At 37.1% G+C, this 72089-nt stretch overlaps 1 long non-coding RNA gene across 1 annotated transcript; it reads left to right on the plus strand.

Annotated features, from left to right (window-relative positions):
- The first annotated feature begins 13560 nt into the window (after nt 1–13560).
- On the plus strand, nt 13561–54977 carry LOC148001359 (uncharacterized). Its single transcript, XR_015637449.1, has 4 exons — nt 13561–13608; nt 17246–17301; nt 53966–54049; nt 54672–54977. It is a non-coding gene; the product is annotated as an uncharacterized LOC148001359 (long non-coding RNA).
- The last annotated feature ends 17112 nt before the right edge of the window (nt 54978–72089 follow it).

Here is a 72089-nt window from a genome sequence, read left to right on the forward strand (position 1 = left end):
GAATTAGTAATAATGTCAGGGATTGGTGCCAGCCCAGGGTATGGATCCCATGTTGGGCCTGTGCTCCAGTCTCTGCTCCCTTTTTGTCTCTACATGTTTTTAGACAGGAGAAATTTTTGGTTGTAAGTTTTGAAGTTAGAAGGCTACCCCCAACCCTCCACTGGAGTTTCTATCTGACTACTGCAGGCGGTCTCTTCAGGTTCCATATCCCCACTGTTGGGCATTTCAGCTAAGGTCACCCATATAGAGTCCTTGGAGCTTCCCCATCCCAGATCTCTGTGACTTTCTAGAGTTTTCCCCCAACCCCATCACAGGCAGCTGCATATTTCCATTCATTCTTGTGACCCTCTAGTCCTCTATCCAGTCTCCTCCTCCCTCTCTCTCCTTTGATTATTTTGTTTTCCCTTCTAAATGAGGTTTAAATATCCTTGAGGGCCTTCCTTCTTGTTTAACTTTTTAGGGTCTATGGGGTATATCATGGGCATTTGATACATTTTGGCTAATATCAACTTATCAGTGATCAAATACCATGTATGTCCATTTGGGTCTGTGTTACCTCACTCAGAATGATACTTTCTAGTTTCATCCGTTTACCTGCAAAATTCATGATGTCCTTGTTTTTAATAGCTGAATAGAATTTCACTCTGTAAGTGAACTACATTTTCTGTATCCATTCTTTGGTTGAGGGATATCTGGATTGTGTTCTTAGAAAGAAATATTTGTACAACATTCTTTCTGATAGAAACTAATTATGTGTTCAGGTAAAATTTATATTTAGGGTGCAAATGATTTCTCTATTAAGCATTTTCATTGCAAACTGCAAGGGATTTTGAAAGCCAATCACCTTTTCCTTTAGTGATATGGTTTACTTTACTTCCAAATTCAGAATATTGAGAAAAACTTCTTAATATTGATATGTTAAATTTTTATCACCGTGAGTATTATTCTTTATTACTTTCTTTCCATATTTTATAAAAAAAGCATTGTTAGTATTATGTTAAGATAGAATTTAAATCCTATAGAAACTAAGAGGCAAAAACAATTATCAAATTTTAATATTTTATTTCTATAAGTCATAGTAAATTTCATGGAAGTAGCATAAATATTGTTAAATATTGTATATCCTTTATAAACAAATATAAAACATTCAGAACTTGCTTTATATAATGTTAAGGAATATAATTTATTTTCATTTGGAAAGAGTTGAGATTTATATGAAAAAATATTTAAATTTTCTGTAATAGAACTATGTTTATATGACAATCTTCATATTACATTGTCATTTCTGAAAAATTTCCTATCATTTTTGAAAAACAAGGTTAGATTTACCTATAGCTTTGCTTAAAAATTTAAATTAGACCAAGACTAACTAAATACATATACTTCAATAAGTGAAGAATATATTGGGTTCCGACTGTTTTCCACATCCTCATTTTAAGATTGAAATATTTAATCACATGGTGACTGTGGAAAAGTAGCATATATTTGGTTTTAGCCTTTAAATAAATTGATAAAATGTTAAAAATTTATTAAGATAATGTTAAATTATCTAAATCATTACTTAGATATATTTGTCAAAATCATTTAACTAGTCAATTTGTCATTTTTTTATATTATTTTTTCATAACTCAGAACACAGATATACACACAAAGACACACAGACACATGTACAATACAAACATATATATTTTTCTTCTATTAATGCATTAGGTATCCTCATAATCAATCATATGCCACAGTATCTTGCTAATTATCTTTTTATTTTTTCCTCATTAGCATTACAATCTGTGGTACATTTCGAGTAAAACTAACATTTAAAGTATCAAAAACAATAGACAATGTTCTAAATAAGAAAGAACTGATTTTTCAGTGCAATCCCTTGTATTAGTATTGTTGGCACTCTTTGATGTCAAAGGACAAGCATCTGTCCCATCGAGCAGTTGAAGGGTTTTATTGCCCTCATTTGGCAAAGGGACACCTCAGGGAGCATAGTGCTGTATCACAAGAGTTTTAAAGAAATCCATTTGACCCAGTATTACATATGTCACAGAAACATTTTCTCTTCTTATGCAACACAGCAGGGTGCATGATTTGGGTTTCTTTCTTCACTTGAACCATATCACTTTTGTGATTTTTGTGACTTACAATCAAATGTCCCATGTTTTAAAGCCATCTCAGAATGCTGGGATCAATATTCTGAAGATAACTAGTTATGATAATATTTTAAATTGGTATGCCTTTCATTTTGTTTATGAGTTTTGCATACATTTCCATTTTTATTATATAAAATATTTATACATTATAGGATCTGAATGACTCTTGGTTATGGAACAAATGAAGAGGAATAAAGTTTGATACTTTTGTCTAATTGAATGCTCCGTTTTGTAATTGAGATGATTCATTTTAATTAGTCCATAACTTTATACTTTTTACTGTACTGAAAACAAGGACAATGTTATACCCAACCAGGCAGAACTAAATTAGCTTAATATTTCCATGACTTGAAGGTATGAAGTGTTAAAGTGCATAAACTTGGGCAAATTTAAGTTTGATGATGTTTTTATCAGGTAGAATACTCCCATTAACAGTTTCTGGTGATTTCATTGATACATTAACTCTCATTCTGCTACCACTCTACAGGCAAGGGATTTATAACCAAAATGAAGTTGGAATTCTGTAACTATATATAACTGGCACCTCAAAAACAAAATAACTTTTCTCAGGGCTGAAGAGATAGAGCATTGCTTAAATGCACTTCTTGTCCTTGCAGGGGACTCAGGTTTAATTCCATGCACTCATAGGGCAGCTCACAGCTACTTATAATTCTAGTTCTTCTCTGGCATGAGATAAGCACATGTTACAGATACATACATGCAAGCTAAGCAGTAAGCAGTAATGTACATAAAATGAAAAGAAACACTTAAAAGTATTTCCAAAACTGACTTCATAGATAATATCAATGTGTTTGCATCATAGCCCTCCTCACCTTGGTATATGGCAAATTTATTTCACTATGTGCTTCATATACAATTCAGTGAAATAATTTGAAATAATTCAGTAATTTATTAAATGGTATGATCTCCATATCATCCTAGGAGGTATCTCTTCTAAATTTGAGATTGTATTCATAGAGTCATATTTGACTAAGGAAAGGTCTTTTCAGTGACGTCTAAATGGGTATATTAGCCACACTTAAGGTTTGCTTCAAGCAGTAGAAGACAAATATAAAACAAAATCAATGGTGTTTCTGAGATTTTTTTGTCATATATTGCTTTGTTTGGAGACTTTTTTTCTTGGGTATTTTATGAATTTACATTTCAAATGTTATCCACCCCCTCTGCTTCCACTTCCCCTCCCCCCTCCCTGCTTCTATGAAGATGTTTTCACTTCTAACGAGCCTTCAGAGGACCAAGGGCTTCTCCTCATATTGATGTCAGATAAGGCTACCATTTGCTGCTACATATGCAGTGGGAGCCATGGGTCCCTCCATGTGTACTCTTTGGTCGGTAGTTTATTCCCTGGGAGTTCTGGGGACTCTGGTTGATTGATATTGTTGTTCTTCCTATGGGGTTGCAAACCCCTTCAGCTCCTTCAGTCTTTTCTATAAGGCCTCCACTGGGGTCCCTGTGCTCAGTCTGATGGTTGGCTGTGAGCATGATGGTTTCTAATAGTTTGTTTTGTTTTGTTTTATTTTATTGGATTTTGTTTTATTTACATTTCAAATGTTATCCCCTTTCCTGGTTTCCCATCCATAATCCCCTTATTTCGTCCCCCTCCTCCTAATTCTATGAGGGTGTTCTCCCACCCATCCAACCACCCTTCCCACCTCCTTGCCCTGACATTCCCCTACACCGGGAAGTCAGGACTTGACAGACCAAGGGCTTGTCCTCCCCTTGGTGCCCACCAAGGACATCCTCTGCTACATATGTGTAGAACTAGAGTTTCATAAAGGTTACTCATTGTCAGAGCCCGAATGTGCAGAACTAGAGTTTCATAAAGGTTGCTCATTGTCAGAGTCCGGATGTGCAGGGCCGGACGTGCCTGAGGGAGAGCCAGAGATAGGACTTGCCAAACCAGCTATCAGCCCCAAGGACACTGACCATCCGTAGCCACCCCCTCCCCTTCCTTCACCCCCCTGAGTGAGATGAGCCACCCTACCTGCCTGCCGAGCTGCTAGATAACACATACTCCTTGCTGATGTCATTTTGCGCCGAAAGTAACCGTGCACCTTTTGAATTGACCAATCATGTGTAACTGCGTGAATGCCCCTTACCTCCCCTATATAAACCCCCGCTAAGACCCGGGATCTCGTTAATAAAAGCTACCTCTTGCTGTTACATCAAGAATGGCTACTTGTGATTCCTGGGGGCACCCCACCCCGCGATCGGAGCGAGAGATGCGGCTCCCCATTTTGGGGTACGCTCTTTCATATGCTGCTATTTATTTATTTATTCATTTGTTATTGTGTATGTGCTTTACACACGTTTCTAATGCTCTTCCTTTTGCTTTTAAAAAAATCTTCTCATTTTGTTGACTGTTTCCTAAAGAAAACATAGACTTGGATGATTTGGGAGGGTGGGAATATCAGAGAAGGGACAAGGTAGAAACGATGATCACAACGTGTCATATAAAATGTATTTTCTTTTTCCTTTTTTAAAAAAATTTTGATTGATTTTATGCATATAACTACAATGTCAACCTCTCCAGACACACCAGAAGAGGGCATCAGATCTCATTACAGATGGTTGTGAGCCACCATGTGGTTGCTGGGAATTGAACTTAGGACATCTGAAAGAACAGTCAGTGCTCTTAAAAGCTGAGCCATCTCTCCAAGTCCCCATAAAAAGTATTTTCAAAGGAGAATAAAACAATCAAGGAAGAGAGAGAGAGAGAGAGAGAGAGAGAGAGAGAGAGAGAGAGAGAGAGAGAGAAAGAGAGAGAACCTTTGATTAGATTTGAAACAGCATTTGTTGCTGGACACATCAATATTTCCCCATCATTCTTAATTTGTCTCCTCATGCATTCCAATTCAGGTGTTGATTTTCATGCTGTTGTTTGAGTGTGCTTAACATCTCATGTTTCAGGATACTTTCAAAACCAATAGTGCCTATAAGGTTGGTATCATTCCTTTCTGTCCTTTAACCACTTTAAAGATGCTTTATCAAACATATTGTATGCCATCCTATGCAATGGCCCATTTTATTTTACCTATTTCAATCTGCAATGCAAATTTCATAATGAATCGAAATATTTAATATGCAGTTATTATTATTTATTAACTCATTTCTCCTACTAAAATGCATTTGCATTAAACTAGAAAACTTTTTCTTTGGGTTATATTCAATGATTATAGTTTGAGTGAAACAATATTTTTCACACTTAGATTATTTTTAAGTAAATGACAGACATGATTGTAATTGTCATTAATTAAATAATAAGCTCTGCTTTTAGATGTGTTAAATAGAGTTTCAGTTTTTAAAAACAAATCTGATTTCAAGCTCTGATTTTACTGAAACATTGTTCTTTAGAATAGAAATCCAGTTATATTTCTGACATTCTCTAAAATAAAACGAAGAGCAACTATGAGGTACAGTGACGCTGAAAAGCTTATGTTCTTACTAGATGTGTATCTTATATATTTTTATTGGATATTTTATGTATTTACATTTCAAATGTTATCCCTCTTTCCCCTCTCCCACTCACCTCCTCCCTCCCCCTGTTTCTATGAAGATGCTCCCACTTCCACCCACCCACTCCCACCTCAACACCCTGACGTTCCCCTACACTGGGGAAACAAGCCTTCACAGGACCAAAAGTCTCTCTTATTCATGCTCAACAAGGCCATCCTCTGCTACATATGTAGCTGGAGCCATGGTTCCCTCCATATGTACTCTTTCCTTGGTTGTTTAGTCTCCGGGAGCTCTGGGGGTTCTGGTTGGTTGATATTGTTGTTCTTTCAAGTTTCTTTCTGAGACAAAATTTAGAAGTGATTTCAAAATAGAGGACCTTCAATGAAACTGCCTGTAAGTTGGATTTTTTTGTTCTTCTTTTCCTTTATTGTTTGTATCCATCTAAAATGATATTTCAATAAATTGTAGTGATAGTGATTTTTTAGCAAAATATTTAATGTAGTCTCTCTCTTTCTTTGTCTTTCCTGTTTCATTGTCTCCAACACCCCTTCATTTATTTTTAATCTTAGGATTCAATGTTACTGTTTCCCATATGCAGTGAAAGTACGACCTGCTACAAAATTTATCTTTTTTTTTGACAGAGTATCTTAATAATCACCCAATTTGCAACCCGCTGGCTTCAATCTCCAACATATCTTTCATAGATATATACTTTCAGCCCTGTCTTTCTTTATGTCTGGAAGGTTCCTCAGCCTGTTGAAAGTAGAGGTTGAAGTGATGATTTTAGTTTATTTCATGCAAAAAAGTAATCTTCAGGCTAAAGAAAATAAACCTGGACACTTACCCAACCATAATAACTCACCAGCAAGATATTTTGGTTCAGACCTTTTGGGAGTGGCCAAACAATGTCTGGTTTATCTTGAGTCCCATTCCTCCAGAGGGAGTCCATAGATACAGCCTGGATAGTCAGTAACTTAAGAATGAATAGCTCAGAGATATATGGTATAACTGAACATAATTGGCAAAAGAAGAAAGAAAGAAAGAAAGAAAGAAAGAAAGAAAGAAAGGAAGAAAGAAAGAAAGAAAGGAAGGAAGGAAGGAAGGAAGGAAGAGGAAGGAAGGAACAAAAGAAGGAAGGAAGGAACAAAGGAAGGAAAAGAGAACTATTTAAAATTTTTATTCATGAAATATTTTAACATTAAATATTTCCTGCACCTACTTTAAAGATCACTTTTATATATTGCCATTAATGAAGCACACTAGAATTTGGACTGCAATTGTTAACATTTCCTTGTATCACAAAGACACAATGAAGTAATAACCTAAATGTGACTACACTTTGATGTTCTTGTGATTTAATTACTTTTTGTGTTTGTAATTGCAAAAGACTTTCACAGCTGTGTTTATAAAGGATATCAGCCTGAAGTTTTAGCTTCTTGTGATTTTACTCCTTTATTTAGCTTTCTTATAATTGTGATTCTAGCCTTCTAAAACTAAGATCAGAAGTTTCCTTTCTTCAGAGCATATCATCATTAGTGCCCTACAAACTCTATATGAGCACACTCCAAATGAAAACAAACCAGTATTAGAAACATTACTCAGTGTTTAAACTGACATACATTTGAAAATTACTTGATGCCTGAAACTCACAGATATTCTTTCATTGTTTTGACAGTAGGTATAATTTTCTGTGCACTGTGGTTGTATTTCACAGGTCAGCACACTCACTGCAATATAGATCTATATCTTAGATTAGATCATAATTTGTTTCTACTTTACCTTCTTTATAGCATGCTCTTTTATATAATTAAGCAGTAAATCAATAGGATAGTGGTTTTGTGTCTTGTAAACCAAGAGGAAAACTGTATTCTGGTTAACTATTAACTCATTGAATAGGACATTCTAAAGACTCATCTATGTTTGCTTTATTGAACAAATTGTGAATTGATGTTGTTCAGGTTCCTGATATTCACATATCAATCAATAATTTAACACTCATACACATCACACTTATGTGTCCATCTTTCCTTTCTATTGATTTCTTTTCCACAGGCACATATATTATTGTTTTAAGCATATGTCACAATTCCAGTACCTCTTTTAAAATACATAAATACAGTCATAAATATATAGTATGTGTGCAGTATAAATTATAAATGCATGTATATATGGGTGCTATAAAAACAGTCATGACAATATAGCCATTGTAAAATGATTAAATCAAATTATAAATATTTAACCTCACAAATTTTTCCTTTTTTATGTAAAAATGTTAAAAACTACCTTTAGTAATTTTTAATTTCACAATACAATATTTTCCTTTAAGGGAACATTCTTGAACACCATTTTTGTTGTTTATTTAATACTTTATGTCCATTCTCTGTCATACATATCTTTGCAGGTCCTACTTCATAAAACTATGATTCTACTCTTTATTTATATAAAAAATCAATTCTTAACTTGGCTTATTTCAGTGAGACCATTATATCTGGATTTATAATATTTAAAGAGTTTTTTTAATGTTTTCCCATGGGATGACTACATTTCCACCATTTTACCCTTCCTACTCCCTTTTCCAATTCTTTCTGTACCTACCATTCCTTCTCAAATTCATATGCACACATGTGTATGTTGATATACCCACTTAACATTATGTGATTTGCTCATATAAACATGTTTTAGAATTGACCACATGAGACTGATAGTATATCAGGATAACATAACATACTTATCGCTAGAGAAGGCTGATTTTTCATAGCTCAGCTGTCACTGCCTGTGGCTTTTCAAAGCACAGGGCCTTGTGCGATTGCCCCATCTTTTGTTGACATGGCAACTGGGGCTACTGCTGTGCTGCAATCTCAACCACAATGAAATTTCATGCGTCCAGGTTCCCTGACATAAATACAAACAGTATTTCAAGCAAACTCCTGGTCCTCATGGCCTTGTTCTTCTGCTGCTCTATGATGTTCCTTGAGCCTTGGGTGTATGAGTTGTGTTAGAGATGTACCAATGAGGTTTGGAAACCAAAGTTAGGTGTTCTCTGAATTTTGAAAGATTGTGAATGATTGTGTTGTTTCTTATCTACTGTGAAAAGAAATTTGGATCCATGATGCTAGCTGCATTTACCTGCCAATTTCATGATTTGATTCTTCCATATGGCTGACTATAAATCTATTATGTACATACGTTTCTATTTTTATTTTCATCATTCATTCATTATAGAAAGATATTTACATTGTACTCATTACCTATCTATTGCCACCTAGAGTATAAATGAATATTCTAAGTACTTGTCTATGACATATGATGCCAGACTCTATGGACATATGCTGAGGAGTGGACTACCTGAACCATCTGGCTGATTTATTATTGGTATTTGGAGAAATAACCATTGTGATTTCCAAAGTGCTGTATCATGCTACACCTCCACCAACAGTAACAGATTATTCTTGCCCAACCTCCTCTCCAGAAGTTCTGAGTCAGTGGTTTTGTATTCCTGAGCCATTCTTTTTGGAGTCTGATGAAATCTCATACTTCTAGTTTGCATTCCCCTAAGTGCTAAGGATGACAAACACATTTTAGAAGATATTTTTCAGTCATCTTATTTTTCTTTTAGACCTCTTCGTGCAGTTCTATAGCCAAATTTTTAACTTGGTTGTTTCTTGACTCTTTGTTTTTTGCATTCTTAATATATTTCTGTGTGTTAAACCTCTACTAAACTTAGAGATACAAAGATTCTCTCCTACTCCAGATTTCCATTTGAGTATGCAGAAGCTTTATAGTTTTCTGTGGTCTTATTTATATATTGTTGACCCTAGTTTGAGTGGATGGACTTCTATATAGAATGCCTTTTCTAAATCTGTTTTTTCATATAATACTATATGAAATGTTCTTTTTTTGTGTCTTCAGCATTTTAGGCTTCACTAATATCTTTAATACATTTGGAGTTGATTTTGTATAGTGTGTTTGCATGTATTTAGTTCCTCCTACATGTATATATTGAGTTTCCCAGGATCATTTGTTGAAGATTCTATCTTTTCTCCAATATATATTTTGCTTCTTTATCAAGTATCAGATAGGTCTATTTTTATACACTTATATTTGGGTCTTCTGGTTTATTATATTGGTATATGAAATTGGTTGTATGTTATTATCATACTGTTATTAATGCTATAATTAAGATAGTTCAAACTCTAGAGTGTATATCCCCTAGTATTGTTCTATTTGCTCAGGATAAATTTTTCTATCTTTGGAGTTTTTAAAAAAATTAATAAGAATTTTGGGATCTTCTTCCATTTCCCTGAAGCATTTTTATGTAATGTAATGGATTTACATTGAATCTTAAAAAATGTTTTCAGTAGACTGGCCATTGTTTCAATATTAATTCTACCAATACATTAACATGGGTTCTCTTTCCAGTTTCTATAGTATTCCTCAACCTCTTTCATAGGAGATTTAATCTTTTTTTGTAGAGATCTTTTTCTTTTCAGTTAGGTTCATTCCAACATATTTCATTGTTTTCAAGGAGAATGTAAATGTGGTTGTGCCCTTGATATATTCTTCAGTGCATTTCTTGGTTGTGTACAGGAAAAACTGACTTCTATAAGTAATTTTTTAGTCCTGCGACTTTGCTACAATTTTATGGTCATTTCTAGAACTTTTCGACAGAATTCTTTTAGGTTTCTTACGTATAATATCTTAGTAAGTAGGAATAATCTGACCTTTCTTTTCTTGACTATTTTCTTTATTTGCATTTCAAATATTATCCCCTCCCCCCCACCCGGGAAAAACCCTATCCCTTTCCTCCTCCCCTATTTCTTGAGGGCACTCCCACTCCTACTCACAAACTCCCTCCCACATCCCCACCCTGGCATTCCCCTACACTGGGGCATAGAGGCTTTTCAGGACCAAGGACCTCTCCTGCCATTGATGCTCCAAAAAGCCATCCTCTTCTACTTATGAGGCTGGAGCCATGGGTTGCTCCATATGTATTCTTTTGTTGGTTGTTTAGTCTCTGGGAGTTTTAGGGTGTCTGTATTGTTCTTCCTACGGAGTTGCAAATCCCTTCAGCTCCTTCAGTTCTTTCTCTAAGTCCTCCATTCGGAACCCCTTTCTCAGTCCAATGGTTGGTTGCAAGCATCCTCTTCCTTCTTTGTTAGGCTCTGGCAGAGCCTATCAGGTGACAGCTACATCAGGCTCCTGTCATAAAGCACTTCTTGGCATCAACAATAGTGTCTGGATTTGGCGACTGTATGTGAAATGGATCCCCAGGAGGGGCAGTCTCAAGATGGCCTTTCCTTCAGTCTCTGTACCACATTTTGTCTCTGTATTTCCTCCTTTGAGTATTTTGTTCTGCCCTCTAAGAAGGACTGAAGCATCCACACTACACTCTTTGTTCTACTTGAGCTTCATGTGGATTGTGAATTGGATCTTGGGTATCCTGAGCTTTTGGGCTAATATCCACCTATCAGTGAGTACACAGCATGTGTGTTCTTTTGAGAATGGGTTACCTGACTCAGGCCGATATTTTCTAGCTCCATCCATTTGCCTAAGAATTTCATGAAGTCATTGTTTTTAATAGTTGAGTAGTACACCACTGTGTGAATACATCATATTTTCTGCATCCATTCTTCTGTTGAGGGACATTTGGGTTCTTTCCACCTTCTGGCTATTATAAATAAGGTTGGTATGAACATAACAGAGCATGTGTCCTTGGTATATATTGGAAGATCTTTTGGGAAACATGCTCAAGAGTGGTACAGCTGGGTCCTCAGGTAATACTATGTCCAATTTTTTGAGAAACCACCAAACTGATTTCTATAGCAGTTATACCAGATGGCAATCCCACCAACAATGGAGGAGTGTTCTTCTTTCTTCACATCCTTGCCAGCATCTGCTGTCACATGAGTTTTTATCTTAGCCACTCTGACTAGTATGAGGTGGAATCTCAAAGTTGTTTTGATTTGCATTTCCTGATGACTAAGGATGTTGGACATTTCTTTAAGTGCTTCATAGCCACTTGATATTCCTCAGTTGAGAATTCTTTGTTTAGCTCTATATCCCATTTTTAATAGTGTTATTTGATTCTCTGGAGTCTAACTTCTTGAGTTTTTGTATATATTGGATATTAGCTTTCTATAGGATTTAAGATTGGTAAAGATCTTTTCCCAATCTGTTGGTGACGATTTTGTCCTATTGACTGTGTCCTTTGCCTTATAGAAACTTTGCAATTTTATGAGGTCCCATCAGGAGTTCAAGGCCCATACCTAAAGAGAGTAATAGCCATATATAGCAAACCAGTAGGCAATATGAAACTAAATGGGGAGAAACTTGAAACAATCCCACTAAAATCAGGGATGAGACAAGGCTGCTCACTCTCTCCCTACCAATTCAGTATAGTAGTCAAAATCCTATCCAGAGCATTTAGACAATAAAAGGTCAAAGAATGCAAATTAGAAAGGAAGTAGTCAAAATATCACTATTTGCAGATGATATGATAGTGTTCATAAGTGACCCCCAAAATTCCACCAGAGAACCCCTAAATCTGATAAGCCTGATAAAGTGGCTAGATATGAAATTAACTCAAACAAGCCAGTAGTCTTCCTCTGCTCAAAGGGATAAACAGGCTGAGAAAGAAATTAGGGAAAAGACACCCGTCTTAATAGTCTCAAATAGTATAAAATACCTTGATGTGACTCTAACCAAGCAAGTGAAATAACTGTATGACAAGAACTACAAGTCTCTAAGGAAAGAAATTAAAGAAGTTCTCAGAAAATGGAAAGATATCCCAGGATCATGGATTGATAGGATTAATATAGTGAAAATGGCCATCATTCAGAAAGCAATCTACAGATTCAATGCAATACCCATCAAATTCCAACTCAATTCTTCACAGAGTTAGAAAGAGCAATTTGCAAATTTATTTGAAATAACAAAAGTCCCAGGATAGAAAAACTATTCTCAACTATAAAATAACTTCTGGAAGAATCACCATCCCTGACCTCAAGCTGTATTACAGAGCAATAGTGATAAACTATATGATATTGGTACAGAGACATGCAGGTAGATCAATGGAATAGAATGGAAGACCCAGAAATGAACCCACACACCTATGCTCACTTGATCTTTAACAAAGGATCTAAATCCATCCAATGAAAAAAGACAATATTTTTCAACAAATGGTGCTAATTCAACTGGCAGTCAGTGTGTAGAAGAATGCAAATCTATCCATTCCTATCACCTTGTACAAAACTCAAGTCCAAGTTGTTCATGACATAAACATAAAATCAGATACACTGAAACTAATATAAGAGAAAAATGGGGAAGAGCCTCAAATATTTGGGCACAGGGGACATTTTCCTGAGCAGAACATCAATGGATTATGCTATGAGATCAATAATTGACTTCTTTTTCTGTCTGTGATTACTTCCCATTGCCCTATTGCTTGAACTAATACTGTGGGCACTATCCTGAAAAGGACTGGTGAGAGTAAACAGACTTAACTCTTTTCTATGTTTCAGTGGCTTGTTTTTCTTTTGTTGTTTTTTGTTTGTTTGTTTTTTGCTTTTCTTTCCAATTAGGATAATATTGTCAGTCAGTTTCTCATATATAATCTTTATTATGCTGATGTTTGGTCTGTCCATTTCTACTCTCCTTGTGATTTTAACCATGAAACATGCTAGATTTTGTCAAATGCCTTTTCTATAAAAATTTGTATGATTTAATATATTTATTTCTTTTATTGTATTTTTCTTTATTTAGATTTCAAATATTATCCCATTTCCAAATTTTCTCTTCAGAAACCTCCTATTCCACCCTTCCTCCCCTTGCTTTTATGAGGATGCTCTTCCACCTACCCACCAACTCCCTCCTGCCTCCCTGCCCTGGTATTCCCCTACACTGGGGCATAGAACTTTCATAGGACCAACGGCCTCTTCTCCCATTGATGTCAACAAGGCCAATCTCTGCTGCATATGAGGTTGGAGCCATGGGTCATTCCATGTGTACTTTTTGGTTGGTGGTTTAGTCCCTGTGAGCTCTAGGGAGTCTGGTTGGTTGATGTTCTTTCTATGGGATTGTAAACACCTTCATCTACTTTAGTCCTTCCCCTACCTCATGCACTGGGGTTCCAGGTGGTCAGTCCAATGGTTGGCTGTGAGCATCCATGTCCCCGCCAGCGGGGACCCAGTTATTCAGGGTCCCAAAGAGGCTTTCTACCTGTGGACCAAAATGGGGGTGAAGAGAAGAAGGAGACCAAGCAAGATTCTGTTGTCAAGGTCTCGTTTATTGGGATGAACGTTATAGCTCTTAAGGCTTTCAGGGAGGGGGAGTGACCTTTGTGAAATATGAAGGAGGGGGAGATGAGGGTATAGGCAATGATAGCTGGAGGCAAAGAAGTCAGGCGATGAGGTCAGGTGGTGGAGACACTGGGTGTTGACTGAGGAGATAACTGGTATCTGCTAAGGGAGCTGAGGCATCCCTTGAATGTTATCTTCCTGTGCCGTAGATTCATGGGAGAGGCTTTGTCCAACAATCTTAAGACTTATGGCAGTCATCTTAGGGGTGAGTCTCTGTGGCCAAATAGCCCAGAGTCACTTTGAACCATGCAGTCAAAAAGCGACTAGGCCCAAATCCAATATGGCTCCGTGCACATCCACCTTTGTATTTGTCAGGCTCTGGCAGATCTTCTCAGGTGACACCTATATCAGGGTCCTGTTAGCATGTACTTCTTGGCATCCATAATAGTGTCTGTGTTTGGTATCTGTATATGGGATGGATCCACCAGGTGGGGCAGTGTCTGGATGGTCTTTCTTCAGTTTCTGCTCCACACTTCATTTCCATATTTCCTCCTGTGAATATTTTCCCCCTTCTCAGAAGGGCTGAAACATCCTATATGATACCCTGTCTGAACCATTGGAATAAAGCCAACTTTACTATGATTAGTGAACTTTTGATACATGCATGCACTTTGTTTGCTAGAAAGTTTTGAGTTTGTTTCAATATATATTTATTAGTGCTTGTTCTCCAGGTCTTTGTTTGTTTATTTTTTGGGGTTTTATTTTTTTTTCGGTTGTTGTTATTTTTAATGTCTTTATCTTTAATTGTTTGGCAAGGTCTTATTTCTGGAGAGTTTACCAAGTAATTCAAGAAGAACAAAGATGTGCATCTGGACTTAGGTCTGAATGTATAGAGATGGTTCCCTTGTGCTTGGTTTTAGGATTCAACAAGCAAAGCTAGTGTAGGAGTTTTCTGACTAGAGCTAGGTCTAGGAGTGTGGGCAAGATATTTAATAGGGAATTTTCTGTGTTGTTGCAAATGGTGATTTAAAAAAATCATATGATATATGCTCTCTTTATTGTGTGATGACAGTTGGGTCATACTAAAGTTCTATTCTTTATTTTTTAGGGAAAATTCTACATATAGTGGCTAAATTTATCTGTATTTGTATAAGAAGTTATAATTCTATGTCACACTCTTGCCATATTTTTATTATATTTTGTAGTATGTGTTATATTTATTACTGTTGAGGTTTGGTCCTTTGCTAGGTATTATAATGCTATGTACTATCCTCCAAGACCTAGTTGATCCCAGGGACAAGGCCCACATAGACCCAAGTGATTCTATGTAACCTCGCCCTCCATGTTTTCCTGAATTAGTGACTAAAGATGCCTACAGCCTGTAGCAGGGCAGAAGATGATAGGCAGAGTCTCTGGTTCCTAGGCTTAATGTCCAAGGCAGGAGACCACAAGGGACAAAAGGCTTCTCATAAATATAAAAGTTGTATGCTGTTTATCAGGGAACTGAATGATTAAAGGTGGAGAAGAAACACCTAATTTGACATTAAATATTTAATACAACAATTAGATCTTGAGTGAGACAGAAACGATTTGAAGGTTTGATTTGTATTTTCTTCTATCTCCAGGTGGTGAATAGGTTACTGCATAATAATAAAATTTTAGTTTATTTTAAAAATATTTCCACTGTGTACATATATATTTCATTTCTTTAACATTCATGTGTTGAAAAGCATTAGGTTAAACCCATATCCTCTTATAATTAATATTCATGGGCATTCAAGTATCACTGATTCACAGTTCATAATTACTTTTATATAAAATTTATTTTATGTATATGAGTGCACTATAGCTCTCATCCAACATACCAGAAAAAGGCATTGGATCTAATTATAGATGGTTGTAAGCCACCACTTTGGTTGCAAACAATTGAACTCAGTACCACTAGAAGAGCAGTCAGTGTTCCTAACTGCTTAGCCATTTGTCTAGCCTGTAACTAATTTTTTATTTATTAATATGTTATGTCACTGAGTAAGATTCAGAACTATTTAAAAATATTTTTAGCAATAAAGACCATGTAGTCCCCTGTAAAACTTATAGGCACAAGGCATATTTTCTCGGGACACATTAGCTACTATCTGTGTGACTACAGTGACTCAAGCCCATCAAGTGAAACCTCTTTGGCACATTTTCATGGAATCCTCCTTGAAATGTCATTGCAGTTCTGGATTTAAATATTGTACAGATCCTCCTTCTAGGAAATCAATCCTAGAGGCAAGTGAAATAACAGCATACAGTGGACCAGTTACAGGGGATCTCCCTTCACAAATCCATTGAGTCAAAGAAACAAATTATTAACAGTGCACTTTTATACATAAAAGATATACAGAGTTCTTACATTTATTATTATTTTGAAATATACATATGAAAATTTACATAATGCTTACATTGAAGTTTGGAGATTTGCAGTTTGAGTAGTTTGGAGATAATTCATGTACAATGGATAGTATAGCTAAATAATAAGTCGTTTTAAAAAGTGGGCATGAGCACTTTTCAAGTTATTAAGTTCATGGTGAACCTCATATCAATCAGTTTTGCATGCAAGAGAAAAACTGAATTCAAGCAAAGAGCTGCATTACAGTAAGCATTTTTAAAATGAAAATCTGAAACAAAGTTAAATATAGGCCCATAAATCTTATTTTTTTTTCCTTTTTCTTCCCCATTTTTATCTCTGGTAGTTTGGGTGCTCAGATCTTTAAGAATAATTCAAATGGTGTTTTATTTTTTTTTATGAAGAGGTTTTTATTTTGTGCTGGGGAATGATTCCTAGTTTCCATAGTTGACAGACTGTAAAAATATGTGGATCATTGCTGTGTTAGTGATGTTCTTTGGATATGATCTGAGAAATTTTGAAACATCAATAGCTTTTAAGTCACCCACTAAGCTAAAATTTCAACGTCTAAAGAAGAATCTTGAATTAAAAATTTATTTGGCAGTCTTGTTTTGCCTCAATTTCTGAAATATTGGTGATTTTCCTATGGTATTCAATAGAGACTAGTCATCTAGGCAATTGTACTTCTTCATAAACACTCTTAAATTTAAGCAAGTCTGTCTTCTCATTCAGTAAATAGTGAAGCATCTTTAAGTAGCATTATAGATAATTGCTCATTCATGTAATTGGGTAGTATATATTAAAGTTCTTGTAGACCAACATTGAGTTTGAACTTAAATTATAACTTTCCTTTAGTTGAAAAAGAAAAAGAAAAAAGGAAATTTGGAAAAAAGTATCCCAAAGTTGTTGTTTCTATTTTTTAAAAAAAGGGAGAAAATGTTTGCTAAAGATTTGTCTTTGATGTATAAAGAGGAGTGACATTTACGTAAGTAAGAAAATGTTCATTTATTCCTTACTAGATTGTTGGTTACTAATAAACTAAATTATAGGGGAAACTGTTCAGTACTATGTTATATTAGTAGCGAATAGGTATTTATGTGGCTAAATTACTCTTTATTTTATTATGCCATCTGAAACAACTATAATATAATCTATAGTTCATTGTCTTGTGGTCAATAAATAGCAAACATGGACACACATAAGTATACCCCAGAAATGAGCATGATGTGTGTGTGTGTGTGTGTGTGTGTGTGTGTGTGTGTGTTAAAAACCATATACTGAATGTACAGCATAGACCAAAGGATATAACACCTTTAGCAAACTACAACTGCCTCCAAGAAAACCTTGATATAGTCTGATGTATGCACAAAACCAAAATAAGCGTGTAAACCACTGATTTATTAAGTAACACTTCATTAAGCTCTATAAAGTGAAGTTACAAATTCTGAAAATTCTCACATAAAAATTTGGAAGCATACTATGATGCAAACCCTTTACCACCCTGTGAGTTTCTTTATTACACAAAAGCAGACATCCACTGATGATGTGCTACTGACTTAGGAAAGTTTTCATTATTTGCATTTAACTATCTCATAGTAAGTTCAGAAAATTTGCAACATTCAAAATCAGATGGAAAATCATCTGAATGATACGTTACCCTTCATATAAAGGCATTACATTATGGAAAGCTCAACTGTAATGAAGTGGAACCAAGATGCTTTCCAGACAAGGTCCTTGGAAGCAAGGATTTAGAAAGTCATGGATCACTGGTGACCTGACCATATTTTTCACTCAAGAATGAGTAAATAAAGTCAATAGTAGTTTGTAAGAAGTAGAATCAACTTGCAAGATTGAAATGGAGTCTTGATATTAAATAGAAAGTGTGGTTCTCTAAGTACACTTTCTATTACTCTCCATGCATGCATGGTTTCTACTCTTTCTTCAGGATACTAAATTTACTTCATTTATAAATGGAAATGAAAACATTTATTATGAAACTAAAAACATTTATCATAGAATTCACATCATTTTCCTTGTTCATTCTTTGACTCTTAGCTGTTTTATTCAATACATTAAACAAGAGTAAAATATTAAAATTATAAGGTGATACCATATTGATCTAGGTGTAAAAACAATAATACACATATACTCACACATATGTGTTTGTATGAAATTTCTAAAAATATTGCTGGCATGTATTTAATATAATGTCTAATGTTTCATGTACGAGTGTACGGACTGTAGAATATGTAAGTTTCCATAGGAAGGTATATATCCATATATATGGAACAAAAAGATAAACCATTTCTACATAAGTAATTTATATAATGCTTGATTATAAGTACATTTTAGTGGTTTTATTTATAAAATTAGAAATAGAATTTGTCCTGATTAAGGCAGGAAGAGTGTGATGGTTTGTATATGCTTGGCCCAGGGAGTGGCCCTATTATGGGGTATGGCTTTGTTGGAGTAGATGTGGCACTGTGGGTGTGGGCTTAAGTTCTTCACCTTATCTGCCTGAAAATTTCACTAGCAGCCTTCAGATGAAGATGTAGAACTCTCAGCTTTGCCTACACCATGCCTGTCTAGATGCTGTCATGCTCCAACCTTGATGATAATGGAGTGAACTTCTGAACCCATAAGCTAGCCCCGATTAACTATTGTCCTTTATAAGACTTGTCTTGGTCATGGTGTCTGTTCATAGCAGTGAAACTCTAAGACAAATAGTGTTCTCCAAAATGTGTAGTGTTTTGCATGTAAAGGTGGCAGTGTAATTGAGAGTATATATGTGAGTGTATATGAGGGGAGTTAATCTTACATCACATGTCTATAATGGGGTTTATTCACACATATCATATTTAGAGGAATGAGTATATTTAGAGGAATTTAGGGTAATACTGCATCCCTAGTCCTTATATCTCTTTTTCCTTCTGCTGCTCCCATCTATGAAATGAACAAATTCTCTAAACCATGTTTTCTTTTCTTTTCTTCTGCCATGGTATCTCTGTCTTGCCACAGATTTACAACTAACTTAGAACTTAAAATTCAGTCCCTTAATTTATCAACTTTCAGTGTTATAAGCAAACCCAATTCAACAATTGTCTCTATCATATATAGAGAGTCTCAAAATATATTAAGAATTCAAATGCATCAATTTTCTTACATTTTATATAGTGGTTTTCTTGAAATTACATCCTGTATACATCTTATACAGGTCCCAATATTGCTTAATAAAATCACAAATCGGTGGACCACCGAGGAGTGCAGACATCCCAAAGCTACAGGACAGACTGCTACCTCTGCAAACCTCTGCCCACATCCCTGGTCCAAGGGGAAACTGCACAGTGCCTCTGGACAGAGGGATATAGGAACAGACAGCTGCCAGTACACGCAGTTCTGTTCTGTGCCCAGGACCGAACTGATCCGGCCAAACAACTCTCTGCACCCAAATCCCGTGGGGGAGAGAGCTGGAACCTTAGAAGTGTGGATGCTTTTGAGAAGTCAGGGGAGAATACCCTCTGCCCACAGTCCAGACCCAAGAGGCAATCGCATAGTGCCAACTGTGCCCGCTGGGTGCAAGGACCTACATGAGCATTCAGGGGCAGGACCCTTTGATACTTGCCCGCACCTAGAACTGGAAGACAGTCTCCAGCAGTGCCACCACAGCTGAGAGCAGAGCACCTGTACACAGGAAAAGTTGAAAGAAAACAGGAAAATATTCTACAGGAGTGCTGACACAGAGGCCTACAGCAGGGCCAAGTCACTCCCAAAACACCAAGACAAGCAAACACCAGAGACAACCCAATGGCTAGAGGCAAGCGGAGGAACCTAATCAACACAAACCAAGACTACTTGGCATCATCAGAGACCAGTTCTCGCACCAAAGAAAATACTGGATATCCAAACACACCAGAAAAGCAAGATTTATATTTAAATCACATTTTTTGATAATGATGGAGGACTTTAAAAAAGACATAAAGAACTCCCTTAGAGAAATGCAGGAAAGCAAAAGTAAACAAGTAGAAGCCCTTAGAGAAGAAACACAAAAATCACTGAAAGAATTACAGGAAAACACAACCAAACAGGTGAAGGAATTGAAAATGGAAATAGAAACAATAAAGAAAGCACAAAGAGAGACAACCCTGGATATAGAAAACCAAAGGAAGAGATAAGGAGCCATAGACACAAGCATCACCAACAGTATAAAAAGATTGAAGAGAGACTCTCAGGGGCAGAAGATACCATAGAAATCATCAACACAGATGTCAAGGACAATGTAAAATGCCAAAAGCTCCTATCCCAAAACATACAGGAAATCCAGGAGAAACCGTGAAGATCAAACCGAAGGATAATAGGTATGAAGACTCCCAGCTTAAGGGGCCAGTAAATATATTCAACAAATTTATAGAAGAAAACTTCCCTAATGTAAGAAAGAAATGCCCATAAACATACAAGAAGCCTACAGAACTCCAAATAAATTGGACCAAAAGAGAAATTCCTCACGTCACATAATAGTTAAAATGGCAAATGCACACACACACATACAAAAGAATATTAAAGGAGTAAGGGGAAAAGGTCAAGTGACATAAAAAGGCAGACCTATAAGAATTACACCAGACTTCTTGCCAGAGACTATGAAAGCCAGAAGACCCTGAACAGAAGTCATACAGACCCTAAGAGAAAAATGCCAGCCCAAGTTACTGTATCCAGCAAAACTTTCAATTAACATAGATGGAGAAACCAAGTCATTCCATGACAAAACCAAATGTACACAATATCTTTGCACAAATCAAGCCTTTCGAAGGATAATAGATGGAAAACTCCAACACAAGGAGAAAAACTATACCATACAGAAAGCAAGAATATAATTTCCTTGCAATGAAACAAAAAGAGAGACAAACACAATTCTACCTCTAACAATGAAAATAACAAGAAGCAACAATTATTATTACCTAATGTCTCTCAACATCAATGGACTCAATTGCCCCCAAAAAGAAATAGACTAACAGACTGGATACGTAAGGAGGACCCAGCATTTTGCTGCGTGCAGAAAACGTACCTCAGAAACAAAGAAGACACTACCTCAGAATAAATGGCTGGAGAACAATTTTGCAAGCAAATGGCCCAAAGAAAAATTCTTGAGTTGCCCTTCTAATATCCAATAAAATTGACTTTCAAACAAGAGTCATTAAAAAAGATAAGGAAGGACACTTTATATTCATCAAAGGAAAACTCCACCAAGATGAACTCTCAATCCTAAATATATATGCTCCAAATGCAAGGCCACCTACATTCATAAAAGAAACCTTACTAAAGCTCGAAGCACATATTGCGCCTCACAGGATAATAGTAGGAGATTTCAATACCTCACTCTCATCAATGGACATATCATGGAAACTGAAATTAAACAGAGACGTAGAAAACTAACAGAAGTTATGAACCAATTGGATTTAACAGATATTTATAAAACATTCCATCCTAAAACAAAAGGATAAAACTTCTTCTCAGCACCTCATGGAACTTTCTCCAAAATTGACCATATAATCAGTTACAGAACAGACCTAAACAGATACAGGAAGGTAGAAATAATCCCATGCATGATATCAGATCACCACACACTAAAGCTGGTCTTCAATAACAACAATAATGACAGAAATGCCACATATATATGGAAGTTAAACAATGCTCTATCAATTACAACTTGGTCAAGAAAGAAATTAAAGACTTCTTAGAATTTAATGAAAATGAAGATACAACATTCCCAAACTTATGGGACACAATGAAAGCAATATAAAGAGGAAAACTCATAGATCTGAATGCCTGCAAAAAGAAACAGGAGAGAGCATATGTCAGCAGCTTGACAGCACACCTGAAAGCTCTAGAACAAAAAGAAATGAATAAACCCACGAGGAGTAGAAGGCAGGAAATAATCAAACTCAGGTCTGAAATCAACGAAGTAGAAATTAAAAGGACTGTACAACGAATCAACAAAAGCAAGAGCTGGTTCTTTGAGAAAATCAACAAGATAGATAAACCTTTAACAAGACTAACAAGAGGTCACAGAGAGTGAATCTAAATTAAGAAAATCAGAAATGAAAAGGGAGACATAACAACAGAATTTGGAGAAATTGAAAAAATCATCAGATCCTACTACAAAAGCCTATATTCAATAAAACTGAAAAAAACTGGAGGAAATGGACAATTTTCTAGACAAATACCAGGTACCAAAGTTAAATCAGGAACAAATAACTCATCTAAACAACTCCATAACTCTTAAAGAAATAGAAGCAATAAAAAAAAAAGAAATAGAAGCAATAATTAAAAGTCTCCCAACCAAAAAGTGTCCAAGACCAGCTGGGTTCAGTACAGAATTCTATCAGACCTTCATAGAAGACCTCATACCAATACTGTCCAAACTAATCCACAAAACTGAAACAGACAGAGAACTATCAAATTCCTTCTATGAAGCCATAATTACTCTTATAATAAAACTAAACAAAGACCCAACAAAGAAAGTGAACTTCAGACCAATTTCCCTTATGAATATTGACGCAAAAATACTGAATAAAATTCTTGCAAAACCAATCCAAGAACTCATCAAAATGATCATCCATCATGATCAAGTAGGCTTCATCCCAGGGATGCAAGGATGGTTTAATAAATGAAATCCATCAATGTAATCCACTATATAAACAAACTCAAATATAAGAACCACATCATCATTTCATTAGATACTGAAAAAGCATTTGACAAAATTCAACACCCCTTATGATAAAAGTCCTGGAGAGATCAGGAATTCAAGGCCCATATCAAAACATAGTAAAAGCAATAAGGAGCAAACCAGTAGCTAACATTAAACTATATGGTGAGAAACTTGAAGCAATCCCACTACAATCAGGGACTAGACAAGGCTGCCCATTCTCTCTGTACTTATTCAACATAGTACTCAAAATGCAAGCCAGAGCAATCAGACAGCAAAAGGAGGTCAAAGGGATACAAATTGGAAGGGAAGAAATCAAAATATCACTACTTGCATATGATATGATAGCATACATAAATGATCCCAAAAGTTCCAACAGAGAACTACTTAACCTGATAAACAACTTCAGCAAAGTGTCGGGGTATAAAATTAGCTCAAACAAATCAGTAGCCTTCCTCTACTCAAAGGATAAACAGGCTGAAAAAGAAATTAGGGAAATGACACCCTTCACAATAGTCACAAATAAAATAAAATATCTTGGTGTGACTTTAACCAAGCAAGTGAAAGATCTGTATGACAACAACTTCAAGTCTCTGAAGAAAGAAATTGAGGAAGATCTCAGAAGGTGGAAAGACCTTAATTGGAAGGATTAATATAGTAAAGATGGCCATTTTGTCAAAACCAATGTACAGATTCAATGCAATCTCCATCAAAATTCCTACTCAATTCTTTATAGAGATAGAAAGCAATTTGCAAATTCATTTGGAATAACAAAAATCCCAGGATAGCAAAAACTATACTCAACAATAAAAGAACTTCTGGGGGAATCACCATCTCCGACTTCAAGCAGTATTACAAAGCAATAGTCATAAAAACTGTATGGTATTGGTACAGAGACAGGCAGAAGATCAGTAGAACAGAATTGAAGATACAGAAATGAACCGACAAACCTATAGCCACTTGATCTTTGACAAAGGAGCTAAAACCATCCAATGGAAAAAAGATAGCATTTTCAACAAATGGTGCTAGTTCAACTGAAGGTCAGCATGTAGAAGAATGCAAATTGAACCATTCTTATCACCATGTATAAAGTTTAAGTCCAAGTGGATGAAAGACCTCCACATCAAACCAGATACACTCAAGCTAATAGAAGAAAAAGCGGGGAAGAGTCTAAAACACATGGGCCCTGGGGAAATTTTCCTGAACAAATCACCAAAGGCTTATGCTCTAAGATCAAGAATAGACAAATGGATGCTCTAAGATCAAGAATTGACAAATGGGACCTCATAAAACTGCAAAGCTTTTGTAAAGTAAAAGACACTGTTGTTAGGACATAAATGGCAACCAACAGATTGGGAAAAGATCTTTTCCAATCCCACATCTGATAGAGGGCTAATATCCAAAATATACAAAGAACTCAAGAAGTTAGATTCCACAGAGCCAAATCACCCTATTAAAAAATGGGTACAGAGCTAACCAAAACATTCTCAGCTGAGGATTATCAAATGGCCAAAAAGCACTTAAAGAAATGTTGAACATCCTTAGTCATCAGGGAAATGAAAATCAAAACAACCCTGAGATTTCACCTCACACCAGTCAGAATGGCTAAGATAAAAAGCACTCCTCCATTGTTGGTGAGATTTCAAACTGGTACAACCACTCTGGAAATCAGAGGTTCCTCAGAAAATTGGACATTGAACTACCTGAGGACCCAGCTATACCTCTCTTGGGCATATAATCAAAAGATGCCCCAACATATAACGAAGACACATGCTCCATTATGTTCATAGCAGCCTTATTTATAATAGCCAGAAGCTGGAAAGAACCCAGATGCCCTTCAACAGAGGAATGAATTCAAAAAATGTGGTACTTCTACACAATGGTGTACTACTCAGCTATCAAAAACAATGATTTCATGAAATTCATAGGCAAATGAATGAACTAGAAAATATCATCCTGAGTGAGGTTACTCAATCACAGGAAAACACACTTGGTATGTACTCATTGATAAGTGGATATTAGCCAAAAAGCTCAAATTACCCAAGATGCAATCTACAGACCACACGAAGGTCAAGAAGAAAGATGACCAAAATGCAGATGCTCCCACTCCTTCTTAAAAGGGGGAAATTATTCATAGGAGGGGATATGGAAGCAAAGTTTAGAGCAGCGACTCAAGGAATAGCCATTCAGACCTGACACACATGTGGTCCATACATATACAGCCACCAAAACTAGACAAGATTGATGAAGCTAAAAAATGCAAGGGGTAAGGGACTGGATATAGATCTCTCCTTAGAGATAAATCCAGAGCATGTTCAATACAGAGGTCAATGCTAGCAGCGAACCACTGGGCTGAGAATAGGACCCCCTTGTGGGGAGGGGAATTAGAGGAAGTATTGAAAGAGTTGAAGGAGCTTACAATGCCATAGAAACAACAATGTCAATCAACCAGAGCTTCCAGGGATTAGGCCACTACTGAAAGATTATACATCGACTGACCCATGGTTCCAACTGCATTTGTAGCAGAGACTAGCCTTGTTTGGGGCACCAGTGGAAGGGACAGCCCTTGGTCTTGTCAAGGTTGGACCCCCAGTGCAGGGGAATAAGGCAGAGGGCAACAAGGGGGATGTATAGGGAGGGAATGGGGGCTTATGGACAGGGAACTGGGAAGGGGAATAACCTTTGAAATGTAAGTAAAGAAATATATAACAAAATATTAAAATGGTAAATGAATAAAATTACAAATCATTCACTATGGAGGATATTATACATAAAGTTGGATGTCTTTTTATCATTTGTTTTTTGCATTCCTGTGACCCAGTGTATAAGACAAGTAGGAAGGAAGGATTTATTTAGGCTCATGGCACAAAGGTTCAGTCCATTATGCCAGAAAGTCACTGAGAAAAGAACTTACTCTTACTTATTTGAGTAGATTAGAAGAGAAAAGAGAATGATAGCACCAAGTTGGTCTATTTCTCTATCTCCATTTTCTCTCTCTCTTTGCCTCTGTCTCTGTCTCTGTCTCTGTCTCTGTCGCTGTCTCTCTCTCTCTCTCTCTCTTTCACACACACACACACACACACACACACACACACACACACATTCACACATCTCTTGACCTTATGTGTCTTCTCTATTGCTCTCCATTTTCATTTTTGGGTCTCTCACTGATCTTGGTCCTCACCTGTTGGCTGGAGTGGCTAATGTATCTCTGGGGAAGCCACGTGGAGAAGCAAGCATGACGTTACAAGTGCATAATACAACAAAGAGCTGTTATCATGTGTTCTGGGCATCCAAATACAGTTTCTAACATCTGCTAAAAAAGAACTTTTTTTCACTGGGTCATCTCCTCAACCGCTTTTCTTTTTGTTTAGTCTTGGACCCTCTCCCATTCAGACCATGTTTCTTCCACTAGTGGTAGGTTCTCTTTCAGTTAATCCTCTGTAGAAATGTCCTCACAGAAACAGTCAAATCCAGACACACACTGTTTTTAGGATATTTCATTATTCAATTAAGTTGATGAAAAATTAATCATTATACTAAATACACTACCAATGAAAAAATCATAGAAAAACTTACTGTAACTGCAGCTCAAGCCCACATCTGTGTGCATACCCTGAGCAAAAAGTGTATATTCAGTGGAGAGTAAATAAAATACTAATATTGACTCTTACCACCTGAAAAGAGATGGAAAGATACTTACATAGAAAATAGAAATATGTAAATTTATGGTAATTTAAAGCTAGATTACCTATAGTTTTAGGCTAATGCTTCCTTTTTCTTTAAAATTTTTGAGTAAACTTGGTGTGAGACCAAATAAAGTAAAACGTGTAATATACAGAAGGCAGGATCTCTGTACTTCACTTTTCCAATTTGTTTTATTTGAATGGAGTTCTTTGAATCTGAGATCTAGTTGTTGTAATTTGGGTAAAGAGTCTGACTACCAATTTATTATAATTCCTTCCTCTTAACACACTGTAATGATACATGGAAGGGATGGAACCATATTCTTATTTAGTGCTGAATTATCTATTTCACATAATAAATCAAATGTGGAAATGAGGAAAGGGTGTTCTCCATACTTTTCCTCAAATGACTCAGATGTGGTGCCCAGGTATTGGCTGAAAATTCTGATTTCTTGTCAATTACTTAAATTTTAGCCACCATTTTATAGATTAAACTTAGCTCCTCCTATACCCTTTAGAAATTTTATCATATCATACCATGCTTCCTATTTATATGATGGCAACCTCGAAATCATTTACTGTAATTTGCATGATTATCCTATTCATTCTGATAATATGACATCAAATTAGGAGATTGTGCATTTAGGGAGATGGAAACTGAGGCATAGTAATTTTAGTGAATTTCTTAAAATCACACTGTCTCCCGTCTCTGTCAGTTTTGCATTTAGGAGGATTTGCCTTCACATACACTTTCAGCAGTAGTAGGTCACCATAATCAAAAGTTTCCATAGAGATTGCCCAAACTTTTGTGTTGTGCAGCTCATTATCTGAGAAAGACTATTTTATTTTATTTTATTTCACTGCCATTGCTTGTACATTGGCTGGTAAAAAAATCTCAGCATAAGGATAAAGAAAATAGGTGGCTCAACAGCCTCTGTAGCATGAACAGAGGGAATATGTCCCTATTATCAATATACCAAATCATGAAGGGAGACCCCAACATAAAATAACTAGTTCAATTCTTTTTTTTAATATTTTTTTAAATTAACTTGAGTATTTCTTATATAGATTTCGAGTGTTATTCCCTTTCCCGGTTTCCGGGCAAACATCCCCCTCCCCCCTCCCCTTCCTTATGGGTGTTCCCCTCCCAACCCTCCCCCCATTGCCGCCCTCCCCCCAACAGTCTAGTTCACTGGGGGTTCAGTCTTAGCAGGACCCAGGGCTTCCCCTTCCACTGGTGCTCTTACTAGGATATTAATTGCTATCTATGAGGTCAGAGTCCAGGGTCAGTCCATGTATAGTCTTTAGGTAGTGGCTTAGTCCCTGGAAGCTCTGGTTGCTTGGCATTGTTGTACATATGGGGTCTCGAGCCCCTTCAAGCTCTTCTAGTTCTTTCTCTGATTCCTTCAACGGGGGTCCTATTCTGCTGGCATTCGCCTCTGTATTTGCTGTATTCTGGCTGTGTCTCTCAGGAGCTATCTACATCCGGCTCCTGTAGGTCTGCACTTCTTGCTTCATCCATATTGTCTAATTGGGTGGCGGTATATGTATGGGCCACATGTGGGGCAGGCTCTGAATGGGTGTTCCTTCAGTCTCTGTTTTAATCTTTGCCTCTCTCTTCCCTGGCAAGGGTATTCTTGTTCCCCTTTTAAAGAAGGAGTGAAGCATTCACATTTTGATCATCCGTCTTGAGTTTCATTTGTTCTAGGCATCTAGGGTAATTCAAGCATTTGGGCTAATAGCCACTTATCAGTGAGTGAATATCTTGTATGTCTTTCTGTGATTGGGTTAGCTCACTCAGGATGATATTTTCCAGTTCCAACCATTTGCCTACGAATTTCATAAAGCCGTTGTTTTTGATAGCTGAGTAATATTCCATTGTGTAGATGTACCACATTTTCTATATCCATTCCTCTGTTGAAGGGCATCTGGGTTCTTTCCAGCTTCTGGCTATTATAAATAAGGCTGCGATGAACATAGTGGAGCATGTGTCTTTTTTATATGTTGGGGCATCTTTAGGGTATATGCCCAAGAGAGGTATAGCTGGATCCTCAGGCAGTTCAATGTCCAATTTTCTGAGGAACCTCCAGACTGATTTCCAGAATGGTTGTACCAGTCTGCAATCCCACCAACAATGGAGGAGTGTTCCTCTTTCTCCGCATCCTCGCCAGCATCTGCTGTCACCTGAGTTTTTGATCTTAGCCATTCTCACTGGTGTGAGGTGAAATCTCAGGGTTGTTTTGATTTGCATTTCCCTTATGACTAAAGATGTTGAACATTTCTTTAGGTGTTTCTCAGCCATTCGGCATTCCTCAGCTGTGAATTCTTTGTTTAGCTCTGAACCCCATTGTTTAATGGGTTTATTTGTCTCCCTGCGGTCTAACTTCTTGAGTTCTTTGTATATTTTGGATATAAGGCCTCTATCTGTTGTAGGATTGGTAAAGATCTTTTCCCAATCTCTTGGTTGCTGATTTGTCCTAACCGCAGTGTCCTTTGCCTTACAGAAGCTTTGCAGTTTTATGGGATCCCATTTGTTGATTCTTGATATTAGAGCATAAGCCATTGGTGTTTTGTTCAGAAAAGTTTTTCCAGTGCCCATGTGTTCCAGATGCTTCGCTAGTTTTTCTTCTATTAGTTTGAGTGTGTCTGGTTTGATGTGGAGGTCCTTGATCCACTTGGACTTAATCTTTGTACAGGGTGATAAGCATGGATCAATCTGGATTCTTCTACATGTTGACCTCCAGTTGAACCAGCACCATTTGCTGAAAATGCTATCTTTTTTCTATTGGATGGTTTTGGCTCCTTTGTCAAAAATCAAGTGACCATAGGTGTATGGGTTCATTTCTGGGTCTTCAATTCTATTCCATTGGTCTATCTGTCTGTCTCTGTACCAATACCATGCAGTTTTTATCACTATTGCTCTGTAATACTGCTTGAGTTCAGGGATAGTGATTCCCCCTGAAGTCCTTTTATTGTTGAGGATAGTTTTAGCTATCCTCGGTTTTTTGTTATTCCAGATGAATTTACAAATTGTTCTGTCTAACTCTTTGAAGAAATGGATTGGTATTTTGATGGGGATTGCATTTAATCTGTAGATCGCTTTTGGTAAAATGGCCATTTTTACTATGTTAATCCTGCCAATCCATGAGCATGGGAGATCTTTCCATCTTCTGAGGTCTTCTTCAATTTCTTTCCTCAGTGTCTTGAAGTTCTTATTGTACAGATCTTTTACTTGCTTGGTTAAAGTCACACCAAGGTACTTTACATTATTTGGGTCTATTATGAAGGGTGTCGTTTCCCTAATTTCTTTCTCGGCTTGTTTCTCTTTTGTGTAGAGGAAGGCTACTGATTTATTTGAGTTAATTTTATACCCAGCCACTTTGCTGAAGTTGTTTATCAGCTTTAGTAGTTCTCTGGTGCAACTTTTGGGATCACTTAAATAAACTATCATATCATCTGCAAATAGTGATATTTTGACTTCTTCTTTTCTGATCTGTATCCCCTTGACCTCCTTTTCTTGTCTGATTGCTCTGGCTAGAACTTCAAGAACTATATTGAATAAGTAGGGAGAGAGTGGGCAGCCTTGTCTAGTCCCTGATTTTAGTGGGATTGCTTCAAGTTTCTCTCCATTTAGTTTAATGTTAGCAACTGGTTTGCTGTATATGGCTTTTACTATGTTTAGGTATGGGCCTTGAATTCCTATTCTTTCCAGGACTTTTATCATGAAGGGGTGTTGAATTTTGTCAAATGCTTTCTCAGCATCTAATGAAATGATCATGTGGTTTTGTTCTTTCAGTTTGTTTATATAATGGATCACGTTGATGGTTTTCCGTATATAAAACCATCCCTGCATGCCTGGGATGAAGCCTACTTGATCATGGTGGATGATTGTTTTGATGTGCTCTTGGATTCGGTTTGCCAGAATTTTATTGAGTATTTTTGCGTTGATATTCAAAAGGGAAATTAGTCTGAAGTTCTTTTTCTTTATTGGGTCTTTGTGTGGTTTAGGTATAAGAGTAATTGTGGCTTCCTAGAAGGAATTCGGTAGTGGTCCATCTGTTTCAATTTTGTGGAATAGTTTGGATAGTATTGGTATGAGGCCTTCTATGAATGTTTGATAGAATTCTGCACTAAACCCGTCTGGACCTGGGCTCCTTTTGGTTGGGAGACCTTTAATGACTGCTTCTATTTCCTTAGGAGTTATGGGGTTGTTTAACTGGTTTATCTGTTCCTGATTTAACTTCGGTACCTGGTATCTGTCTAGGAAATTGTCCATTTCTTGTAGATTTTCAAGTTTTGTTAATATAGGCTTTTATAGTAAGATCTGATGATTTTTTTGAATTTCCTCTGAATCTGTAGTTATGTCTCCCTTTTCATTTCTGATTTTGTTAATTTGGACACACTCTCTGTGTCCTCTCGTTAGTCTGGCTAAGGGTTTATCTATCTTGTTGATTTTCTCAAAGAACCAACTTTTGGTTCTGTTGATTCTTTCTATGGTCCTTTTTGTTTCTACTTGGTTGATTTCAGCTCTGAGTTTGATTATTTCCTGCCTTCTACTCCTCCTGGGTGTATTTGCTTATTTTTGCTCTAGAGCTTTTAGGTGTGCTGTCAAGCTGCTGACATATGCTCTTTCCCGTTTCTTTCTGCAGGTACTCAGCACTCTGAGTTTTCCTCTTAGCACAGCTTTCATTGTGTCCCATAAGTTTGGGTATGTTGTCCCTTCATTTTCATTAAATTCTAAAAAGTTTTTAATTTCTTTCTTTATTTCTTCCTTGACTAGGTTATCATTGAGAAGAGCATTGTTCAATTTCCACGTATATGTGGGCATTCTTCCCTTATTGTTATTGAAGGCCAGTTTTAGGCCCTGATGATCTGATAGCACGCATGGGATCATTTCTATCTTTCTGTACCTGTTGAGGCCCGTTTTTTGACCAACTATATGGTCAATTTTGGAGAAAGTACAATGAGGAGCTGAGAAGAAGGTATATCCTTTTGCTTTAGAATAGAATGTTCTATAAATATCTGTTAAGTCCATTTGGCTCATGACTTCTCTTAGTCTGGCTACGTCTCTGTTTAATTTCTGTTTCCATGATCTGTCCATTGATGATAGTGGGGTGTTGAAATCTCCTACTATTATTGTGTGAGGAGCAATGTGTGTTTTGAGCTTTAGTAAGGTTTCTTTTACGTATGTAGGTGCCCTTGTATTTGGGGCATAGATATTTAGGATTGAGAGTTCATCTTGGTGGATTTTTCCTTTGATGAATATGAAGTGTCCTTCCTTATCTTTTTTGATGACTTTTAGTTGAAAATTGATTTTATTTGATATTCGAATGGCTACTCCCGCTTGCTTCTTCCGACCATTTGCTTGGAAAGTTGTTTTCCAGCCTTTCACTCTGAGCTAGTGTCTGTCTTTGTCTCTGAGGTGCGTTTCCTGTAGGCAGCAGAATGCAGGGTTCTCTTTGCGTATCCAGTTTGTTAATCTATTTCTTTTATTGGGGAGTTGAGGCCATTGATGTTGAGAGATATTAAGGAATAGTGATTATTGCTTCCTGTTATATTCATATTTGGATGTGAGGCTATGTTTGTGTGCTTTTCTTCTCTTTGTTTTGTTGCCAAGACGGTTTGTTTCTTGCTTCTTCTAGGGTATAGCTTGCCTCCTTATGTTGGGCTTTACCATTTATTATCCTTTGTAGTGCTGGATTTGTAGAAAGATATTGTGTAAATTTGTTTTTGTCATGGAATATCTTGGTTTCTCCATCAATGTTAATTGAGAGTTTTGCAGGATACAGTAACCTGGGCTAGCATTTGTGTTCTCTTAGGGTCGTTATGACATCAGTCCAGGATCTTCTGGCCTTCATAGTTTCTGGCGAAAAGTCTGGTGTGATTCTGATAGGTCTGCCTTTATATGTTACTTGACCTTTTTCCCTTACTGCTTTTAATATTCTTTCTTTACTTTGTGCGTTTCGTGTTTTGACTATTATGTGGTGGGAGGTGTTTCTTTTCTGGTCCAATCTATTTGGAGTTCTGTAGGCTTCTTGTGTGCCTATGGGTATCTCTTTTTTTAGGTTAGGGAAGTTTTCTTCTATGATTTTGTTGAAGATATTTACTGGTCCTTTGAGCTGGGAGTCTTCACTCTCTTCTATACCTATTATCCTTAGGTTTGATCTTCTCATTGAGTCCTGGATTTCCTGTATGTTTTGGACCAGTAGCTTTTTCTGCTTTACATTATCTTTGACAGTTGAGTCAATGATTTCTGTGGAATCTTCTGCTCCCGAGATTCTCTCTTCCATCTCTTGTATTCTGTTGGTGAAGCTTGTATCTACAGCTCCTTGTCTCTTCTTTTGGTTTTCTATATCCAGGGTTGTTTCCATGTGTTCTTTCTTGATTGCTTCTATTTCCATTTTTAATTCCTTCAACTGTTTGATTGTGTTTTCCTGGAATTCTTTCAGGGATTTTTGCGATTCCTCTCTGTAGGCTTCTACTTGTTTATTAATGTTTTCCTGTGTTTCTCTAAGGGAGTTCTTCACGTCTTTCTTGAAGTCCTCCAGCATCATGATCAAATATGATTTTGAAACTAGATCTTGCTTTTCTGGTGTGTTTGGATATTCCATGTTTATTTTGGTGGGAGAATTGGGCTCCGATGATGCCATGTAGTCTTTGTTTCTTTTGCTTGGGTTCCTGCGCTTGCCTCTTGCCATCAGATTATCTGTAGTGTTACTTTGTTCTGCTATTTCTGACAGTGGCTAGACTGTCCTATAAGCCTGTGTGTCAGGAGTGCTGTAGACCTGTTTTCCTGTTTTCTTTCAGCCAGTTATGGGGACAGAGTGCTCTGCTTTTGGGCGTGTAGTTTTTCCTCTCTACAGGTCTTCAGCTGTTCCTGTGGGCCTGTGTCTTGATTTCACCAGGCAGGTCACTTGCAGCAGAACAGTTGGTCTTACCTATGGTCCCGAGGCTCAAGTTTGCTCGCGGGGTGCTGCCCACGAGCTCTCTGTGGCGGCAGCAACCAGGAAGATTTGCGCCACCCTTTCCGGGAGCTTCCGTGCACTAGGGTTCCAGATGGCGTTTGGTGTTTTCCTCTGGAGTCCGAGATGTGTGTGCAGAGTGCAGTCTCTTCTGGTTTCCCAGGCGTGTCTGCCTCTCTGAAGGTTTTGCTCTCCCTCTCACAGGATTTGGGTGCAGAGAACTGTTTATCCGGTCTGTTTCCTTCAGGTTCCGGCGGTGTCTCAGGCGCAGGGGTCCTGCTGCTCCTGGGCCCTCCCCTACGGGAACCCAGAGGCCTTATACAGTTTCCTCTTGGGCTAGGGATGTGGGCATGGGTGGGCAGTGTTGGTGGTCTCTTCCGCTCTGCAGCCTCAGGAGTGCCCACCTGACCAGGCAGTGAGGTCTCTCTCCCACGGCGTTTGGGAGCAGAGAGCTGCTGCGGGCCGGGATCCGTGGGTGTGGCAACTAGTTCAATTCTTAAGACAATAAATTCTTTCAACTGAAAATTAGATCTTGTAGTAAGAATTATTAAGATATTGTTAGTGACCCATTCAGAGCCTGCCCTACATGTGGCCCATACATATACAGCCATCCAATTAGACAAGATGGATGAAGCAAAGAAGTGCAGGCCGACAGGAACCGGATGTAGATCTCTCCTGAGAGAGACAGCCAGAATACAGCAAATACAGAGGTGAATGCCAGCAGCAAACCACTGAACTGAGAACGGGACCCCCGTTGAAGGAATCAGAGAAAGAACTGGAAGAGCTTGAAGGAGCTCGAGACCCCTTATGAACAACTATGCCAAGCAACCAGAGCTTCCAGGGACTAAGCCACTACCTAAAGGCTATACATGGACTGACCCTGGACTCTGACCTCATAGGTAGCAATGAATATTCTAGTAAGATCACCAGTGGAAGGGGAAGCCCTTGGTCCTGCTAAGACTGAACCCCCAGTGAACGTTATTGTTCGGGGGAGGGCGCCAATGAGGGGAGGATGGGGAGGGGAACACCTATTCAGAAGGGGAGGGAGAGGGACTAGGGGGATGTTTGCTCAGAAACCGGGAAAGGGAATAACACTCGAAATGTAAATAAGAAATACTCAAGTTAATAAGAAAAAAGATATTGTTAGTGAACTTTAATTTTTAGTACATTCAATATATTAAGAAATATAAAGTTTCAAAATATTAATATTATAATTATATAACATGCTTTCTTATTTGACTGTTATATTATTTACAGAATAAAAATTAAAAAGTACCTTACCTTATACCTTACCAAATTTTATTATTGTAGTCTTATTCTGAAAGGGAGAAACCCAGCTTCTACAGTGAAATCTGTCATTGCAGTCACAACACTGTCTTCTAAAAGACATGTATAACTTAAGACATAATGAACTGGAAGAAATATTAATACATTAGACAAAAATAAGAACATTGGTGAAGCAATATTGAAAATTGCCAGTTTAAAATGTAAGTAAAAATAAGTTGAAAGGAAATACTTAGCATAAGTTGATAAAGCCAGGTCCAAAGTCACGTGTTATTAAACATAATCTAGACTTAACTGACTTGTTTGGTTTGTTTGTTTGTTTGTTACATTTTAACTTTATGCATTGTTGTCTAGGACGTCACTAGTGCCTATGACTTAAACAATAATAAACATTGTCATGGCTCTTGGATGAATATTAGAGCTATGTGATAATCCACTGCAGAAAATGCCTCATCCTTGAATTCAGAACACAGAGAACTCATGCTGTAACTGACCTGGAGGCTACTACTTCATTGTTGGCTAACTTTCACATTCTACCAACTGACAGCTCAAAATTATTGGCTCCTTTAAGATTGTAGCTCCTGGTAGTTTCATTAGACTTTAGTTTATGTGACAACACCCAGAATATATAGACAGCACAAATTTAAGAAGACCATTTCCTAAATTTGCAAGCATATAAATAAATGGATAGACAGACAGATAGATAAATGGAGATCTAGGTGGTAGAACATAGTGGTGTGAAGACTGTAAAGTATTAATAGAAGCAACTGCATTGAGCATATCAAAATACCTTCTATGATATTTTCAAAGAAAGTACACAATAGCTGTAGCAATTAAATTGAACTAACTTAGTCAAACACAACCTCTTTCTTGCTGTCTTTAGTTAGAAAATTAAAGTCTCATCTGTTAAGTTATACAGCAGATACCTGATCCTGTGCATGAGGAATTATGATTTTAGACATCTATGAATGGTCCATAAATTTGTTTAGCATACAAAACTTTGAAGGATTGAAGATCCCACTGAACAATAAAATTCTATCACTTACATTAAAATACTGTAGCTACCATAGCCTGTAATAGTCACTCGTTAACCTAGTTATTTATTAATCTATTTAACAGGTATTTAAACTGTCTATTTTGGGTATGAGGGAAAATAGAGAAAGTCCTGGACACAGGTAGGTACTGAACAGGAAAAAAATGCCAACTCCCATGTAACTATAATTTTGAATAGTGAATTTTTATATTATTTGACATATGTAAAATATAGACGGAGCATGATTTACTCTTTTTATTGAAATTATGGTTGTTATTTCAGAAGTAGATTGTAAAGTAGCCTAAAGAGACATCCTTTGAAATACATTGTGGAATTGCTAAGTTTCCAAGCAACGACAATCCATAAAACCAGAGCCTTGGGAGATAAAAATGAACAACCGACATGCTGCTAGGGTGTCAATAAAATCAAACTTTGCCAGTTAGAAGAATGATGAGCCCCTTTCCTGTTGCACCCAAAGGAGATTAATTTAAGAACATGACTTTATGTATGCTCCTCACATCTACCTATAAAATAAAAGTGCTAAAATTAGTCATTTGGGGTGGTTTCAACTTTACATTTTGTTATGTCTACTGAAAAGAAGCATCACATAACTTATGTTTTGTACACACACACACACACACACAAACACACACACACACATACACACACACACACACACAAATAAGAATAAAATTTTATTTGTTATTTGGACCCTTACACAGATGACTGCATAGATATTCAATCAAAGGATATATTCTTAGCAATTAAAAGATCAAAACTGGCACTAAACTTGTACTTTTTACAAATGACCCAAACTACTGAAAATGGTCTATAAAACTCCTCTGTGTCTCTGTGTCTGTCTGTGTGTCTGTCTGTCTGTCTGTCTCTTTCTTCCTCTCCAGCTCTCCTCCATCACACATACAAATGAGAACTGTACAAAATTTGGTAGAAAGCAGGTTTACACCTCACAAATCATGTATTTTTTTCTGAAACTTTACCCTGAGAAACACTTTGCAAGCTGCTATCTCCAGACTCTTAGGTCTTTTACATTCTTTATCTTCCAAGATTGATCAGACATGATTTGGAAGCAACTGATATCCTATACTACAGTGACAGTTTCTATCACTTCGGCTATTTCTTCTTTAGTAACTTGTGCTTTCTAAATAACCTCTAGATATTTAGACACCCATTTTTTCATATTTTCAGACTATGGCTTTTCTGTGAACCTTTACTTCTTATAAATTTGTCTCTCTTATAATCTTTATCATTCCAATAAATAGAGTTTGAGAAAGTGATTGAAACTTTATGCTAATACATATTACTGAATATGTTTTCAGAAAACAAGCATTCATTTGAACCAGTGTTATGACTAACAAAACCTATCTTCTTCCACCTTCAAGAAAAATGGTATATTTAGATTTTTTTACTCTGCTCCATGCTATATACTAAACCACAAAAGATACACAATACTTTTTTCCTCTTTTATAATCATACTCCTTTTTACATTTTGAATGTTATCCCCCTTCCTGGTCTTCCCTTCATGAACCCAACATCTCATATCCCTCCCTTTTGCCTCTAAGAGGGTGATTCCCCACCCACTCCTGCCTCACCTCTCTAGCATTCCCCTTCTCTAGAGCATCAAGCCTCCACAGGACCAAGCACCTCCCCTGCCACTAATGCCAGATAAGGCAGTCCTCTACTACATGCATAGCAGAAGCCATGGACTGGCCCATGTGCACTCTTTGGTTGGTGATTTAGGTCTTGGGAGCTCTGGGGATCTGATTAATTGATGCTGTCGTTCTTCCTATGGGGTTGTAATCCCCTTCAGCTTCTTCAACCCTTCCCCTAACTCTCTCCTTAGTGTCCCCAGGCTCAGTACAGGTGTTGGCTGTGAGTAAATCCACCAGTCTTAGTCAGGTGCTGGCAGAACAATTTAAAGGACAAGCATACCAGTCTCCTGCTGTAAGTACATCTTGGCATCAGCAATAGTGTCCGGGTTTGGTGTCTCCAGACGGAATAGATAGCACTGTGGATGTGGGGAAGTCTCTGGATGGCTTTTTCTTCAGCCTCCATTCTATTTTTGTACCTGAATTTCCTTTAGACAGGGACAATTCTAGGTTAGAAATTCTCACATGGGTGGGTGGACCCATCCCTCCACTGGAGGCCATGGCTATCTCCTAGAGGGGTTCTACTTCCCCGCTGTTGAGTACTTTGGCTAATGCCATCCCCACTAGATCCTGTGAGCCTCATGTATCCCCGGTGTCTGGCCTTTCTAGTGTTCCCCGAGTGCCACCCCCACCCTGCCTCCACTGCCATTTATTTCTATTTGTTCTCCTGGTTCTGTGGACTTTTCTTCTGTCTCTCTCTATACCTGGTCCTCCCCTGTTTTTTCCCTCCATTCCACTCCCATACCAAGTTCCCTCCCTCCCTCTACCTCCCATGATTATTTTGTTCACCCTTCTAAGTGGGTTTGAAGCCTCCACATGTTGGCCTTCCCTTTTGTTAAGCTTCATATGGCCTGTGAGTTGTATCATGGGTATTCTGGGCTTTGGGGAAAATATCCACTTACCAGTTAGTACATACCATATATATGTCATTTTGGATCTGGGCTTTCTCACACAGAATGATATTTTCTAGTTCTATCCATTAGCCTTCAAAACTCAGGATGTCCTTGTTCCTACAATGTGTAAATATATCACATTTTCCATATTCATTCTTTTTAGATAGGCTGTTTCCAGCTTCTGTTTATTATGAATAAGACTACTATGAACATAGAGGAGCATGTGCCCCTGTGTCATGGTGGGGCATCTTTTGGGTATATGCCCAATATTTGTATAGCTGGTCATCAGGCAGAGCTATTTCCAAATTTCTGAGAAACCACCATATTGATTCCAAGGTAGTTGTACAAGCTTGCAATCCCACCAGCAATTTTCCTCTTTTTCTACATTCTTACTAGCATCTGCTGTCACTTGAGGTTTTGATCTTAGCCATTCTGATTGCTGTAAGGTTGACTCTCAGGGCCATTTTGACTTGCATTTCCCTGATTACTAATGCTGTTGAGCATTTCTACATCTCCACATTAGTTGCATTTCATCTAATGATGTTGAGAATTTTTTGTTTAGTTCCATATACAATTTTTAATTGGGTTATTTGGTTTCCTGGAGTCTAACTTCTTGAGTTAATTGTGTATTTTGGATATTAGCTCTCTATTGTATGTAGGACTGATAAAGATCATAAAAATGGATGAATTTACCTTCTCCTACATGGATACTACCAGTTAGACCAGTACCATTTGTAGAAAATGTTGTCTTTGTTCCACTTTGTGGTTTTGACTTCTTTGTCAAAGATTAAGTGACCATATGTAGGTAGGTTTATTTCTGGGTCTTCAGACATTCCACTGGTCTGCCTGTCTGTCTCTGCACCAAGACCATGTAGCTTTTTAAAAAAATTTTTATTAGATATATTTCTTTACTTACATTTCAAATGTTATTCTCCTTCCTGGTTTCCTGTCCAGATGGCTCAGCCGTTAAAGGCTAGGCTCGCAACCATGTAGTTTTTATCACTATTGCTCAGTAGTACACTTGAGATCAGGGAGGGTGATTACCCAAGAAGTTATTTTATGGTTGAGAATAGTTTTGACTATCCTGCTTTATTATTATTATTATTCTAGATGAATTTGATAATTGTTCCTTCTATATCTGTGAAGAATTGAGTTGGTATTTTGATGGGGATTGCATTGAGTCTGCAGACTGTTTTGGTAAGATGGTCATTTTTATTATGTTAATCCTGCTGATCCATGTACATGAGAGGTCTTGTCATCCTCCGAGGCCTTCTTCAGTTTCTTTCTTCAGAGACTTGAAGTTCTTGTCATACAGATCTTTCACTTGCTTGGTTAGAGTTATGTCAAAATAGTTTATATTATTTGTGAATATTGCAAAGGGTATTGTTTCCATAACTTCCTTCTCAATCCATTCATCCTTTATAAAAAGAAAGGCTGCTAGTTAATTTGCGTTCAGCCACTTGCTGAAGTTATTTTTCAGGTGTAGGAGTTCTTTGGTAAACTTTCTGGGGTAGCTAATGTATACTGTCAAAGAACATTTTTCCCTCTAGATTCTAAGCAAATTCAAATGTATTTTTTCCAATATTGACTAAAATAGTCAACATGTGTTTAGTTTTTAAGATATCTTCAAACTTCAAAGCTGTTGTGTTCTTGGAATGAGTCCCATATAAATTGCAGACTTAAGACTATTCAGGACTGGTCTTTGCCCTTCTGATTGAGTGTAAAGCAAAGTGATGAAGTAGGAAAAAGCAGAGCTTACTTTTGGATGCTTAGTATTTACTATTTAAAATAATTGGATTTTAATAATTAGAGAAATATGAGAAACATAGATATTAGGCAAATATTTTAAAATGGATAATGGTAAGATTTATTTTTAAAAATTATTTTAGCCAGAAGGAGTTTTATAGCTAGAGTGGGAATAGGGCTGTGAAAGCTAGTTGGACACTATAAATTACTTTTAGCTACCTATGTATATAACAGATTAAAGTGAGAATGTAATAATATTTTCCATTCTGTATCCAATCAAGGAATGAACTGGGGACTATAATTAAAAATAGGTGAAGAAAACTTTGTAATATAATATAAGTAGGCAACCTTTGAAACAGGTAGACTATGATGCCACAGAATTCATTGAGCCTTGTCTTCTCCCTATCCTTAGTGCATCATATTTATGATGACATTATTTAGGGACTTCTAAATTTAGAAAAAATGTCACTAGAAACCTTGATTATCTTTTATTCTACAACCTTTTTTCTATCAAAAACATTTTTTATTTCTTTTCCAAATATTAAAATCATTAAATGGAATTTTAATGGGTGTAGATAGAACTTGACTATTTTCTACTATGTGACAAGTTTTTTTTTTCTTTTTTTTTAAAGAATTATTTATTTTATTTATATGAGTACACTGTAGCTGTCTTCAGACACACCAGAAGAGGGCAATCACATCCCACTACAGATCGTTGTGAGCCACCATGTGGTTGCTGGGAATTGGACTCAGGACCTCTGGAAGAGAAGTCAGTGCTCTCAATCACTGAGCCTGTTTGTCCTCTCACGATTATGTTCTTTCTTTCCTTTCTCCTGTGATGCTCCTTGAGCCTTGTGAGTGCGATGGAGTAACGAAAGCATCCCTGTTAGGGCTGAAGACTCAGCATTTGTCTGTTTAGTACTTTCTCAGTATTAACTGCTGTCCACTGCATAAAGACTCTTCACTGAGCAGGGTTGAAAGCAGCACTGGCCTATGTGTATAACCAGTTTAAAGTCTGTTTGACATCATGTCCATTTAGCAAAACTAACAGTAGTTGAGTCCACTCCCAGTGGCTTAAGATAGGTATCTACAATACTGGGCATGACATTTTCTTTTTTTTCTTTTTTTTTTTTTATATTTTTTTTTTATTTTTTTTATTAACTTGAGTATTTCTTATATACATTTCAAGTGTTATTCCCTTTCCCGGTTTCCGGGCAAACATCCCCCTCCCCCCTCCCCTTCCTTATGGGTGTTCCCCTCCCAACCCTCCCCCCATTGCCGCCCTCCCCCCATAGACTAGTTCACTGGGGGTTCAGTCTTAGCAGGACCCAGAGCTTCCCCTTCCACTGGTGCTCTTACTAGGATATTCATTGCTACCTATGGGGTCAGAGTCCAGGGTCAGTCCATGTATAGTCTTTAGGTAGTGGCTTAGTCCCTGGAAGCTCTGGTTGCTTGGCATTGTTGTACTTTTGGGGTCTCGAGTCCCTTCAAGCTCTTCCAGTTCTTTCTCTGATTCCTTCAATAGGGGACCTATTCTCAGTTCAGTGGTTTGCTGCTGGCATTCGCCTCTATATTTGCTGTATTCTGGCTGTGTCCCTCAGGAGCGATCTACATCCGGCTCCTGTCGGTCTGCACTTCTTTGCTTCATCCATCTTGTCTAATTGGGTGGCTGTATATGTATGGGCCACATGTGGGGCAGGCTCTGAATGGGTGTTCCTTCAGTCTCTGTTTTAATCTTTGCCTCTCCCTTCCCTGCCAAGGGTATTCTTTTTCCTCATTTAAAGAAGGAGTGAAGCATTCACATTTTGATCGTCCGTCTTGAGTTTCGTTTGTTCTAGGGATCTAGGGTAATTCAAGCATTTGGGCTAATAGCCACTTATCAATGAGTGCATACCATGTATGTCTTTCTGTGATTGGGTTAGCTCACTCAGGATGATATTTTCCAGTTCCAACCATTTGCCTACGAATTTCATAAACTCGTTGTTTTTGATAGCTGAGTAATATTCCATTGTGTAGATGTACCACATTTTCTGTATCCATTCCTCTGTTGAAGGGCATCTGGGTTCTTTCCATTTTCTGGCTATTATAAATAAGGCTGCGATGAACATAGTGGAGCACGTGTCTCTTTTATATGTTGAGGCATCTTTTGGGTATATGCCCAAGAGAGGTATAGCTGGATCCTCAGGCAGTTCAATGTCCAATTTTCTGAGGAACCTCCAGACTGATTTCCAGAATGGTTTTACCAGTCTGCAATCTCACCAACAATGGAGGAGTGTTCCTCTTTCTCCACATCCTCGCCAGCATCTGCTGTCACCTGAGTTTTTGATCTTAGCCAATCGCACTGGTGTGAGGTGAAATCTCAGGGTTGTTTTGATTTGCATTTCCCTTATGACTAAAGATGTTGAACATTTCTTTAGGTGTTTCTCCGCCATTCGGCATTCCTCAGCTGTGAATTCTTTGTTTAGCTCTGAACCCCATTTTTAATAGGGTTATTTGTTTCCCTGCGGTCTAACTTCTTGAGTTCTTTGTATATTTTGGATATAAGGCCTCTATCTGTTGTAGGATTGGTAAAGATCTTTTCCCAATCTGTTGGTTGCCGTTTTGTCCTAACCACAGTGTCCTTTGCCTTACAGAAGCTTTGCAGTTTTATGAGATCCCATTTGTCGATTCTTGATCTTAGAGCATAAGCCATTGGTGTTTTGTTCAGGAAATTTTTTCCAGTGCCCATGTGTTCCAGATGCTTCCCTAGTTTTTCTTCTATTAGTTTGAGTGTGTCTGGTTTGATGTGGAGGTCCTTGATCCACTTGGACTTAAGCTTTGTACAGGGTGATAAGCATGGATCGATCTGCATTCTTCTACATGTTGCCCTCCAGTTGAACCAGCACCATTTGCTGAAAATGCTATCTTTTTTCCATTTGATGGTTTTGGCTCCTTTGTCAAAAATCAAGTGACCATAGGTGTGTGGGTTCATTTCTGGGTCTTCAATTCTATTCCATTGGTCTATCTGTCTGTCTCTGTACCAATACCATGCAGTTTTTATCACTATTGCTCTGTAATACTGCTTGAGTTCAGGGATAGTGATTCCCCCTGAAGTCCTTTTATTGTTGAGGATAGCTTTAGCTATCCTGGGTTTTTTGTTATTCCAGATGAATTTGCAAATTGTTCTGTCTAACTCTTTGAAGAATTGGATTGGTATTTTGATGGGGATTGCATTGAATCTGTAGATTGCTTTTGGTAAAATGGCCATTTTTACTATATTAATCCTGCCAATCCATGAGCATGGGAGATCTTTCCATCTTCTGAGGTCTTCTTCAATTTCTTTCTTCAGTGTCTTGAAGTTCTTATTGTACAGATCTTTTACTTGCTTGGTTAAAGTCACACCGAGGTACTTTATATTATTTGGGTCTATTATGAAGGGTGTCGTTTCCCTAATTTCTTTCTCGGCTTGTTTCTCTTTTGTATAGAGGAAGGCAACTGATTTATTTGAGTTAATTTTATACCCAGCCACTTTGCTGAAGTTGTTTATCAGCTTTAGTAGTTCTCTGGTGGAACTTTTGGGATCACTTAAATATACTATCATGTCATCTGCAAATAGTGATATTTTGACCTCTTCTTTTCCGATCTGTATCCCTTTGATCTCCTTTTGTTGTCTGATTGCTCTGGCTAGAACTTCAAGAACTATATTGAATAAGTAGGGAGAGAGTGGGCAGCCTTGTCTAGTCCCTGATTTTAGTGGGATTGCTTCAAGTTTCTCTCCATTTAGTTTAATGTTAGCAACTGGTTTGCTGTATATGGCTTTTACTATGTTTAGGTATGGGCCTTGAATTCCTATTCTTTCCAGGACTTTCATCATGAAGGGGTGTTGAATTTTGTCCAATGCTTTCTCAGCATCTAATGAAATGATCATGTGGTTCTGTTCTTTCAGTTTGTTTATATAATGGATCACATTGATGGTTTTCCGTATATTAAACCATCCCTGCATGCCTGGGATGAAGCCTACTTGATCATGGTGGATGATTGTTTTGATGTGCTCTTGAATTCGGTTTGCCAGAATTTTATTGAGTATTTTTGCGTCGATATTCATAAGGGAAATTGGTCTGAAGTTCTCTTTCTTTGTTGTGTCTTTGTGTGGTTTAGGTATAAGAGTAATTGTGGCTTCGTAGAAGGAATTCGGTAGGGCTCCATCTGTTTCAATTTTGTGGAATAGTTTGGATAATATTGGTATGAGGTCTTCTATGAAGGTTTGATAGAATTCTGCACTAAACCCGTCTGGACCTGGGCTCTTTTTGGTTGGGAGACCTTTAATGACTGCTTCTATTTCCTTAGGAGTTATGGGGTTGTTTAACTGGTTTATCTGTTCCTGATTTAACTTCGATACCTGGTATCTGTCTAGGAAATTGTCCATTTCCTGAAGATTTTCAAATTTTGTTGAATATAGGTTTTTATAGTAAGATCTGATGATTTTTTGAATTTCCTCCGAATCTGTAGTTATGTCTCCCTTTTCATTTCTGATTTTGTTAATTTGGACACACTCTCTGTGTCCTCTCGTTAGTCTGGCTAAGGGTTTATCTATCTTGTTGATTTTCTCAAAGAACCAACTTTTGGTTCTGTTGATTCTTTCTATGGTCCTTTTTGTTTCTACTTGGTTGATTTCAGCTCTGAGTTTGATTATTTCCTGCCTTCTACTCCTCCTGGGTGTATTTGCTTCTTTTTGTTCTAGAGCTTTTAGGTGTGCTGTCAAGCTGCTGACATATGCTCTTTCCTGTTTCTTTCTGCAGGCACTCAGCGCTATGAGTTTTCCTCTTAGCACAGCTTTCATTGTGTCCCATAAGTTTGAGTATGTTGTATCTTCATTTTCATTAAATTCTAAAAAGTTTTTAATTTCTTTCTTTATTTCTTCCTTGACCAGGTTATCATTGAGTAGAGCATTGTTCAATTTCCACGTATATGTGGGCATTCTTCCCTTATTGTTATTGAAGACCAGTTTTAGGCCGTGGTGGTCCGATAGCACGCATGGGATTATTTCTATCTTTCTGTACCTGTTGAGGCCCGTTTTTTGACCAATTATATGGTCAATTTTGGAGAAAGTACCATGAGGAGCTGAGAAGAAGGTATATCCTTTTGCTTTAGGATAGAATGTTCTATAAATATCCGTTAAGTCCATTTGGCTCATGACTTCTCTTAGTCTGTCTACATCACTGTTTAATTTCTGTTTCCATGATCTGTCCATTGATGAGAGTGGGGTGTTGAAATCTCCCACTATTATTGTGTGAGGTGCAATGTGTGTTTTGAGCTTTAGTAAGGTTTCTTTTACGTATGTAGGTGCCCTTGTATTTGGGGCATAGATATTTAGGATTGAGAGTTCATCTTGGTTGATTTTTCCTTTGATGAATATGAAGTGTCCTTCCTTATCTTTTTTGATGACTTTTAGTTGGAAATTGATTTTATTTGATATTAGAATGGCTACTCCAGCTTGCTTCTTCTGACCATTTGCTTGGAAAGTTGTTTTCCAGCCTTTCACTCTGAGGTAGTGTCTGTCTTTGTCTCTGAGGTGTGTTTCCTGTAGGCAGCAGAATGCAGGGTCCTCGTTGCGTATCCAGTTTGTTAATCTATGTCTTTTTATTGGGGAGTTGAGGCCATTGATATTGAGAGATATTAAGGAATAGTGATTATTGCTTCCCGTTATATTCATATTTGGATGTGAGGTTATGTTTGTGTGCTTTCATTCTCTTTGTTTTGTTGCCAAGACGATTAGTTTCTTGCTTCTTCTAGGGTATAGCTTGCCTCCTTATGTTGGGCTTTACCATTTATTATCCTTTGTAGTGCTGGATTTGTAGAAAGATATTGTGTAAATTTGGTTTTGTCATGGAATATCTTGGTTTCTCCATCAATGTTAATTGAGAGTTTTGCTGGATACAGTAACCTGGGCTGGCATTTGTGTTCTCTTAGTGTCTGTATGACATCAGTCCAGGATCTTCTGGCCTTCATAGTTTCTGGCGAGAAGTCTGGTGTGATTCTGATAGGTCTCCCTTTATATGTTACTTGACCTTTTTCCCTTACTGCTTTTAATATTCTTTCTTTATTTTGTGCGTTTGGTGTTTTGACAATTATGTGACGGGAGGTGTTTCTTTTCTGGTCCAATCTATTTGGAGTTCTGTAGGCTTCTTGTATGTCTATGGGTATCTCTTTTTTTAGGTTAGGGAAGTTTTCTTCTATGATTTTGTTGAAGATATTTACTGGTCCTTTGAGCTGGGAGTCTTCACTCTCTTCTATACCTATTATCCTTAGGTTTGATCTTCTCATTGAGTCCTGGATTTCCTGTATGTTTTGGACCAGTAGCTTTTTCCGCTTTACATTATCTTTGACAGTTGAGTCAATGATTTCTATGGAATCTTCTGCTCCTGAGATTCTCTCTTCCATCTCTTGTATTCTGTTGGTGAAGCTTGTATCTACAGCTCCTTGTCTCTTCTTTTGGTTTTCTATATCCAGGGTTGTTTCCATGTGTTCTTTCTTGATTGCTTCTATTTCCATTTTTAATTCCTTCAACTGTTTGATTGTGTTTTCCTGGAATTCTTTCAGGGATTTTTGCGATTCCTCTCTGTAGGCTTTTACTTGTTTATTAATGTTTTCCTGTGCTTCCCTAAGTGTGTTCATGTCTTTCTTGAAGTCCTCCAGCATCATGATCAAATATGATTTTGAAACTAGATCTTGCTTTTCTGGTGTGTTTGGATATTCCATGTTTGTTTTGGTGGGAGAATTGGGCTCCGATGATGGCATGTAGTCTTGGTTTCTGTTGCTTGGGTTCCTGCGCTTGCCTCTCGCCATCAGATTATCTCTAGTGTTACTTTGTTCTGCTGTTTCTGACAGTGGCTAGACTGTCCTATAAGCCTGTGTGTCAGGAGTGCTGTAGACCTGTTTTCCTTTCTTTCAGTCAGTTATGGGGACAGAGTGTTCTGCTTTCGGGCGTGTAGTTTTTCCTCTCTACAGGTCTTCAGCTGTTCCTGTGGGCCTGTGTCTTGAGGTCACCAGGCAGCTTTCTTGCAGCAGAAAATTTGGTCTTACCTGTGGTCCCGAGGCTCAGGTTTGCTCGTGGGGTGCTGCCCAGGGGCTCTCTGCAGGGGCAGCAACCAGGAAGACCTGTGCTGCCCCTTCTGGGAGCTTCAGTGCACCAGGGTTCCAGATGGTCTTTGGCTTTTTCCTCTGGCGTCCGAGATGTGTGTGCAGGGAGCAGTCTCTTCTGGTTTCCCAGGCTTGTCCGCCTCTCTGAAGGTTTAGCTCTCCCTCCCACGGGATTTGGGTGCAGAGAACTGTTTATCCGGTCTGTTTCCTTCAGGGTCCGGCGGGGTCCTGCTGCTCCTGGGCCCTCCCCCACGGGAGCCCAGAGGCCTTATACAGTTTCCTCTTGGGCCAGGGATGTGGGCAGGGGTGAGCAGTGTTGGTGGTCTCTTCCGCTCTGCAGCCTCAGGAGTGCCCACCTGACCAGGCGGTTGGGTTTCTCTCTCACCGGGTCTGGGAGCAGAGAGCTGCTGCGGGCCGGGATCCGCGGGTGGGGGACTTCCCTGTGACAAGTTTTTAATACTAATGGTCATGGAAAAACTTAAATGAGAAGGAAGATGAGCAAATGTACTCCACTCTGCTGCAATGTGGGGTATTATCAGTGTATTGTCAGTGTAGAGAAGAGAGTCATGGTTTTTCTGGAATATATGCAATTACATTTAAATCGGAATGTTTTATGCCCAGTAATTTGAACAATATCAAAATATATTCACGGAAATACATTTTAAAAGGATTATTAGTTATCCATGGGACAGAAGGAAGAGATTTTCCATGAATTGAGACCCATTTTCTTGCATGAGAACTGTAACCACATATTACAATAAATGGAATATATAGGGAATGTTATCATAACTTTGTGAATAATTACCAACACACTTTTAGAAAATGATTTTTATACCATCATTTATCTAAGAATATATCCTACAGTAAATTATACTTAATAATAATTTTCTAGTAATAAGACCTTTGTATCAAGAAAGACAAATTAGATGCTAAGAACTATTGTCATCATGCCTGTACACTTCTCCCACAGAATTTTTCTATTAGCGTCAACTACAGTTTTTAAATTATTATTCTTCTCATAGTAAAGTACATATGTCTGCCTGAACTGTGTATATTAGAATGTGCATCCTTCAGATTGTTATATTAAACAGAGCTAATGTAGGAGAGTCACTATTTTGTGACTGTATAATATATGATAGTTTGAATATAATTAACAGATAGAAGCAGAAACAACAGTATATAGTTCCAGTAACAATAAAATTGTAACTTGTGAACCTAGTTTTCAATTATAGGAGAATACCAGGAAAATTTAGAATTATTTGTAAATTTTATTTAGGCATTTGGTCATTCTTTACTCTTTCTGTGAAGCCATAGGCACTTTGTCAATTTTTTTTCTCTTTTATAACCATAGTTATTTGGTAAATAGGAAAAAAATTAAAATATCACATTAAAAACTCTACTTTTGGAACATTTTATCAGTCAAATGTCATTTAGAAACACATTACTCTTCTACCTGCTACATCTAAAACAAAAATGAAGAATAACCTTCAGTAATGTTTTGAAAATTATAATATTAGAGAATTACCTTCAGTCCCATACCAAGTCAACTTTTTGTAACCACCATGTTCTATACATGGAAATAGAGAATAGAGTATTTCTTGTCAATGGGTACTTTCTTATAGCCAGTAATTTGAGATATACATCTCTAGGAAAAAGTAACACATGATGCCTTATTATTTTCAAATACTTTATTTGTTCTACTTTCTGATGAGTAAAAGTGACAGTAGATACTTGAGAGGATGTAGAGAAAGAAGAACATTCCTCCATTTTTGGTGGGATTTCAAGCTGGTACAACCACTCTAGAAATCAGTCTGCTGGGTCCTCAGAAAATTGAACATAGTACTACCTAAAGACCCAGCTACATATACTCAAAAGATGCTCCAACAAATAACAAGGACACATGCTCTACTATGTTCATAGCAGCCTTATTTATAATAGCCAAAAGCTGGAAAGAACCCAGATTTCCTTCAACAGAAGAATGGATAGAGAAAAGTTGGTACATTTACACAGTGAAGTACTACCTAGAGATCAAAAACAATGACTTCATGAAATCCTTAGACAAATGGACAGAACTAGAAAGTATCATCCTGAGTGAGGTAACCCAATTACAAAAGAACACACATGGCATGTGCTCACTGATAACTGGATATTAGCCTAAAAGCTTGGAATACCCAAGATACAATTCACAGACCACATGAAGCACAAGAAAAAGAAAGACTAAAATGTTGACGCTTCAGTCCTTCTTAGAAGGAGGAACAAAATACTCACAGTAGAAAATATTGATACAAAGTATGGAACAGAGATTGAAGGAAAGGTCTTCCAGAAACTGCCCCGCCCAGGGATCCATCCCACATAAAGTCACGAAATCAGGACACTATAGAAGATGGCAAGAAGTGCATGCTCAAAGTAGCCTAATATAGCTGTCTCCTGAGAGATTCTGCCAGAGTATGACAAATACAGAGGACAGATGCTCTCAGTCAACCGTTGGACTAAGCACAGGATCCCCAATGGATGAATTAGAGAAAGGACTGAAGGAACTGAAGGGGTTTGCAACCCCATAGGAAGAACAGCAATATCAACCAACCAGATCCCCCAGGGCTCCCAGGGACTAAATAAACAACAACAACAACAACAACAAAAGTACACATGGAGCAACCCATGGCTCCGCAGCATATGAAGATGGCCTTGTTGGGCACCAAAGGGAGAATTAGCTCTTGGTCCTGTGAAGGGTGGATGGTGCACTGTAGGGGAATGCCAGGGAGGGACGGTGGGAGGGAATGGGTGGATGGGGGAGCACCCTCACAGAAACAGGGGTGTGGGATGGGGGTTTCTGGAAGGAAAACTGGGAAAGGGGATAACATTTGAAATGTAAATGAAAAATATCCAATAAAAATGAGTTATTAAATATATCTTATTTTTAATTGCCCCATCTCTCATATAAAATACGTATTCAATATGTATTAATATTTATAACAAATATCAAAATATATTGAGTTGAATTTGTTTCAGATTTAAATGTTCAACAAAGTAAGCATATGAATATTTTGGAAAAGACCTCTCCAACTTGGTTTTCTTTAATTTTTCTTATTCTCTTATATGCTATATCTCAACTGCAGCCGTCCCCCCCACCTCCTCCAGTCTTTTCCTACCACCTCCCTCATCTTCCAGATCCACCTTTCTCTCTGCCTCCTTTTTGAAATGCAGGCCTAAAGGGACATCAATCTAACACAGAATGACAAGCTATAATAAATCCAGGTACATAAAATCACATCAAGGCTGGATGAAACTGCCCAGTAGGACAGATAGATTCCCACAAACCTGCAAAAGAATCAGAGACAGCCCCTGTCCCACTGTTAGGAATCCCACCAGAACATGAAGCCAGTCAGTCATAGCACATATGCAGGGCGCGTAGGTCAGAAACATACAGACTTCCTGATCTCTGCAAGCATTAATGAGTTAGTCACTGGATTCTGTGAACTGTATCCTTGTAGTGACCTTTACCCCTTTGGTTACTCAGATCTTCCTCCCCATTCTTCACAGGTCTCCCAACCTCAGCCTAATATTTGGCTGTGTGATGCTGTATCTGTTTCTATTGGTTTCTGGATGAAGTCTGTCTCATTTCTCTGATGACAATTATGCTAGCCTCTGATCCTAGCACACTCTGCAGGAAGAGGAAACTTTAGGTCGAAAGTTTTGTTGCTGGGTTGGTGTCCCAGTTCATCCACTAGAAATCTTGCCTAATTGCAGAGTATGGGGCATTTAGTCTGCCTGTCTTCCACTACTAGGAATGTAGGAGTCATTGCTTGGGTTACTCTTATAGATTTTGTGGAGTTTCTATTGTACTAGATTTCTATCCTTGTCCCAGAAATGGGAGAACCAACCTTCCTATCTTAACATCTGTTTTCATATTTTCACCTTAGAGAATGCTAACAAACACTGTCTTGAGTGCACTGAGATGAGTAGAAGAGGTTTTCTTCTAGTGTGAAAAAAAATGAACCACAGTTCATCACAGAGACTGATTTTTAGCAAGATTTTCCTTTCTCCATCATAATCACAACATAAATTAGAAGGTGAGGACTGAGATGCAATTTGCTGTGAATGACATTCTGGATAAATCTTCAGAAAAAAACCCCAGCTCTTCAGATATAAGTGGGTTTTCTATTGATGAGTTAGCACTGATTTCAATGAAACAAAGCCCAAGGATTCATTCCATTAACTACTAGGTGAGCCCCTTAAGCGCCTCATAAAGACTTATGGGTCAGTCACACAGCTAGCTACTTAGTTCTATCCCTTGCAGTGAAGCTAGAGGGTATGTCCCTTCCAAGGTTTCTTCAATGACTTTGATAATAAATGATAAGAGTTATAGCTGTTAAAAGGCCTCTTGTGAACTTTCTGAAGTTACCTTAAATAATTACAAGGTATCTGTGATTACAGCTCAACACTACATCCATCTATATTTCTTGCTATCTAATAAAGCATACACGACTAAATTGACGCTGTACTCTCTTTCTTCCTATTACTGATAGTATATGATAGTAAAACTCAAAATTCATCTTTTTCTCTTAAGAATTTCTCTCCTTGATATCTAAGGAACTCAGAACAGTTGCCAGTGTTTCTTCATGTTTCTCTTTATTAAAAAAGTTTAGGTAACTCCTAAAATTTCAAATGCTAAAGGTGTAAAAACCTCTTGATCACTATTTGAAGCAGCATTTCAATAACCATGTTATATTTAACACAGTGGCTTGGAAGGTAGCAAGGTCATGCTGGTATGCTAGTCTTTGCTTTTTTACTCATATTGGGAGAGGGAGCATAGAAGGCGGTCCACATTTTATGTAAGATGACAATGATTCTATTCCCAGGTCTGTCACTGAGCAATTATGTGAATTTATGTAAATCATTTAATAGCTCCGGACCTAAGGGTCCTCATCTATGCAAACTAAATTATTTCTGAGCTCCCAAACAAGACTAAGATTCTGTGATCTATACCTTCAATTTGCTTCTGCTTATGCTACAGGCAGATTGAATGTACTTGAAGGAATACTAACCCTCCTTCTCAGAACAGTTACAGATAATGTTATTGGATAAATAAAACACAAGTTTCTATCTGCAGGAAAAAATGTCTCTTGACATGATGGCTTCTTATTAATAATTAACGACTTAATGTCATATAGTCCTTGCACACTGTTTTCTATTCTGTTTATCTCATTCGGCCAGTATGGGTTTTGTAAACATGTTATATCAGAGTTCTCCTCTATTCTTTTCTTAAAAAGTTAAGGAATCTTTTAACATATTCTTTAGCATTTAATTTTATTTTATCAATTTGTCCTATTGCTATTTTTAATATTATTTAAAAATTAATTTGTTATTTGACAATTGTATACTTGCTTATACTATATTCTGCTCAACATAGTTTCCCCTAGCTTCTCATCTCCCTCTATCTGAACCTACACCTCTCCCCCATCCAAGTCCCCATCCCACTGTCATGTCTTTCTGCTATGGTTTTGTATTACCCTTGTGGCCCACTGGGTTTAGACAGAGACACTCATATGAATCTGTGTAATAGAGCATGAGTAATGTGTCAATGGCTGCATAGATGGCATTTCCTTAGACCTCGCAAGACTGTCAATAGTTCCTATGTATGGAGTTAAGCTGCCTGAATCATTTCCTATTTGTGACTGAATGTTCATTGGCTCAGTATTTTGCAGGATTTGTGCAGAAATCTAGCTCTTTACAAGTTTGGGAAAACATGCCATGCCAATAAGACTTCTATTTTTTTTTTTTTTTGGTTCTTTTTTTCGGAGCTGGGAACCGAACCCAGGGCCTTGCGCTTCCTAGGCAAGCGCTCTACCACTGAGCTAAATCCCCAACCCCAAGACTTCTATTTATTTATTTTTTTGCCCTCTTATACTTTGTCAGCCTATTTACATTCTTTATGTTCTCTTATATAAAATACTTACTGGACTTTTGAGAGACTGAAATATGTTTCCTATTTAAGGATGAGTATTCACCATTTGGACAAGTGTGAGGATTTTTTTGTTTTTTTTTAATTTATTTTTTATTAACAATTATGCACTTCAAAGAGAAGTTTCTTTGACTAAACCTGAGAGTAACACTCTTCTATACATATACACATAAATATTTAGGAGAAATTTGGACATGTCTATATGGAAAAACAATAGCATTAGGTTTATCTCTGGTTCCATTAACTCTCTAGCCACAGGCATTTTGCCAGGTTACTTGTAGTAAGCAGAATTATTTTAATAAACGTGTAAACAGTGAAATAACCAAATGATAGTATTTCTTCACCTTTTCTAGTCCCAATAACCACACAAAGAAATCACGATTTATATCAAGCTGCACCTAAATACGTGAGCAACTGAATGATCTATCTTTAACCCCCTATGGTAATCTTGTTACCTCTCACCCTGAGCCAGGTAATATTTGCAATTTAACATTGTTCTAGCTCTCTCTGCTTCAGATATTTATTTTCAGACTGTATTCTCCAAATTTCTCTTTCTCATGGTCCATCTCAATCTCCACCCTTCTCTGTTTCTCCTAGATGGCAGAAGTTTCTGTGCCATTCTCTTCTGTTCTGCCCAGCCATTGGGTGCTCAGCAGTCATTGCCAAGGCAGAGAATAAATGGTAAGAATACTTTATATGAACTTGAGTCGGGAGATTTATACCTAAGCATTACAATGCTATGTCCTCATTGAAACAAGATATGAGGGCAGAGAAAGCAGCATTTGAATAACCAAGGAGAATCTAGTGCACAAAATCATTATGACTAAAGCATATTCCGGGAAAGACCTTCTTCTTAAGAGTAGGCCTCAAATCCATCAAAAAACAATTGGTTATTTTATAATAGCCACGTTACTCTTACATTAGTGAATGCCTCTTGCCTGGAGAGTTGTAATTGTAGTTTGCAAGGTTTGATGTGGGTAAAATCTATTGCTGACTCCTTCCTACCTCATTACAGTTGCCTGTATCACTACTTCCAGCAACATGAAATCTATCAAACAATTTTAGTTTTTGATGAGCAAATAAAAAATAGCTTTGCTGTATTTTTAAATTCAATACATGTTGTATCAGCATCTTTATGGAATCATTTATTCACTAATCAAATTACTGATGAATAATATGAAGATTCTTGTATACCAGAAATGCAGGTGTTAATCATGCATGCTTGTCTTCACTGGTATCTATCTAATAATGTCTATATTCTATTATACCTGAAATTATATATCACAGTTTCTATTTTTCTTAGGTATCACATTATGATACTGTATAAATTCAGGCCTATCAGTCATAGAAGATATTCATAAGATTCTGTTGGAGAAAAATGACTGGATAGTACAACAAGCCTACTGCAAACTGCTCATATATTGCCTTCAAGATGAGAACAATAGATATGGACCCAATGACTTGAGTGATTCTACTTGAACTGCAACTGTGGAAGTACTAAAAAAAAGAAATGTGATAACCACTAGAGATATTTTTGAGAACAAAATATTGCAACTCTTACATTTGTATGTGCAACCATTGATACAAATAAAACATGTGTACATCCAGACCTCGTCATTTTTGTCTTTTGTTTTAGACTTCAATTTGTTAGACATTTTTACTTATCATATGAAAGCTGGACTATACAATCATAATAAAAACTTAAAAACCACAAAGCTAATTGGTAATGGAGAAAACTGAGTGAACATGTGTATGCTTTCCAAGATAATAGAAATGTATTGACCCAATAGTGGAAAGTCTCATGCATTTAGTCTATGAATTTTGTCCATGGGAAGAGAAAACCTTCTTATTTTAGATATTTTTAATGCATTATATCAGATATACCATCAACTATCTCTGATGAGATAGAGAGAGAAAGAAGTTGTTTATTTCTTGTACTCAATAAAATAATATACAGGTGTTAATCATTTTTTACTGATTGCCTTGAAAAGTTCAGGCACTCTATTATACAAGAAAGATTTTTTTAAAAAGTTAAAGTCATAGTCTAAGTTTTCAGATAATGAAGGAAACCAGAAGAAACAACTCTCTGTTAGTTTAAGTGATTTTTGTTTATTGCAGCTATAATATATGAGGATATGATATATTTTATTAGATAAATTTATTAGATAAAGTGTTTTGGGAGTTTGTTTTAGTTAGTGATTGCTTACCAAGCAAATATGAAAGTGGAACTTCAGTTTTTAGAACCCACATAAAACCAGAGGATAGTAGGATATTTGTACTTTCATAATAGCTAAGCAGATCGGAGAATTCTTGTTGCCTACTGGTCAGCCTGTATCTCCAAATTAGTGAGACCCATAATCAGCAAAAGACCTTATCTCAAGAATGATATGGAACTCAAATACAAACCTACTTTACATAAACATCTGGTCTTCCTAAGCACAAAGACAAATAAACATATCACACAGAGACAAACAGAGACATTAATATACACATGCCCACACACACAAGCACATACACACACACACACACACACACACACACACACACACACACACACATAGAAAGAAGAGAGGGAAGAAAGGGGAGAGAGAGACAGAGACAGAGAGAGGGAGAGAGAGAGACAGAGAGAGAGAGAGAGAGAGAGAGAGAGAGAGAGAGATTACTAGAGGGCAAGGTAAGTGGATCAAAGGATACACATACTTAGAGGCTTAGAAGCTTGACAACCAACCTGAATTTGTTTCCTGGAACTTAATATAATGGATACAGAGAGCCAAATCCACTAGTTGCTCTCTAACCTATATGTATATATTAGGCAGTAGGTATGTACCACCCCCAAATCACACATGTATAGAAAATAAATAAGTAGAATGGTGGAAAGAAAGTTGCTAGACAGACTGAATTATTGAGATGTCAAGATAATAAGTTTACATTTTGACTTATGTATATAAACTTGCAAATTTGATTAATAGTTAAAGTTATTTCTTCCAAAAACAATTTTATGAGTAAATCATAGAATAAAACAGAGCAGAAGTTAAATATAATGGATGTTTGATTTATAGTTGTTTCATTTTCTACATTCCAATATATGTACTATACATAGATTTTTGTAAGTAAAGCTTCACTCAATCTGAGAAAATTTCATATGCTGGTGAATGGCTGAAGAGAAAGATATGGAATTTAAAGAAAAATACAGTGCTTCTATTATAAAATAGTGTGGAAAGTTATCAAAAGATCTTCAGATAATGTCTGTTATGAGACACAGTAATATAGAAAATGTGATAGAACTTGAGGAATGCTCAAGCTTTATATTCCATCTACACCTTAGGTATCTCTACAAATCTATTACGGAATAAATTATTCACCAGGTGTAATTGTTCTCTTAGAAGTTTACTGCTGAGTAGGATCAGACATTTTAGATAAACTTAACTTTTCAATTCAGCTGTTCTTCTCAAACTCCTCTCTGAATTGATCAACACTGAACTGCATGAACTCACTAATTCAACTCCACTGCACTACACTGCATTCACTGCCCTGACACCCAACTAACTGCACCAAAGTAAATTCCACCCAACTGAACTGGCTTATGAACTGAATGACTTTCTTTCCTGTCCTTCTCTTAAATCGGGTCCCTTTCTTGGGATGTCATTGTGAAAGTTGGATGTTTCCTACCTGGCTCATCTTGTCATGTCTTTCTCTGATTCATCACTTCTTTCTGCCACTCAATCAGACGTCACCTTCAAACATGGTTGCGTCCATCTACAAAATAATTTTGCATTAAAGGTATGTACTAAGGTTGTGCCTTTATTCCAGCCAAGGGAATTAAAGATATGTCTCCACTCCAGTCAGATCACACAGATGTAGATAGTCGTTGGATGTGATCCCTTGCCAGACCAGCCATGTTGTTTGAGTAAAATTTCTCTACATATTTCAATAGTAACATGAATGGTTTCATTCATTGATTAATTACCGTGTCTATTCATCCACCCTTAACAAATCTGATTTGTCAATGCTTTTTCTGTCTCCTTTATATGACAGATTCATTCATGCTAGTAATATTGAAGCTATCCTGTAGGTAATGGCAAGAAACAGAGAAACAAGAGAAATGTCACATTGGAGATATTTTTTGATCTCATTGAAATACAATTTTACCTTTTGTCTGGCATAATAGTTTTTGTTACTAATCAGAATATTTTTGCAAAATTATATATCACCTAAAAAGTAAAAGAGGTTATATGTTGAATTATTATGGTTGAATGGAGAAATGTATATATGGGCATTATTAATTGGATTTACTCTTAACCTCTACAGAATGTGATATTATTTCTATCTACAAAAAGGTAATAGCTCTGTAAGCTAAAAGTTCTGAAATTAACATGCATATTTAAGAGCCAGACAGTATTTTTCAAAGGTTACAAAGTGAGACACTGTCACCCTCATTTTTGTCTATCTTCATAGAAAGTCTAGATGCTGATATTTAAAAATGCTTTCTGTAAACACTACCCACAAACCATCTGATATCTTGTATTTTAAATTCAATCTTCTTGCTGATGTTAAAGCTCAAATACTTTTTTAGAAAAACACATTTCAGAGTTTTAACCTCAAGAGCTCCATAGAAAATACACATTGTCTCCTCAGCACATCAAGTATATTTCTGCAAAGTACACTTGACATGAGAAAAACGACATTCACGTCAGGATGACAATAAATACTGGGAAAACAAATAATTTTCAGCATACACTGACTTGTAAGTATCAATTAAAATGATTATGTATATCTAGTACGTATATTTGAGTTTCTACTACAAATTTCACAGATAAATAATGAGGTTACTTGACATCATTTTCACTTTGCATATTTTATAAAATCATAATTTTAAATGGGCAGCATTTTCTAGTTAGACTATTCATTCAGTGGTTTACATTTTATTCTATTGTACCATTGGTCTGACATACAAAACAGTGTGTGTTTATTTATGTTTGTGTGTGTAGGTGTGGGTGTGTTTATGTGTCTGCCTAAGTAATATTGTTCCAATGAAGAGCACTAAGGATAAGATGTAATTCCTCCTATTATGTGCTAATTATTTAACAATGAAGGCAAGTTGTCAGGACAGAGTCAAGTATAGCAGATGCCTGGGAACATATGCTAAGAGGTAGATGATTAGTTGGCTGGTATAAGAGGTCTTTTCTAAATGTTAGAGTTGATGTTTAATTCTTACCCTATGCTATACAAGCTATTTTTATTGCTTTAATGACTGTTCAGAGTGTAAGTCTCTGTTCCCTTTGATGCTATTAAGTGTTCATTAGAAGTGGGTGAATAGGGAACAATATAAAGAGTGTAGCAGTTCAGAAAAGAACATGATAAATTGCTTTGAGAAGAGTGGGCTCAAAGAAGCACAACAAATGTGGGGGGAAGCATTCATTGAGAATAGAATAACTCAGTTGTCATAGGTTACTGAGCTCTTGGGAGTGAGTGAGAATGAAATGAGTTTAAAGATTTTTTCAGGATGAGTCAAACCTCAAACCTAGAAATATATTTTGCAATTAAAGAAAATATTATCATAGCTCATACAGATCTAACCCATGCTAACTAATACAGATGTACCAACGAATTAGGGGATCTACAGACATATCTTCTTACTTTCATGCATAAGTATGAATCATACAAAGGGCATTGTTAATTGTTGAAAGGAAAAAAGACAGAAGGACTTTATAGTCTTTTAAGAGTCCCCTGAGCAAGTGGGGGAAAATTACAGCTACAGAAAAACTCCTAATACAGATACATCAAGATCTGTATTACTCTACTTAAACTTCAATTTAGTTGTTTGTTATGGTGGAAAAGGGCCAAATCCATTGTCTCTAGATGACTTTTTCTAGACAATTACCAGAGGAAAAGATGGACAGCGAAAGGAAAGAAGGGATATTGGAAAGAAGAAAGATAAATTCCCAAACCATAACATGAGAGGTAATCTAAGATGTATGTTACAGCTTTCATTTCAAAATGACAACCAGGACAGGGTGTTCCTATTTTATCAAAAACAATTAATAGTAATCAAGATATCATAAACATTAGTATTTTTGACAGTTCTATCAATACATTATGTAGTATAGAGCAAAATCTAACCTATTTTATATAACACTTGGAATAAGCATTCTCACAATGAAATATAACCATATAATTTTAAAAGCTGACAATTAGGAATACCATTTAAATTTTTAAAGAAATATGCTGTGAAACTAGGTTGTCTTATAAACTTGCATAGGAATAAGATTTGCAGCCTAAAACAAGGGTTGGCAAGTGTGAAGCAAAAGGTTTATATTTACTGGAGAGTTCAGGAACATAAGTACAAAGTTTGTAGAGAGAAAGAGGCAAAGGTTCTTCATAGTGGTCCAAGACTCTTTAGACTGGCTCATGAGAAAGGGAGAATCTGACAGTCTAATACTCAGAAAGACCTCTTTGGGAATAAAGAACGACATAACTAAAATATTTACATTAAAATATAATGAGGACAAAACAAAGAATTATTCTGTTCACACCAGAATTGATAAGTGGCTGATGAATCCAGAAGACCCCTCTTCAACTCTTGACGTACCTGCACTTAAAAACAAGCCCTCACTTCTGGCAAACATATCATATGATGGTTAATCATGATGATAGAGATGACTTGTATTCCTCATCCATTAAATTGACTTTACATTTTCAACACATTTTGTGGAATATTTAAGCCACACTCCATGACTTCCAGAATTTGTAGCTCATGTTCATATCATTTATGAAATTTATATCAGAATGAATAAAACAGAAAAGAAAACAAAAGAAAACAGAACAGAACAAAAAACCTTCTTACAATGTAAATTTTCTGGATCTCTCAATCCTTTGCTCATCAAAATATTAAAATTTTCCTCATATTTCTTATTCCTCCTTTACTTTTTGCCCCTTTCCTTCTCTGCCTCATGATTTCTAATTACCTATATTTTTCAGGGTTTTTTTTTTTTGAGCAATCTCTGCCCTGATGCTTACAGTGTCTGTACCAGTTTGCACTACCATCAGCAATGAATGTGTTCCACTTAGCCTGCTTCTTCAGCAGCAGCTGCTGTTAGCTGCAAAGATGTAATCCTGAGTTTCAGTGTGTTAAAATGCTAACAAGCAAATTGACTTCCATATACTAACATTTAGGATTCACGCTTCTCTTTTTTTTTAAGACGTTCTTTTAAGAACTGCAGGAGAAAGGAAGGGAGAATGACCTGAAGAGATATGAATGACAAGGGAAAAGAGGCCACAAGGCATCCTGCATCTCACCTGTGGTGAAACTGTGTGAATCTAACAATTAGAGAAACTATGAGTCAGGAGAGTACCATGACCACTACCACTACCAACACACATGCACCAATAAATTTTTTAAAAACATCTAAACTTTCGAAAGAGCTCTGAAACAGGTATTTAAAGAAGTACCAATTTTGGTGTTGGAATTTGTGAATCTCCAGTTCCATTACACCCTTATTAGCATTGATGATTTATTACTTGCTGCATAGCTGTGGGTAAATTTTATAGACATAGGACAGGTAGTATATTTTCAGTATTTATTCAACCATAGGTTTAAAATATATTTGTTGGTAAACTTTCTTAATACTTATGCTTTTTACTACTTAATCCTAACCAACCTCCTAGCAGTACATGAAACTCAAGAAGGATGACCAAAATGCGAATGCTTCACTCCTTCTTTAAAAGGGGAACAAGAATACCCCTGGGAGGGAATAGGGAGGCAAAGTTTAGAACAGAGGCAGAATTAACACCCATTCAGAGCCTCCCCCACATGTGGTGCATACATATACAGCCACCAAACTAGATAAGATGGATGAAGGAAAGAAGTGCAGGCCGACAAGAACTCGATGTAGATCTCTCCTGAGAGACACAGCCAGAATACAGCAAATACATAGGTGAATGCCATCATTAAATCACTGAACTGAGAATAGGATCCCTGTTGAAGGAATCAGAGAAAGGACTGAAAGAGCTTGAAGGGGTTTGAGACCCTATATGAACAATAATGCCAACCAACCAGAGCTTCCAGGGACTAAGCCACTACCCAAAGACTATACATGGACTGACCCTGGGCTCCAACCTCATAGGTAGCAATGAATAGCCTAGTAAGAGCACCAGTGGAAGGGGAAGCCCTTGGTCTTGCCAAGACTGAACTGCCAGTGAGCTTGACTGTTGGGGAGAGTGCGGTAATGGGGGGACAATGGGGAGGGGAACTCCCATAGAGAAGGGGAGGAAGAGGAGTTAGGGGTATGTTGGCCTGGAAATCGGGAAAGGGAATAACAATCGAAATGTAAATAAGAAATACCCAAGATGAAAAAAAGAAAGAAAGAAAGAAAAAGAAAAATGTCCCTAATATCATGTTACATTAGGCATTGGATTCTAAACTTCCTGAGAAATATATAAAGTCTGAGGGGCTGAACTGAACATGGGGGATCATATTCCCTTAGTTGCTGACAGAAAGAAGACAATTATTTCTTCTATACATGCACATTGCGATGTATGCTTTGCATTGATTATATTCATGAATGATACATGATACCCTAGAGGTATACACTCTCATATTATTTAGTTTGATAACTCATTTTAAAAGGTTTTTTAAAATTTATTTATTCATTTATTTATTTACATCACAAATGCTGCCCTGTCTTGGTTCCCCCTTGTGGAATTTCTCCACCTTACCCTCCCCTTTTTGAGAAGGCAGTCTCCCCTGGTTTTACCCACAACCAACTGGGACATCAGGTCTCTGCAGTATCAGCACACCCTCTCCCACTGAGTCCAGACAAGGCAGCCAGCCTTCTGCAACATATGCGCCCAGGACATGGGACCAGCTGCTGTATGCTCTTCTGTTGGTGATTCAGTCTCTGAGAACTGCCAGGGGTTCAGATTAGTTGACACTATGGTCCTCCTACTGGGTTGCCATCCCCTTCAGGTTCATCACTCCTTAGCTTAACTCTTAAGGTACCTGACCTCGGTCCAATGATTGTCTGTGGTTATCTAAATGTATCTCAGTCACTTGCAGGGTAGAATCTCCTTAGATGGCTGCTATGCTAGGCTCCTATCTGCAAACACGATACAACATCATTAAGAGTGTTGGCAGATTGGTACCTATCCGTGGCATGGATCTCAAAACGGGCACGCCACTGGTCAGACATTCTTCCTTCGCTACTCCATCTTTGTTCGTGCATTTCTTTTAGACAGGACTAATTTTACAACAAAGTTTTGTAGGTTAGATGGTGTTCTTATCCATCCACTAGGGGACCTGGCTGGCTAGAGGAAGTGTTCTCTTCATCTTTCATATTCCTGCTGTCACATATAAGTATTTTAGCTTATTTCGTTTACTGGTGTGTATAATACGTTCACTGTGCTTATAAGAACACTTCTATTTTCTTTTCCTCTTGTTTATTTTTGTGAGAATCATTCATATGCAATTCAAGTCAATGCTTTTACACACATTCAAAGAAATTTAGTCTAGATTTAAACTATTTCAAAGCAGCTCACTGAAAATTGAAAACTTCAAGTTATATCTTTTGAACAATTTAAAGAATAATTTAGTAGGCAACAGTGTAGCTACTGAGATATACTAGACATTTTGTGAGGCACTGGACAGATTTGTCCATTCATGATCTCTGACCACAATTAAGAGATGTCAATTTGCTTCCCTAATATAGTGTGAATATAAAATATACTCTGGAGGTTTATGTGCTAATGCTTGCTCACCATGTGTTGCTACCATCTGGAGAGATTTTGGAAGCCAGGACATGGAGAGTAGCTACAATTCTAGGTCACTGGGGACTTACAGGTTCTGGTTTTGTCGAGTAGGAGCATAGGCACATATTGTTGGACACAAGTCCACAGTGTGTAGTACCTATGCCCTGACTCCTTCGTTACCACACGACTATGTCCTTTTTACTGTGTTTCAGACTCTAGTTATGCCACGTCTTTGAGTTTGATTCAAATATCCACATTTTCAGTATTTTTCACACATAACTTGTGTTCCTTTGCTTCATTACCTAACTTTATTTTTTCCTCATTGTTGAGACAAATTTCATTATAGAAACACGTTAAACGGGACATATACACCTGGTGTTTTCATTTATTTAATGGGATTATTCTAACATTTTTTTGATCTGATGAAGAGAGAGAAACACAGTTTATTAGAACAATGTTATTACAAGGTGAGTATTAAATAAATGTCAGTAGATTTTATTATCTTTCTTAAGTCAGAATGCATGGTTGCATTCTAGAACCTTGAGAGAAAAAAGGAAGAATACTTCTTTTGAGAAGTGTAAAGAGTAGCCTCACTGGAGGAAATACTGGTGGGAAAAGACTTACATGAGTATGGGGACAGAAAACTGCTGCGAGCAGAGGTGGAAGGGATGTGCACTGTTACTTTCCTATTGCAATGGTCAAACACTCTGGCCAAGGGCAACTTAACAAAGAAAGAGTTCATTTGGGATTACTGTTCCAGAGGAAGACTGCATAATGGTTGGAGATACACAGTGAAGTCAAATGCTGCATGAAGCTGAGAGAACATACCTTAAACCTTAAACATGACACAGAAAGGGCTGTCACAGGCCCACAAGAGAAAATAAGTGATATTGTGTTAAACAAGCTTTATATGCATAGGTAAATGTGGCTCCCAACATGTAAGCAGCAATAAAGGAAGACATTTATACCTGCCCAAAATAGTGGTGATAAGGACTGCTGGATCTTCAGGTCTTTACAAGAATTCTACATCATCACCTCTAAGTATCAGATCGAATTACCATGGAGAAAACAAAAGTAACATACAAACCGTCATATAGAAAGTGTTGCAAGCAGTGCCAACAATCCTGAGAGCTCAGGTGAGACTGCCACTTCTGCTCACATCCCTAGCCCAAGAGGAACCTGCCTAGTGGCCTCTGAATACAGGAATATAGGAGTAGTCAGTTGCAGGAACTTTCTGGTTTCTGCCTGTGCCTGGAACTGAACTGAACTGGTTCCACAACTCCCTGAATCTCCTGAAAGAGACAGCTGGACTCTCAGAAGTGCAGAAAATCCTGAGAGCTCAGAGGACACAAGTACTTCAGCCCATATTCCTGACCCAAGAGGAACCCTCCTAGTGACCTTGGTGCCCTCTGGGCACAGGGACCTCGGAGGAGTCAGGGGAAGGACACTTCAGGTTTCTATCTGTGCTGAAAGCTAAAAGCCAGTCGGCAGGAGCACCTACACACCTGAGAGGTAAGACCAACTCTTCTGTGCCAAGCACACTGCTGGAGGCTTCAGGTCACATAAACCCATGAGCAGCTATCTCTTCCCAGATCAAGCTGAAAGAAAACAGGTCTACAGGAATGGTGACACCCAGGCCTAGAGGAGGGTCAAACCACTGTCAGAGAAACACAAGTTAAGACCAGAGACAACCTGATGACTAGAGGCAAAAGCAAGAACCTAAGCAAGAGAAACGAAGACTACTTAGCATCATCAGAGCCGAGTTCTCCCATCAAAGTAAATATTGGATATCCAAAAACACTGGAAAAGCAAGATTTGGATTTAAAAATTCACATCTTATAATGATGTTAGAGGACTTTAAGACATAAATAACTCTCTTAAAGAGATACAGGAAAGCACAGTAAACAAGTAGAAACCCTTAAAGAGAAAATACAATAATCCCTTAAAGAAGTACAGAAAAACACCACAACAGGTGAAGGATTTAAAAACCATCCACGATATAAAACAGGATATAGACAATAAAGAAAGCACAAAGGGAAAGAACCCTGGGGATAGAAAATTTAGGAAAAAGATCAAAAGTCATAGATGCAAGCATCACCAACAGAATACAAGAAATAGAAGAGGCTCCCAGGAGCAGAAGATACCACAGAAAACATCGACACAACCATCAGAGATAATGTGAAACATAAAAAGCTCCTAACACAAAATATCCAGGAAATCCAGAAAACAATAAGAAGATCAAACCTAAGAATAATAGATATATAAGAGAGATAGATTCCCAACTTAAAGGGCTAGTAAATATATTCACAAAATTATAGAAGAAAACTTCCCAAACCTAAAGAAACAGATGCCCATAAATATACAAGAAGCCTACAAAACTTGGACCAGAAGAGGAATTCCTCCCATCACATAATAGACAAAACACCAAACACGTAAAACCAAGAGAAAATATTAAAAGCAGTAAGGGAAAAAGGTCAAATAACATATAAAGAACACCTATCAGAATTACACCAGACTTCTCACCAGGGACTATGAAAGCTAGAAGATCCCAGGCAGATGTCAAACAGACCCTAAGAAAACACAAATACCAGCCAGGGCTAAAATATCCAGCAAAATTCTCAATTAACATACATGGAGAAAGCAAAATGTTCCATGACAAAACCAAATTTACACAATATATTTTTAGAAATCCAGCCTTATGAAAGATAATAGATGGAAAACTTCCAACTCAAGGAGAGAAACTACGCCCTAGAAAAAGCAAGAAAGTAATCTCCTTGCAACAAATCAAAAAGAAGAGAGACACTCAAACATAATTCCTTCTTTAACAACAAAAATAACAGGAAACAATGATCACTATACCTTAATATCTCTTTTTATTTTTCATCTTTATTAAATTGGGTATTTCTTATTTACATTTTGATTGTTATTCCCTTTCCCAGTTTCCGGCCCAACATCCCCCTAACCCCTCCACCCTCCCCCAACAATCACATTCACTGGGGGTTCAGTCTTGGCAGGACCAAGGGCTTCCCCTTCCACTGGTGCTCTTACTAGACTATTCATTGCTATGTATGCAGTTGGAGCCCAGATTCAGTTCATGTATAGTCTTTGGGTAATGGCTTAGTCCCTGGAAGCTCTGGTTTGTTGGCATTGTTGTTCATATGGGGTCTCAAGCCCCTTCAAGCTCTTTCAGTTCTTTCTCTGATTCCTTCATCATTTCTTAACATCAATGGACTCAATTCCCCAATAAATAACACAGACTAACAGACTGGATACAGAAAGAAGACCGAGCATTTTGCTGCACACAGCAAACACACCTCAGAGACAAAGACAGGCACTACCTCAAAATAAAAGGCTGGAAACACACATTCCAAGCAAACTGTTCTGAAAAAATAAGCGAGAGTAGCCATTCTAATATCGAATAAAATCAACTTTCAACCAAAAGCTATCAAAAAACATAAGGAAGGACACTTCATGTTCATCAAAGGAAAAATAAACCAAGATGAACTCTCAATTCTAAATATCTATGCTCCAAATGCAAGGGCACTTACATTCATAAAAGAAACCTTACTAAAGCTCAAAGCACACATTGCACCTCACACAGTAATAGTAGGAGTTTATACCAAACCACTCTTATCAAAGGACAGATCATGGAAAGAAAAACTAAATAGAGACATAGAGAAACTAACAGAAGTTATGATCCAAATGGATTTAACAAGATGTTTATAAAGCATTTCACCCTAAAACAAAGAATATAACTTTTCAGCACCTCATAGTACTTTCTCCAAAATTGACCACATAATTGGCCACTAAACAGGCCTCAACAAATACAAGAAGATTGAAATAATCCCATGCATCCTATCAGATCACTACAGACTAAGGCTGGTCTTAAACAACCACACAAATGACAGAAAGCCCACATACAAATGGAAGTTGAATAATGTTCTACTCAATGATAACTTGGTCAAGGAAAAAATAAAGAAAAATTAACGACTTCTTAGAATTTAATGAAAATGAAGGCACAACATACCCAAACTTATGGGACACAATGAATGCTGTGCTAAGAGGAAAACTCATAGCTCTGTGTGCCTCCAAAGAAACTGGAGAGACCATACATTAGCAGCTTGACAGCACACCTGAAAGCTTTAGAACAAAATGAAGCAAAAGCACCAAAGAGGAGTAGAAGGCAGGAAATAATCAATCTCAGTGCTGAAATCAACCAAGTTGAAACAAAACGGATTATAAAAAGAATCAACAAACCCAAGAGCTGGTTCTTTGAGAAAATCAACAAGATAGACGAACCCTTAGCCAGACTAACCAGAGATCAGAGAGCATGTATCCAAATTAACAAATCAGAAATGAAAAGGGAGACAAAAACAACAGAAACTAAGGAAATTCAAAATAATCACCAGATCCTACTACAAAAGCCTATATTCAACAAAACTGGAAAATCTGGATGATATGGAAAATTTTATAGACAACTACCAAGTACCAAAGGTAAATCAGGATCAGATAGACCATTTACACAATCCCATAACTCTTAAAGAAATAGAAGCAGTTATTTAAAGTCTCCCAACCATAAAGAGCCCAGGACAAGAAGGCTTTAGTGAGGAATTCTATCAGACCTTCCTAGAAGACCTCCTACCAATACTGTCCAAAATATTCCACAAAATAGAAATAGAAGGAGCACTACCTTCTATGAAGCTACAATTATGCTTATGCCTAAACCACACAAACACCCAACAAAGAAAGAGAACTACAGACCAATTCCCAATAGGTATATGGACACAAAAATACACAATAAAACTCTTGCAAATGGAATCCAAGAACACATCAAAATAATCATCCATCATGAACAAGTAGGCTTCATTCCAGGGATGCAAGCATGGTTCAATATACAGAAATCCACCAAAGCAATTCACTATAAACAATCTCAAGGAAAAAAAACATGATCTTTCATTAGATGCTGAGAAAGCATTTGACAAAATTCAACACTCCTTCATGATAAAAGTCCTGGAAAGATCAGAAATTCAAGGCCCATACCTAAACATATTAAAAGTAATATACAGAAAACCAGTAGCCAACATTAAACTAAATGGAGAGAAACTTGAAGCAATCCCACTAAAATCAGGGACTAGACAGGGCTGTCTACTTTTTCCTTACCTATTCAATATAGTATTCAAAGTCCTGGCCAGAGCAATCAGACAACAAAAGGAAGTCAAAGAGATACAAAATGGAAAGTAAAAAGTCAAAATATCACTATTTGCAGATGATATGATAGTATACATATGTGACTACAAAAGTTGCACCAGAGAACTACTATGCCTGACAAACAACTTCAGCAAAGTAGCTGTATTTAAAATTAACTCAAACAAACTAGTAGCCTTTCTCCACTCAAAGGATAAACAGGCTGAAAAAAAATTAGGGAAACGACACCTTTTACAATATTCTATTGTAAATTACTTCTATTACAAATAACCTAAAATCCCTTGGTGTGACTCTAACCAAGCAAGAGAAAGATCTGTATGAAAAGAAGTTCAAGTCTCTGAAGAAAGAAATTGATCTCAGAAGATTGAAAGATCTCCCATGCTCATGGATTGGCAGAGTTAATATAGTAAACTGGCCATTTTGCCAAAAGCAATCTACAGATTCAAACCAATCCCCATCAAAATTCCAACTCAATTCTTCATATAGGAAGAGAAATTTGTAAATATATTTGGAATAAAAAAAAAACCCAGGATAGCAAAAAAATATCCTCAACAATAAAAGACATTCTGGGAGAAATCACCATCCCTGTCCTCAAGCAGTATTACAAAGCAATAGTGATAAAAACTATAAGGTATTGGTACAAACTCGGTCAGGTAGAGCAGTGGGATAGAATTGAAGACCCAGAAATGAACTCACACACCCACGGTCACTTGATCTTTGACAAAGGATCTCAAACTATCCAGTGGAAAAAAGAGCATTTTCAAGAAATGGTGCTGGTTCAACTACAGTTCGCCATGAAGAAAAATGCAAATTAACCCATTCTTATCATCCTGTACAAAGCTTATAACCAAGTGTATCAATGACCTCCACATTAAACCAGATACACTCAGATTAATAGAAGAAAAATTGCAGAAGAGTCTCGAACACATGGGCACTGGAGAAAATTTCCTGAACAAAACGCCAATGGCTTAAGCTCTAAGACAAAGAATCAACAAATGGGACCTCATAAAACTGCAAAGCTTCTGTAAGGCAAAAGACACTGTCATTAGGACAAAATGGCAACCCACAGATTGGGAAAAGATCTTTACCAATCCTACCACTGATAGAGGCCTTATATCCAAAATATACAAAGAATGCAAGAAGCTTGACTCCAAAGAGTCAAATAACCCTATTAAAATGGGGTACAGAGCTAAACAAAACATTTTCATCTGAGGAATACCAAATGGCCAAGAAGTACCTAAAGAAATGTTCATCATCCTTAGTCATCAGGGAAAAGCAAATCAAAACAATGGGCTCTTTCATGTTATGAAGTTATTGTGAGGTTTCCTTTAGTCATCAAGATGGTTTTATATTTTTTTAAAATCTTTTTCTAGAAGTCTCCAAAATAAATAGCAGTAATTAGCTCAAACCTATCATTGAATGGTTTTCTTATTAAGACAGAAGATAAAAATATAATTTTAGACTCCTTCACCAGCAACCAATGGGGTAATCATTCCCTATTATTGATAATGACTCTCATGACATGTTATAGATCATCACATTCTAAAAATAAAATATTTAAATGTATTCCTAGTGCAGAAATTGCCTAGGAACCAGATGTAGTGTTTAGACCCTAAATTTTGATAGAAATTCAAAGGAAAATTCTGCTAAATTGAATGTAGTTTACTTTCTACAAATTAATTTCATAGTTTTCTTTTTCACCAGTAAACACCAAAGTTCCACATCCTACTGCCAATGAATAAGACTTTATTTGTGTATTGAAATTATTATCTGTTTTCAGTGGAAGGGCAGGAGCCAATTTTTGTAGCCTGCAGCTATCTCTCCTCTACTAGACTCCCAATTTGTTAACTTTTGGCAATGACTTCTGTACCAGGTGACTTTTCTCTCTAATCCAATCATTTGAACGACATTGTCTTCACTCCAAAGTCTTTTTAAGTTTGCAGGGGAAAGCCTTTCTGGATTTAATTCAGAAGCACAATGTCTGTTTTACTGTTGCTAATTGTGGCATATGAAAATGTGAAAACATACTATTTAGTGGAATTTCTTTGTAATAATAATCATTCAACCCTCAGAAGTATTATATATCATGAGAAAGACATATAAGTAGTTTTCAATGAATTAATATCAGGTGTCTCTTGAATTGCTATAGTTAGGAACTGGTTTTCAGATATTGCTGATACCCTCAAAAATAAACTTCAGTAAGAACTTGCTAGTAAGTATTCAGTGGTCTGCTCTAGGCAAGTTCTGTTTAGATTTTGAGTTGAAATTATAACTTCACATTTTTTAAAGCATTCAAGAGTGAACAGTAAGAAAAGAAGGGGGATATGAACAAAAATTTCCTGCTGCTATAGGAGAAAATACAGAAAACTCAAAGTCTCATTGTTCAAATTTACAATTAAATGTATTCATAGCATTTGTTTCTGAATACATGAACAGAACCTTCTCTTTTGCTATAATGTTGCCTGCATATGTATCATCTTGAGGCACCCTCTGGATAGTAAACAATAAATGGAAGATTCTTTTCTGAAGAAGATCATTTCTCTTACTCTCAGCATTCAGAGGCACAAAAGAATTCTCATTCTATTATGTTCCTCGGGGTCTAGGGATATGAGTAATGTGGAGCAAACCTGAACTTCCAATGTACTTCATCTAGATCTCTTCTAGACTTATTACTTGCACTGTCCACAAGTTGTGAGTTTCATTGTAATAGAAGTAAAAAATTGATACAGCCTTAGGACAGGTTTTAGGACTAATCCAAGGGGAGTGTTGAGGGGAAAGATAGACTCCGGAATAGTAAATACAAAAAATTGACAGTGGGAAACTTGAATTACTTAGTAGATATTAAACCTTGGTTAACTTGTGTTGTTTTATTACAACCAGTGTGTGCATCCTGTGGAATGGTTGTGAACATGACTTCTAGCATATGCTTAACTTTTAAATTAGGTTAGAGCTGGGCGCGATGGCTCATGCCTGCATCCTAACAACTGGACAGTTGAAGATCTTGAGTTCTAGCTTACGTAAAAAGAAAAAAAAAGCTCAGAAAATAAAACAATCCAAAGTTTGGAGAGAAAAGATTAGAGAATTTTTATCTTCATCGTCTCCAGATCCTTCATACTTTGGCAAGGTAACTTGTGACATCATCCCCATTAAAAAAAAGAAAGTCTAGAACTTCACAGTTGTTATTTACTTCCCCATATTGTCAATACTGAAATGTGAATACTAACTGATCGAGAAAAGAAAAAAGACAGATTAGATGAGAAGGCTTGGATATTGCTATTAGGGCAAACTTTTATTATATTAAATGGTAACTTTTCCAATCATGATCACTTGCTCAAGTATTGAGGCACGGCACCCTAATCAATGCTACTCTTACTTATTTCTGTGTTTCATGTGGTTATTTTCATTGTCCAGTGAGTATTCTCTCCAATTCAATTTAGAAACTATAGACTTCCTTGATGCAATGATTGTCTTAACTCCTTTAATTCATTACCAGTCTTACTGTTAGTAATTAAATCTTAGCTACTCTATGTGATTGCGAAAGGATGCATATCCCAGTAGTAATTCTCTACTATTTATGTAATGTGGGATTTTACAGACTAATAAATTCTGAATATTAACTAAAAGCAGGCATTACTATGCAACAGCGATATAAAAGTCATGGTTGTTAGATAAAGGAAATTATGACAAAGGCAAATGAAGCTTCAGTATAGTACCTGTGAACGCAGGTTAAGGCAAGTATATGGGAGCTCACAATTCTTCCTCTGTAATGTTT

Source organism: Rattus norvegicus, chromosome 14 (assembly GCF_021556685.1).
Source record: "Rattus norvegicus strain SHRSP/BbbUtx chromosome 14, alternate assembly SHRSP_T2T, whole genome shotgun sequence".
Taxonomy (NCBI): domain Eukaryota; kingdom Metazoa; phylum Chordata; class Mammalia; order Rodentia; family Muridae; genus Rattus; species Rattus norvegicus.